This window comes from Suncus etruscus, chromosome 16 (genome assembly GCF_024139225.1).
Source record: "Suncus etruscus isolate mSunEtr1 chromosome 16, mSunEtr1.pri.cur, whole genome shotgun sequence".
NCBI classification, from domain to species: Eukaryota; Metazoa; Chordata; class Mammalia; order Eulipotyphla; family Soricidae; genus Suncus; species Suncus etruscus.
In genome coordinates this window covers 21,102,158-21,174,246 of record NC_064863.1, presented here as the reverse complement: position 1 = coordinate 21,174,246, position 72,089 = coordinate 21,102,158, and the positions used below count along the sequence as shown (strand labels likewise).

The following is a 72,089-nucleotide window of genomic DNA, read 5'->3' as shown; positions in this document are numbered from 1 at the left end:
TCAGGTTCAATCCCCTGCAATCCATATGATCTTCTGAGCACAGAGTTGGATTAAGCCCCACTACCAGAGCATGTACATACACACACACACACACACACACACACACACCACACACACACACACACACACCAAAAACACTTAGCAAATATCTACCTAAACTATACTAGCCATTAATGTTTTTTTTTTTTTTTAACAAAGTGATGCAAGATATGGAGCAATTTCTTGGGATTAGACAATTTAGTATACTCCCAGCCTGTAACTGGTCTTATGGCAGGATGCTTCATGGGCAAGGTCTCCCTGGTGTTAGGGCAAAAGTTTTCCCTTTCAATTTTCCCATCTTTTGCTGCCCCTATGCAAAACAAAAACAAAAACAAAAACACTGCCCCACATACACACACTTTCCTTTGTTTTCCTTTTTTCTTTTCTTTTTTTTTTTTATCTCTTATCTTTTAAATAGGGGCTCCGATCTTTTTCATAGAAAGCTTGGGACACGGATTACTTTGTCTTACCATATATCTCTGCATTTGTCTATAAAACTAAGAAGAAAGAAAAAAAGAAAGGCTGGGGGCCAGGGCCGAGTGGTCTCAGATGCATAGGTGGGGAAAAAATAAAGGACAGACTAAATATCCTCAAAGTCAATGACAATAGAATAAAGAGACCTAAACTTTATTTTTTTCTTGATATCTTTATTTAAACACCTTGATTACAAATATGATTGTAGTTGGGTTTCAGTCATGAAACAATCTAAACTTAAATGGGCTTGTTATGCTGGCAGGCCTTGGGGGTGAAGAGTGGTGGTATAGGATACATTCTAGGATCAATGGTGGTGGGAATGGCCCAGACCCACTGTATATCTCAAATTCAACTATGAAGGAATCTGTAGATCACAATGGTTTCAATAAAATAAAATAAACATATGGAATAATCTGAACCTCTGAATGCTGATGATAGTGGATCTACACAATGGTGTAGCTACTGTGGAAGTTTAAACTGCTGCTCAGAAAAATAATACAGAATAATACAGAATAACAGACTAAGAAAACCACATGTTCTAGTAATCCCTCTCCTAGATCCATACACAAAAGAACAGGAAAAGGAAGACAACACAGATTTCTACATACAAATGCTCCACATAATTACAGTAGAAACAACCCAGTGTCCACTAATGGATGAATCGATAAACAACATGTGCTACAGATACAGAATGAAAGATATTAGTCAGTCATAAAAAGAACAAAATCCTGTATATAAGCTATAACATGTGCAAACAAACATTGTATGAGTCTACTTAAATGAGGTACCTAGAAAAGTTAAATTAATAAAAACTAAAAGTATACTACAGTTAACCAGAGTTTGGAAGAGGTGGTTGAGATAATGCTTTTAGAAGATATGAAAATAATTTTGGGAATATACAATGATGAGGATGGTCCAATATTGTGAACAAAATCAGTACCAGTGTATTGCACCAAGATTGCACCAAAACAACTAAACTTTTGGGAGAGAGGTTTGGGGTTATTTCTAATAGTACTTACTCCTGGCTCTGCTCTCAGGGACCATACTGGGGATCAAAACTAGGCTGGCTTCATGCAAGTACTTTACCCCCTATACTATCACTCTATTCCACAATAAGAAATTAAAACAGGGGCTGGAGCAATTGCACAGCAGTAGGGCATTTACCTTGCACACAGCTGACCTGGGACGAATCCAGGTTCGATCCCCAGCATCCCAAATGGTCCCCCAAGCCTAACAGGGGCAATTTTTGAGAGCAGAGCCAGGAGTAACCCCTAAGCACCATTGTGTGTGGCCCAAAAACAAGCAAACAAAAAAATTAAAAGCCAAATGAAAGTATATTTAAAAGCATAGATGAACATTAAAGCACAAAGCCTTCAATAACCTTGACATTGCCACAGTACCTTTCCACACACTGTGTTCGGGACAGAGGTGGCTGACATCTTCGATTATGAGCTTCCCGTGCAGCAAGTCTTGCTTCCGATAGCTGAAAGAGTAAAAGGGAACAACCTACATCATGGAAACTTGGAAATGTGTTGCCTTCTAAAAATCAGGCATCCCATTCTGCTATCCAAAAAAGAAGCCCATACAACCTAAACCACACCAAAAAGCATTCATTTCAGAGCAAGGTACATTCAACTGGGAAAATCCAAGAGCCAGCTGCAGCAATACAAGGATGTAAAAGCAGGGAGGGAGGAATGGACACAGGGTCTGCAGATGAGCAGTGCAGAAGGCTGTTTTCCAATAAACATAATACAGCTGACATGTCTCTAGTCCAAACATGCAGACACTAATGAGAGGTGAGGTCATATGGATACCAAACTCAAAATGGCATCTCTCAAAAGATGTTAATGCAACTGTTTAAATAAAAAGAAGGGAAGCCAAAGAAATAACACAGCAGGTAGGGCATCGCCTTACATGCAGTTGTCCCAGGTTCAATCTTCAGCTTCCCATATGGTCCCCCCAAACTGTCAGGAGTAATTTCTGAACATAGAGCCAGGAGTAACCCCTGATCACCACTGACTGTGGCCCCAAACGCAAAACCAAACAAACAATAAAAAGAGGATGGTGCTTTTCTAAAACACTGGAATAATCACAGGCCAGGATTTTTATTTTCCTTTTTCCAGTGCCCCCTTCGCTCCTAAGAGATCTGAGAAGAGGATTATCCTAGATTCTTCAGGAAAAAAAACCTCTATTAGCAAATGGATGATGAGCCACTCAATGCTAACACCAAGAAAGTTCCAAGAAAACAAGTCTGGGGCCACAGAGATAGCATGGAGGTAAAACATTTGCCTTGCATACAGAAGGATGGTGGTCGAATCCCGGCATTCTATATGGTCCTCCGAGCCTGCCAGGCGTGATTTCTGAGCATAGAGTCAGGAGTAACCCCTGAGCACTGCCGGATGTGACCCAAAAGCCAAAAAAAAAAAGAAAGAAAGAAAAGAAAAGAAAACAAGTCTATGGACCAGAGTACAGTGGTGGGTAGAGTACTCCTCATTTTACTTGCAAACAATCACCCCAGAGTCAATCCCCAAAAGCCCATATGATCCACCAAGGCCCACCAGGAGTTCTCCTTAAGCAGAGAGCCAAGAGTAAACCCAGCACAGTTGGGTGTGGCCCTAAAACAGCAACAACAACAAAAATGAACTATTTGAGACAGAAGTTTAAGAAATCAATAGTCAAGTTTAGAATAAATGTAAACTCCAGCCTCTCCAGTCAAAACAAAATACCCACATAGTATCTTCAACAGAGGTTCCTCTCTGTCTGAGGGATTGTTCAAGGGAAGGTACTAAAGCGCATACTTTGCATGCAAGTATGGACTGATTCTAAGAACTTTGACAAGGCTCTTTAGTACTCCAATACTTAGTCCAAAAAAGCCTCTGAGCACCAAAAGGTGTGACCCCCAACAAAAGTAGATTATCTCCTGTAAAGTTACAGTGATATTTGAAGGTTTGTTTGTGGCGGTGGTGCTGCATACTTGTCTTAGCAGTACAGAGGAGGGGGCCATCAAAGATTGTCTGTCTGTGTGTCACTAGTTCAGGGCTCAAGGATGTGATGCAACTCATATCCTGATCATACCAGGTGGCTGTGGAGGCCACCAGTGCTGCACCTCAGGGTCCATATGGAGGTTACGAATCAGAGTGGCATCCCATCCAGGGAATAACCAGGCCTAATCCTGCAATCCTGCTTATCTTCTGAGATAAGGCGCACTCAAGGTGGAAGGGCTAGAGTGATATAGCACAGCAGACAGGGCAATTGCCTTGCACATGCCAATCAGGGTTCTTTTCTTTTTAGTTTTGTTGTTTTTTCTTGGGGGGTGGTCACACATGGTGATACTCAGAAGTTACTCCTGGCTCTGCGTTCAGAAATCACTCCTGGCTTGGAAGACCATATGGGATGCCAGGGATCGAACCCACATCTGTCCTTGGTCAATTGTGTGCAAGGCAAATGCCCTACCACTGAATACCACTCTGGCCCCAACCGAGGTTCTATCCCCGGCACCTCATATGGTCCCTGAGCACCACCAGGAATGATTCCTGAGGACAGAGTCAGGAGAAAGCCCTGAGCATTGCTAGGTGTGGCCTGAAAACAAAATTAAGAATCAAAGTGATTCTAAGATTTGCAAGGCCTTTGAAGTTTTTATTGGTTGTGATAGCTCCAAAAAACAGCCACATACAAGCCAAGAGCAATTATCTGCAGATAAGCTGTTTGCCTGCACTCCGACGAGCCTCAGTTTGATTTCGTATCCCATCTGGTCCTCTGAGCCCACTAGAAGCGATCCCTGAGAACAGAGCCAGGAGTAACCCTCCGCACAGTCACGTGTGGCCCCAAAACAAAAATAAAAGGTCACAAATATCAAAATATACATTAGCCAAAAGTTGCTATACTGTTGAATGTCGGGTTGAATCTTCCACAGTCCCCAGTGGAGAAAGGGGAATCCCATACCCCCTATTTGGGTAGGACAGGAGAAGTTGGTCCAGTAGTAATTCCCAGCAATAAATAATCCACATAAACATGAAGGTTTTAGCAGGTAAGAAACTCACATTGCAAGCTGTTCAACCATTAGCTAGTCGCTCCATCACGTGGAACCACAAGCCTGGATGACAGTCCCCAGCTAAGGTCTCCTGACTAGCATTTATTGAGATCAAAAAACCAAGCCCCACCTCCCAAGAGGAGGGGGAAAAGTCAGATGAAAGGCAATGGGGAAACAAGACCAAGGGAAAACAATTAAGATACAAATGAGGACTAAATCAAAGGCCTCTATTTACATCACACTATACCTTTTCATCTTCCCACTGGAAAAAATTACAGTCTTTTCTATCTCTACAAGCTGAGCAGGCATAAAACCTCCGTGCTTCTTCTTTCCCTTGGATCACTTTCACAAAGAGAAGAGTGGGTCCTAGTTCCAAAAGAGGACAGAACATGTCAAAAAAAAAAAAAAAAAAGCGTCATCTACACCAAGTTCCTAGTGCTCACCAGCCTAACATAAAAATTTCGTTTTATGCGTAATTGTGTGCCTTTTAGCAATATTCTCATAATGAAACCCACTATTTAAAGTACATTTCTTTCTCTCCTCCACCCCAACCTATTAACATGTAGGCACTGAGTACTTTAGAAATAATTTTTGAAAATGGTTATAAAGAAAACACTATTATTGGTCGGAAGGATAGTACAGAGGATAGGGTATTTGCAATACACGCTGTTTGACCCGGGTTTGACTCACAGCATCTCATAAAGTTCCTGAAGCCTTCCAGAGTGCAGAGCCAGAAGTTAATCACACACACACACACACACACACACACACACACACACACACACACACATCCAGAGCGCAGAGCCAGAGTGCAGAGCCAGAAGTTAATCACACACACACACACACACACACACACACACACACACACACACACACACACACACACACACACACACACACATCCAGAGCGCAGAGCCAGAAGGCCTGAGGACAATCAACTGTGAGCTACACACACACACACAGCCTGCTAGGAGTGATCCAGAGTGCGCTACTGTCATCTACATGGCTCAAGACTTGGGCCCAGAGATCAGACACCTCAGCCTTTCAGTGAAATCTGACCTATTAGAAATGGACACACACTCTTGGGACAAGCTAAGAGAAAACCTGGCTTTAAAAACAAAACAAACAAAAAAAAAAAAGTGAAGTGGGGTGCGGTGCTCTGAAACCCAAAGTGCAAACGTGGGAACATCAAGGGAAGATGCAAAGTCCTGAGAAAGTAGCTTTTGTCCTAAACGTCGCCCCGGGTGGTGGAGTGACAGGCCCATCCCGGAGCCCGCCAAGCCCTGTTTCGGCACGTTCGGCGGCCCCTGGCCCCTGACGCCTGACAGGTCGAGCCCGACGCGGACCCACCGTGCGGACACAGCGGGGCGGGGGCGGCGGGCTGGGAAGGGAGCGCGACTTCCACTCCAGTGCTCCCCTGCAGAGCCAGGTTCCCCTCGGTCCGCACAGACCCAAGTCGCTCCCTGGGGGCCGCCATCTTTCCGCCGCCTTCCCGAGAGCCTCGGCAGGAGCCTCGGCCGGAGAGAGTGCCGCCGCCGCCGCCGCCGCCGCCGCCGCCCTCCACCAGCCGGAGTTACAGCGTCCCCGCGCGCTTTGGAGGGCCGCGCCCACAAATAGTCGCCGCCCCATCAGGTAATTTGCTGGATCAAGTCTGAGACATAAAGGATTCTCAAATAAAATAAAATAAAATAAAATAAAATAAAATAAATAAAATATAAAATAAAAAATAATAAAATAAATTAAAATAATATATAAATATATATGAATATATAGAAAATATAAAATAAAATAAAATAAAATAAACAAAATTAAATAAAATTAAAATTAAATGATAAAATTAAGTTAAATAAAAATAAAATAGAATAAAATAATAAAATTAAAATGAAATGAAATAAAATAATAAAATAAAATAAAAATTAAATTAAATAATAAAATGAAATAAAATAAAAATGAAATAAAATAATAAAATAAAGTAAAATAAAACTAAAATGAAATAATAAAACAAAATAAAAATGAAATGAAATGAAATGAAACAATAAAATAAAATAAATAGAAAATAAAATAAAATAAAAATTTAAAATTAATTAAATTAATTAAAATAGAATAAAACACGTAATATCAATAACATGATCATAATGTAATGTAACATTATAATAACATAATATAGCATAACATAATAATATAACATAACATATGTAATATAATCTAATTAATATAACATAATAATATAGAACAGGACAGAAAAGAAAATCTCTCAAGTTCTAAGCCCTGAGATAGACGGTCACAGTGCCCATTCTAAGGTGTATGCACTCAAAAGCTGTAAAAAAGGAATTTCTGAATCAGAATGGATAGTTTCCTTAAAGAGATCAGAAGGCGACACTCCTTGGCTTTATTGATTCAAAAAAAAAGTTCTTTGATCCCCAAATATCTGGCATAAAGAGTATCTGTGGCCAGGGGGGTATTTTTCAATGAATATGATATCCATTTTTGTTATCTTCTGTAACAAAAATCACAGTTTTCCTTTGGGAAGCCAACCTTCCCCAATTTTAGTCAAGGTGGTTTGAATTTTAGCCCTGGTTCTTGGCCAAAAACCATGAGGATTGGTTTGGTTTTTGTTTGTTTTATTTGGGGCTTCTTGATGGTCCTGGAGGAACTAGGAATCACCAAGCCTTTTAATGCCTTCAGGGAGGTCATGTGTTGCTGGTGGTCAAACCAGTTACCCTGTGCATGGCAAGCATCTATACTGTCCTTTCATCAGTCTCCCTAACTCACTTGCTTTGTGAAGTTGGCTTGAAATTTCTGCTGGAACGACAAATAAGAAGTAGTAGTTAATTTGTCATCTCAGTGGTGATAGTGTTGAGGTTTTGCATGAAAAGGTTCAGAGATAGTACAACAGCTAAGTTGCTTGTCCTGCATACAGTGGGCTGGGGCCAATTCTTAGTATCGCCTGGTCCCTGATCCCACCAAGAGAAATTCCTGAGCGCAAAGCCAGGAGTAAGCCCTAAGCATCAGCAATATGGCCCCAAAATAAAACAACTTTTCTATCTGCTTCAGTGAACAGAGCATGTTACTGATTCCTCTATCTTTCCATCCTTTGCTTGGTGAGCACCTACTTCTCCCTTGGGATCTCCTAGCTATCACCTTATCTGGGAAATCTACACTGAGTCCCAAGATTAGGCTAGATTCTTCTCTGATGTGCTCCTGTATCACCCTGAAATGGTTCTGTAGGATTCTGACATCCATCTGTGGCACACAACAGACATTACTACAGAAACTTTCATTAAATGACCACTAAAAGCAGGGTCTGGAGTGATAATACAGCAGGTAGAGTGTTTGCCTTGCCAACACGGCTGACCTGGGTTTGATTTCATATGGTTCCCTTAGCCCACCAGGAGTGACCCCTAAGTGAAAAGCCATGAGTAAACCCTCAGTACTGCTGGGCGTGGTTTCAAAACTAAACAAAATGATAACTACAAGCAGATCAAAATAAATGAGAATATCTGAGGTGGAAGAAATCACTGGGTCGGGCCCAGAGAGATAGCACAGCAGCATTTGCCTTGCAAGCAGCTGATCCAGACCAAAGGTGGTTGGTTCGAATCCCGGTGTCCCATATGGTCCCCCGTGCCTGCCAGGAGCTATTTCTGAGCAGACAGCCAGGAGTCACCCCTGAGCACTGCCGGGTGTGGCCCCCCAAAAAAAAAAAACCAAAAAAAAAAAAAAAAAAGAAATCACTGGGTCACTTCCCCTGTGATTGTAATAAGGGCCAGGATAATGCCAAGGACACAGTTGAGAATATATATGAATAGTTTTGGTTAATTCTTGGAATTTGGAGTGAAGGAATTGGACACCAAATGCTTGACTGGTTAGGACAGTCCTAAACAACACATAACTTCCTTTTTAATTTTTTTGAAGGGGGTGGTCTTTAGAGCCATTTCCAGGGAAACCCCTCTACTATCTTTCCCTGAACAACTTCTTTTAGATTCTAAACTTTAAAGTCTATGCAGACATTTATTTAGGTGGTTGAATAATCTGTAGATATTTTATTCTAAACTTGAACCTTGAATTATGCAAACACAAAATATTTCTTTAGTTCGTTGTCTTTTAGTTTCTCCTTTTTTGTTGTTATTGTTTTGGGGGCACACCCAGCTGTGTTCAGGGGTTACTCCTGGTTCTGCACTCAAGAATCATTCCTTGAAGTTTTGGGGAACCATATAGGATGCTGGAGACTGAATCCAGGTGGGTGCATGCAAGGCAAATGCCCTACCCAGTGCTATCACTCTGGACCCTAATGTTTGCTTTTATTTAAAATCTCCCCCCCCTTTCTTTCTGTTGTCAGTGCTGTTGCACCCAGGGTTTCATGTTTAGTTTCAGGGTTCACAGACTTGGGTACATTTGGAATCCCCATTCTACTGTGACAACAGGGATCATCAATGGAGTGCCAACAGGCATCACTCTCAGTACATGTACTGTGCTGGGGATTGAGCTTGAGGTCTCGTGCTTACTTCTAAACTAACTCCAGGACTCTTCATTCAGTGTTGATATAGTTGAATATTTCAGGGATGCAGGCATTATAGATTATATATCAAGAGGGAATTATATTTTGCTTTGCCTGGCAAAAAAAAAATACCATTAGGGAAAACTCACAAGGTCAATAGAAAGATGACTCATGATATTTGAGTCCTGAGGAGAACCCATCTGCTTCTATCTTTTTTAGCTGGGATAGTCATAATGATTGTAGCTGTCTGCAAAATTTAAGTAACAAACCATCCCATGACATAGAGCTTAACTGACATCCTACTTCAGGATCTGTGGGTAAACTAGAGATTGACTGCTCTAGTGGAGCTTACTCAACACTTTGTTAAGGGGCCAGAGTGATTGACTTACAGCAGGTAGGGCACTTGCCTTGTATACAACTGCCCAAAGTTCAATCTCTTGTCCCACACATGATCCCTTGATCCCCACTAGGAGTAATCCTTGAACTCAGAGCCAAGAGTAAGTCCTGAGCATCATCACTATGTGTGACCCCAAAAGCAAAGTAAACCAACAAACAAAAACCCTTGGTGCACTAAGCATGGCATCTTACTGAGGTGGGCTCAGGTTGTCTCCCTGTGCCTCCCAGAGAGAGTAGACTGAGAGCCAAGGCCACCTAAGGCCAACTCTTCCTTTGTACTGACAGAGCAAGCAGACAAGAGCTGCTATATGGCACATTTTATGCTTGATTTCATATCCACTTGGCCAAAGAAGGCCACAACGGCAAGCTCAAAATCAAGGAGAGAAGGGAAAATTGTATTCTTCCTTTGGGGGTGGGAAAGAAAGGAAGCCAAGGGTGAAAAAAAAAATCTGATCCAGTAATTCTACACAAACATCCTAATTTTAATCTCATTTTAGAGTGTTACAAATTTAAAAAATAAAAGAGCTTTGCTTCTTCAATCAAAACGTTACTCTTGATAAGAAAGAGTATGTCGCTGAGAGCTTTATTTTTAACAGTGTGTCATGCTGAGCATATTTATATTAAATACATATTTTATTATAATAACTGTTTATTTTAAAATATTTGACTTGCAATCAGGCATTTTAGGTAGTCAATATGAATTTCATTTCAAAAACGGAGAGTAGGAGAGTATTTTTAATCACGTATTTTTATTCTATTTTATTTGGGTGAGGGTGAGGGTGAGGTCATGCCTGGTAGTGCTCAGGGTCTACTACAGACTAGGTCTAGTACAGATTCAGGGACCCCTCGTAGAGATACTGAGGGATCATATGTAGTGCCAGGATTGAGGCTGGCCATGTACAAGGCAAACATCTTATTTCTGCACTACCTCTCTGGCCCCAGAATATTCATTCTCGTTTTTGTTTTGATTGCTCAAGTGGAGCTTACTTCAACACTTGGTAAAGGGGCCAGAGTGACTGTACAGCAAGTAAGGCATTTGCCTTGTACACAACTGCCCAAGGTTTAATCTCTTGTCCCACAGATGATCCCTTGATCAGGATGTGATCCAACACTCATTACTATGTTCTGGAATCACTCCTGGTAGGATCTGGGGAACCATATAGAGCATTGAATATTGAGCCCAGGTCAGCTGCATGCAATAATAATGTCCTACTCACTGTACTATCTCTGGCCCCAGAGCCATTTTTATTGCCTGCTCCTGCTGCTTCCAAGACAAGAGATCATACACTCATCTTGGTATGCTCATGCCAGAAGATATATGATTGCAGTGTTCAGGTCATTGAAGTTATAAGTACAATTCGGCTAGTAAAGATAGTAAGCTTGAATCATACAGACCTACTTTTCTGCCCTAGTCTACCTGGGCCAAATTGCAACACTTCGGGCAAGGTGTTCTGCAGCCCTGCACCTTCATCATTGCACCAAGTGCGTCAATCATCACATATCTCTTTCAGATTGCAGTAAGAATGGTGTAAGATGATATATGACCTTCGGGGTTCTTCCAGGAAACAGTTGGCTTTCTCCCTGGGGTCACTGAGAGGACTTTTCAAATAAGATTGTTTGTCAGGCTGGAGGCAGAGCTAGGATAAACCAGGCCCAATGGGCAGGCAGCCCCTTTCATTCACAGGCTGAGAAGGGGAAACAGGAGTGTGGAGACCCATAATGAGTCTATGGAAAGAACAGTCCTACAAGAGCCCCACTCACTATACCAACCCAGTTGGCCAGTTAAGAGTCCACTTCCATCTTCCTGGTGTATTCAGGGCCAGGTATATTCCCCCCAACTGAGGACCCAGAAAAAATGAATCTCAGGCTGATAACCAGAGATACTTTATTTCGTTCTAAAAATGTTTATATGAACAAGAGGAACTGGGATATGTGCAGGGTGGCAGGGCCCAGGACACCCAAGATGGGCAGCCAGAGGCATGAGGTGCCAGCGAGGTTAAACATAAACATTGGGGATTAGGAATGTTTTGGGAGTAACCCAGCGAATCATAAAAGCTTTATCTCTCTCGACCAGAGCTCTCTTTGATGAGGAGGGATGGCCCAGAATCAAGCCTGAGAGTGACCTCTGATCATGTGCTGTCCTTCCCCATCTCTGAAGCAGTGTGTCTCCAAAGCTTTCACTTCAAGGAGAATTAGGAACAGTTGCTCAACAGGGTTTCCATGGGGACCATGTAGAACCCGCTATGGGATTCTGTCTGAGGTAGTTTGGGAAAAGTGTCACAGGGGGATCCAACAGCCAACCTTGACAGTCTCCAGCTGGGGCCAGAGAGATAGCATGAAGGTAAAACATTTGCCTTGCATGCGGAAGGATGGTGGTTCGAATCCCGGCATTCCATATAATCCTCTGAGCTCGCCAGGAACGATTTCTGAGCATAGAGCCAGGAGTAACCCTTGAGCGCTGCCAGGTGTGACCCCCCCCCAAAAAAAAAAGACAGTCTCCAGCAAAGAAGCTGGAGGGAGAAACACTCCCACTCAAGATTTCTGATGTCTACTACTCAAAAGAGCTAAGATGTGCAAGTGCCTTTGATGCTTCCAGAAAAGTTGGCCTCCCTGAGCATAGAGCAGTGGGGCAAGGGAAATAGACCTCTAAGTCAAACATATATACAGATGGTCTCCTAGGCAGAACAAACACCTTTTCCTTTACCATATCTTACTCTCCGACTGTGACGCTGTAAATTAGACCAACCAAGGACAGGTTAACACAAAGAATACAATCAAGCAGGAATTATTAACATGTGGCTCAGACTTCTAAGAGAGAATTTAAGAGATGAGTAGCTCACAAGAGTGTTTAGAACTCTGGTTTACACAGCATCCTAACCAAGGAACAGGAAGCATTTAGGGATGTGATAAGGAAAAAGAATCAAGTTCCCAGGGGTGGCATATAGGAAACAATGGCTGATAGTAGCAAAGTCTGTCTTGTGAAGTGCCATGGTGTCATCTCCAGGAGGCTGAGGACCAGAACTGTGCCCAGTGATCAGTGTCTGTCCTTCTTGATAAGAGGGTGTTGTAGAAAGAGCCTAGTTAGGGTCACACCCTAACTAGCCTGACTCAGGCTCTGGTTCCTTCACTCTACAGAAAGAATTCAGGCATAATTTGGAGAAATGAAGTTTATTGAAACAGCTGATTGAAGAATAGATCTCAATGGCAGGAGTGATAGTACAGTTGCTAAGGAATTTGCCTTGCATGTCGCCAACCTGGGTTGGATCTCCTGCATTCCTAGATGGTCCTCCCAAGCACCATCAGAAGTGATCTCTGAATGCATAGCTAGGTGTGCTTCAAAAACAAACCTAAATAAAATGCACAATCATAGTGACAGAGAATTTCAGAGTAATAGTACATATCAAAGAATCAGAATGTAGGCATATTCCAGAGAAACTAGTGCTGCTTTAACTCAAATTTATAGTTTTTATAGGTATAATAACAGGACAAATTGGAACGGGAAATGAATGTGGCTTAGCAGTAGAATTTATTTTTGTGTATGTGTGAGATCCTAAGTTCAATTTCTGACACAAAATAAAAAAAAATTAAAGGTGACTAAGGACCAAGCGATATAGTACAGTTGGCCACTTGCCTTACATGCTGTTGACTCAGGTTTGATCCCTGACTACCAGGAGTAATTACTGAGTGTAGCAGTATTGTCCTAAAACCCTTGATAATGCCCCAGAACACCCCCCCAAGTGAATAAATTAGGGTAAAATATTTATGAATTTTTTTTTTTTTTAGAAAAGGGAAACTATCAGGTGGTATCACAGATTTGGACCATATTTGGATGCTTCCAGGGGTTACCATGGCAATTGCAAATTGTCAAATCAGGGAGTAGTATGTATTATGCAAAAGTATTATAATGAAGCTGGAAGCTCATCTGCGTCTTACTTGGTCGTTATCTTGGACTTTCTTGGCTCCAACCAGTCTTGGATTCCAATGAGCCTGTCTTGGTTGTTCAGACCTTCTTAAGGTGTCTAATCTCTGATATAGTAGTATCTCTTTCCACATGGAAACATAACAATGATCATTTTGTTCATGTGCAGAGTAGTGGTAACTAATTTTTATCTTTCTTTTGTCTTCAGCTCAAAACCAGTCTTAATTATTTTTTAGTTATTTTCATAATTTTAAAAATTTGGTCACCATAAAATCATGAAGTTATTTATGATTGGGTTTCAGGCATACAATGTTTCAACACTGACCCCTTTACCAGTGTCACTTCACACTAGCAATATACCCCCAAGTTCCTATTTGTCTCTTGTGTGCCAGTCTGCCCCTACAAGAGGTACTATATATATATGTATATATATATATATATTCCTTTATATATAAATGCTTAAGTAATATATATGTTTTTCACTGTTTTACAGTATTGTGTTGATAGGGTTTCATGCATAACACTTGATCACATTTCGGCGTCACTCCAAGTTAAACATTTCCTTCCACCACAGCCATTAACCCCTGCCTGTACCCCCTAAATCCCTTCAAGTGGCATATTTCCTACTGAATATAAGTTCTAATGTTCTTTGTTTCCTTTGTCTTTAGGCATCTGTTATTCCTCTATAGTTTCTTTATATTCCACATGAGAGATCATTCTTTGCCAGTCTGTCTTCTAACTTCACTCAGCATGATAAAAATCAGGCTTATTTAAAGTGACTTATTCAAGAGGCTGGAGAGATTATACAGAAGACTTTGTGCACTCTACACATGGGTTCAATATCCAGCATCCCATATGGTCCCAAAAGCACCACCAGAAGCAATTTCTGAGTGCAGAGCCAGGAATAAATAATTACAAAAATTTAAAACAAAATAAAATATTTTTATTTTATTTATATAAAATAAGTGGCTTGTTTGAGAAGGCAGAGAGATAGTATATTGGTAGGGTGCTTGCCCTGCTCTAGGCTGATCCAGGGTCTAAAACTAGCATTGTATATAGTTCCCTGAGTCCCACCAGGAGTGATCTGAATGCAGAACCAGTAGACTTTGAGCACTGCCAGTTGCTACCTCAAAACCCAAAAACAAATAATGTAAAAGAGAAAGTAGCTTATTTGGCTACTGGAGAGAGCTACAGTGGAGTGGAGCACATGCTCTGCATGCAGGGAATTTGGTACTCCAAGTACTCCCAGGTCTGACTCCCTAGCATGGAGCTGGGAGTAGCTCCTGAACACCACCAGTGTGGCTTAAAACTCCCCCAAATAAAAAAAGAGCCTTATCTGGGAGAGACATTAAACTAACCTCTGTCTTTATTTGGAATCCAACCAAGGCTTCCTCTGCTGCCTTTGTTTCAAACTGACTCCAAATAGCCGGTGACATTTTGGAGTCAATGGTTTTCAAAGTTGCCAACCAAGGCCATCCTATTTGCCCTCAAAGCCTAGGTAGAAGGCAGTGCCAGCAATAGCAGAGTCAGGCACTGATGCACTTCCAAGGGACAGGCCAGTGAGCCAGGGTAGCCTGGAGCCGATTAGAACTCAGTGAGGGTAATAGTCACCTAAATTTCTGCCTGCATCTTGGTTAATTCGCAGTCTCTGGTGACTGGAAAGTAGTGCACTTTGCAATAAGCACTAGAGGGACCCGGAGGAAAGAGTGCAGTGGTGAGGGTACACAGAGCCCACCAGAAGGGAACCCTGAGTACACCTCAATAAACCAATAAACCAGGCATGGGGAGGCTAGCACAGCTTTTGGATGGTGCCCAAGGGCAAGCCTGGCTTCTTCTCTGGCTTCTGGTCTAGCCAGTTGGGCAGCCAGGGAAGCAGAAACCAGTTTACACAATGTTCTGTCCCTTCTGCAGCCTCTAGTCCAGTCCCACAAAGTTGCAGACATCTTCTGGTTTCAATGGGGATGACATGTACATTCACCCAGAATTTAAAGGAGAAATCAGGGCATCTTTATGTCAAGAGAGGTGGGAGTGTCGGGGGGATTTTGCTGCTGCATTTAGCTGCTGCAAGCAAGCTGTCAATTTCCAGGTCTGACCCCTCTTCTCCCTTGCCCTCCCCCCCCACAATGACCTGCAGAGGCATCTGCAACCTGCTGCCAGGCCCGAATGCCACCAGTTGGCACTAATTCTGTATCTGAACCAACCCCTCTTTTGCAGCAGGAGCTATGTTTCCCCTGGAGTCGGGTTTGCAGCAAACCCAGTCACCTCAGGCGCCTCTTCCTTCCATCTCCAGGTCAACCCTGTACTGTGCAACACAGAAAATTTCAAAATAGCCTTTGGCTTCCAAATCTGTCACCATGCTCCAAGAAAAAGATCAAATATAGAAATTTGCATGTGCAGCCTCGTCTATGTGATAATATAAGCCCATAAACACAGATGTGTGCTCCAAACTCAAATGTGCCCTTCTGCATCAACAACTGCTTACAAAGAAACTCAACTCTGGAACAACTGAGTGTCTGCTTCCCACAGAAGGCACCTTATTTCACCTTTACTGTAAATCTGTTTTTTGTTTTTTTGTTTTTGTTTTTTGTTTTTTGTTTTTGGGCGGGGGCACACTTGGCTGTGCTCAGGACTTACTCCTGACTCTGTGCTCAGGACTTACTTCCTTTTTTTTTTTGTTTTGTTTTTGTTTTTGGGCCACATCCAGCTGTGTTCAGGGGTTACTCCTGGCTATGTACTCAGAAATAGCTCCTGGCAGGACTGGGGACCATAGGGGACACTGGGATTTGAACCAACCACCTTAGGTCTTCGATTGGCTGCTTGCAAAGCAAACACCACTGTGCTATCTCTCTAGCCCCAGAACTTACTTATGACTCTGCTCAGGACTTACTCCTAGCTTTGTGCTCAGGATTTGCTGCTGCCTCTGTGCTCAGGATTTATTTCTCCACTGACTCTGTGCCCAGGGACCACTCCTAGAAGTGCTCAAAGTCCATTATAGGGTGCAGGGGATCAAACCTGGTCAGCTAGAAGTTAAGCATATAACCCACTATGCTGTTTCACTAGCCCCTTGCAAGACCAGTCTCTTAGGGTAGCATCAGATCCTGGAATTTACCTGTGGAGGGGAAGTTGGCTTGTATGTTCTACCCAAGGACATAAAGCCCTATCCTGCAGAACTAGCATTTGAATATGGTGTCTGTCCCCCACCCCAAATGCTTAATCAAAACAGCAGTTTGTCTTGTCAGGGGGAGAGCTCAGGGGTTTAAGTACTTTTCTGGCATGTGTCAGGTCCCACATCCCATCGAGTGTGGACCCCAGCAGCATCTGACTATGCTGCATGTCCTCCCACCTCCTGCCGCATAAAGACTTAGCCCATACTTTCTAATTATTAAAAATAAACTATATTAAAACATCTGCCTTCCGCTTATTGAAGATAAGCTATATTAGAACATAAAACAAGCCTACAGTATTTGAATTTTGAGGGAGAGGGTCAGTCTCTACCCAGTTGATTTTTAGGGTAAACAGGACCACATCCAGGGGGCTGCAGAGGTAGTTTACTGGCAAAAGTTGGGGCCGGCGAGGTGGCGCTAGAGGTAAGCACTTGCAAGTGCTGTTCGATCCCCCGGCGTCCCATATGATCCCCCCAAGCCAGGGGCAATTTCTGAGCGCTTAGCCAGGAGTAACCCCTGAGCATCAAACGGGTGTGCCCCCCCTCCAAAAAAAAAAAAAAGGCAAGAAATGGCAAAAGTAAAATCCATGACATGACTGAAGACTTGGAGAATGTGTTTTCTCAAGTAAGTCTCCTGGACTCCCCAAAAGGCAAAAATGTGCTGCATGCATCCATGCTGATGCATTATGCAACTCGCTCAGGTCAATGCATTTTGTTAATCACTTCTGTAATCCTGTGGAGGAATCAATGTTTCCCCCAAAACCTTCTCAGTTCGAATCCTCTTCCCAGTCTTGGCTAAATCATTATCAGCACAGGATGTGGAACTGCAGGGAGCAACATTGGAGCATGGCATAAAGAAAGGCAAGTCCAGCCCGAAAGTGGGTATAGGAAAACAAAAGGCAAGTCTAGGTCTCAAAAGTACCAGTGGGTCATTCCCTCAAGAAGGGCCTATGTCTTATCAGTCAGCCAGCATTATTGATTCCTCGTGTGTGTGTGTGTGTGTGTGTGTGTGTGTGTGTGTGTTGTCTTGTTTGTGCTTGGGGTGCTGCATACGGGGACCTCAAGTCTCAGACACTGCCTGACAAATACTTGCAGAGACTTCTTTGAGGTGCTGCCCATGTGTAAACCCCACCCATGTCACAGGGATCAGGAAAAGTGCACTTGTAAATCAACATTTTCAACTCTGAAAACTAATAAACTAAGTCATGTTTCCAATTGAGTGAGGAAAAACTCAGAGTGGAATAAGGCCTCATATAATTCAAATGAAACAAAAACATCTCTAGTTATAAAGGTTCAGTTAAACACATCTTTTGGAATTGTAAGAAATGAAATTATACCATTAATATATGAAGGAAGAAAATTGTGGCTGGCAATTATAAATATACCATAAATGTGTTCAAAAACCCTATAAATGTTTGGCATATTAACTTCAGAAATAATTTAGCTCTGAGACCATGATTTTTTATTAATTTTATTCTACCATGTTTGACACTAGAAACATATTCATTGAAAAAAATTAACACAATATTTAAATAAAAATTAAGTTCATAAAAATTTACAACACAGCCAAAGTACGCTGGCTTATATCCGTATCTTAAATAGTTCCAAATGACCCTTCTGACAGACCATTTAAAAAATATTTCCCCTAATTTCAACTTTAGGATACAAAGCAATAACAATTTACTAACTCTTCCACGGAGAACATTAAAACAGAAATCCTCAAAATACTGCAAAAACTTTGAGAAAAGCAATACCCACAATGTACAAGAACCCCTTATTTCTCCTTGGACACATTCCCCTTGAAAGGCACAGAGTCATTACCAGTATTTATCCAAAGAGAGTAACTAAAGCTAGTAACTAAACCTGATTCCTTGTCAGCATCATCATCTCACCACTCAGATCACAGAGGGCCCCAGGTGGCGAAGACCACAGGTGGGTTCTTCATGTGGGCAGCAGCTCCCCTCATCCTAAAATCTATGGAGACAACAAGTAGAAAGAAAAGGAAGCCGGGCACCAAAAAAGATAGTACAATGGGTAGGGCAGGGCACTTGCTTTGTATGCGTCCAACCTGGGTTTGATCTCCAGAATCTCATATGATCCTCAAATCTGCCAGGAGTAATTCCTAAGTGCACAGCCAGGAAGAACCCCTGAGTACCACCAGGTGTGTTTAAAAATAATAATAATAATAATAATACAGAATGAAATAAATGCATTCTAGCATAATGGACCTTCTGGAAATACTATTTTATTTTGGAAAAAAATAACAATCTTAATTAAAAAGAATTAAAAATAAAAGGCCAAGGATAGAAACTTTCCAGTTTAGGCTGAGAGGTGATATTGTCTCTTTGGAGCTTGGAGAAAGAAGTAGGAGGGTGGGTCCTTGTGATGCGCCATTTAAATCACTCAGTTACCTGACAGGGCAAAAATCCCCAGATTGTCAGACTGACTAGAAATTGGAATCAGATAGAAATGATCTTGTGGGGTATCATAACATGCTCTCAACTTTTAACAAGGAGAACTTCCCATTAAAAATGGACTGTCAGGGCCGGAGAGATAGCATGGAGGTAGTGCATTTGCCTTGCATACAGGACAGTGGTTTGAATCCCAGCATCCCATATGGTCCCCAGAGACTGCCAGGAGTGATTTCTGAGCCTAGAGCCAGGAGGAACCTGAGTGCTGCCGGCTGGGACCCAAAAACCCAAAAAAAAAAAAAAAAAAAGGACTGTCAGGCCGGAGAGATAGCACAGCGGTGTTTGCCTTGCAAGCAGCTGACCCAGAACCTAAGGTAGTTGGTTCAAGTCCCAGCGTCCTATATGGTCCCCCGTGCCTGCCAGGAGCTATTTCTGAGCAGATAGCCAGGAGTATCCCCTGAGCACCGCCAGGTGTGGCCCCAAAACAAAAAACAAACAAAAAATTAAAAATGGACTGTCATTTCAAGTACCAGATGACACTATTATTTTAATTTTGTTGGTACACAACTGGCGGTGCTCAGGGCTGATTCCAGTCTCTGTGCTAAGAGCTCTCTCCTGGAGGCGCTTGAGGACCATATGAGATGCCAAGGATCGTTGGCTGTGTGTGAGACAAGTGAAGCGCCCTCCCTGCTGTGCTATCGCTCTGGCTCAGACACTACTATAATTCTTAAATTCTGTAGTCCAAGAATCTACAGTGCAGCCCAATAGACAACCTGAAGTAAGGCTTATTTTTCAGTTAGTTCTTATTGTACATCTAAGCTAAAGAAGAAAAAGAATGTTTGAAAGTGCTGAGTAAAATAATTGGTCCCACATAAAAAACGAAAAGAAAGCTTTTGGGGAAAGTTGTTTTGGGCCCCATACAGCAGTTGCAGGGCTTTTTCTGGAGGGCTAGATGGACATTACCTGCTGCACTAGGGTGCCAGGTAGATGGACTATGGGTCACCTGATTGCAGAGGACGCTCACTGATCCTTGGAGCTATTATTTCCCTGCTCCAAAAAATTTTTTTATTTGATTTTACTTTTCGTTTTTGGCAGTGGTTTTTTTCTTTTTCTTTTCTTTTATTTATTTATTTTGGGTCACACCCTGTGGCTTTCAGGGTTACTCCTGGCTCTGCACTCAGATATTACTCCTGGTAGGCTTGGGGGACCATATGGAATGCCAGGGCCCCTTATTCCTGGTTCTGAACTTATTAGGATTCACTCATGGCAGGGCTTCGGCTCACCATATGTGGTGCTGGGTATTGAACCCTGGTCAGCCACATGTAAGGTAATAGCCTCATCTGTTGTGCTATTTCTCTAGACCAAAGGAAAATTTTAATGTGATTTGGGGAATTTCAAAAAGTTATTTTTAAAGTGGATATGTTTACCTCCCCTCACACCCACACCCCACCACATGAACTACAAGACAAATGGAAAAAGTATTTTGAAGTACAGAAAGAAAATGGTCTCTGACCTCGAGCAATAGTCAATTCAGGACATTTATTCAAGTTCTAAAATAGCAGCTTTTCAGAATAAAGGCAACATTACATTACTCTTGTTTTTCTAGTTCAAAGACTCTTAACAGCCTTTTGTAAGGTAAGAACAGTTCCTACAAACGTTCTTAAGGTTTACAAAAACTAGGAAAAAATCATTGTATTCAAAGATCACACAAATACCTCATTTTCTACCTGGCTTCTACAAATTACTATTACAATTATTTCAAAAAATGTGTAAACCATGAGATGAACTTTTACACTGAGATCAATAACTTTAATAAAAAATGATTTTCCTAGAAAAATACAAGATAATACAATAGCACTTCTTCCCTGAAATAGAAAGTTATTATCGTGGACCCCCAAAATAAGATACCCTGTAAACTTTTGCTTACATTCAGATATAACCTTTGATGACACTGAAAGCAGCTGAGGTTTTAGTGAGTGGGGCGGGGCCCTGAGCAGCTGAGACGGCCTGGCCTGCCCTTCCCAGCCGGCCATGCCGTGGTGCCAACTGTTCCTGCCACGCTCCCATCTGCTACCAGGAGGAGAAAAACGGCTTCCTGCAATTAACAGTCTGGGTGAAGGAGCTGCTGAGGTGGACGATGCGCCCCTGTCCTCCGCCATGGCTGCGCTCCACCACCACGCAGGGCATCTGAACCAGCTGCACGGGGCTCTTCCCATCACGCAGGGCCTGAGTGAGATTTAAGATCTGTGGATGAGGAGACAGTCTTAGTGGCTCTGAATACAGGAAGGGTTTACCGCGCATGAACGCTCGTTCAGCTGTGTATGGTGGTCCAAGTTTCATTTCATCTGTATACATGCATGCTACAAAAATCACCTTTGCTGCAGGTGTGCAAGGACTACCTTAAATTCAATGCATATTGAGGAAGAAAGCCAGTGAAAGTTACTGAAAGATAATGCTTACTCTATCATTTACTTGCCAGTCCTCCTGTTAGAAGAACAGAGCATATGCTATGTATGCCTCAGTTCAACCCGAAGGTCCACCCACAGAGTAACACCTGATGGAATGAGTGAGAAAGGATGAGAGGCTGAGTTACAGTGCATACTTTTACATCCCAATCAGTACTCTCGGTCTTAGGACACAGCATTTAGCATCAGTTCAAAACCCAAACATAGTGTCTGAAAAAAATAATCCATAGGCAACAGAAATTGGTATCGAAAGGCATTGGAAGTGGATTTAAGGAGGAAAAAATAAGTAATGCTCATGGTTATAATAATAAAAAAAAAGAGCCAAAGAATTCCTGTCAAGGGGAAACTGACTCACTAAAAAAATGCACAAAGTCAAAAAATATATGACTTATGGACCAGAGCAATAGCACAGCAGGTAAAGTGCTTGCCAGGCGTGAAAGCTGATCTAGGTTTAATCCCCAGTATCCCATATGGTTCTCCAACCAGTGCCAGGAGTGATTCCTGAGTACAGAGCCAGGAATAATCCCTGAATGCTTCCAGGAGTATGTAGCCCCAAAACAAAAACAGAAACATCTGATTTATAAGACATAATAGGAAAAAGCCACTGCAGTTACACCACTTCTAATCATCAGCACAATAGGGGGCATAAAGAGAAGCCCAGTTTTGGCTTCCAATGGATGAAGAAATGGGGAGTCCGGTGTCAAAACTACAAATACAAAAATGCTGACCTACCTGTCCCCTCATCACAGACATCTGACTTTCAAAACTGGCTTTGTCAAATCCTGCATCCATCTGTCACACAAAAAGGGAACAAAATGTTATAATTCCCAAAACCAAGATCTTTGAAACAAATAGCTGAAAACAAACTGACTCTTCAAATTGAGCACATTTGAAAGCTTTCGCAGCTGCTCAGAAGGTAATGAGAAGAATATTTTTACAGAACAAATGTCTATAAACCTCTATAATTTTTTGCTAAGTAGGCAGTAATATCCCCTAGGAGGGAACTGAGATGATAGAGGTGGGGAAAGGCCTCAGCAGCATCAGGGAAAATTACATGAGGGGACAATGGGGTGCTAAAGGATTTCCAGGGAGCAATACACGTTTTTTCCTCCCAGCGAAGAGGAGAGGGCTTACTTAGGCCAAGTAAGTTTTGTACCCTTAGCTCTAGAATGGCAAGAAGGGTTTTATTAGACTCTATTCTATACCAACAAAATTTAAAAAGATTTCCCAATCAGTTGGTGGGTTTAGGCTTTTTGTTTTATCTGTGTTGCTGTGACTTGTGGTGACCATGTGGTTGTGAGGACCAAAGCTGGCCTGCAAAGCACAACTCCTGTCTCTTGTGCCATCTCTCTGGCCTCTGTTCAAGATTTTTTTCGGGAAAATAAAACCATTGCGGGTCATTGTACATTTATTATTATCATTTATAGACCAATTTAATAAAAATAAAAATTTGAAGAAAACAACTTCTCATGTTTTAATGTGGTTCCACTTACAGGAATATTTCATTACAAATTTATGCTCCTGGAAAGTGAAACTGCTAATTCCTTTCTGTTCTGCCATATCCTACTGCATGCAGTGCTAAGAGAAGCAGCAAACTGCAAATTAACTGTTCAGAAATTCTCTTCTAGCTTAAGGCTTCACTTGTCTGAAATGATTAAGCAAAACTGATTTACCTTAAAAAGTTCATAAAGATCTTCACATAGATCTTGCACAAAGTTCATGTCAGAAATGCAGGGTAGAATCAAGTTTTTTGTTTCTTCAGAAAAAGGCACTTTTGCTTGAGGAAGCCACGCCCAGTGAAATGGATCTAATAGAGGGAGGGAAACAAAGTAAACTTAATGGTGGAGGAGAAATGTTTATGAAGATAATCACCTATTTATCTTGGGCCTTTCCTACAATTCCTTAGATTTATAAAAAAAAAAAAAAAAGGCAAGGCAGAGGCTGGAGCGAACAGGATAAGAGAATGAAGTTATTAGGAAAATAATTATACTTTGTCATCTAAATTTGTCAATTCAGATGGTAAAGCACAAGAAAATACTTCATTTACAAGACATTTATGAGAACATTTGAACACTTGTGTACCTAAACTGTCCAAGTGATAAAGATTATTCATCACAATTTCCTTTAACGATAGCCAACACTAACACTGCTCTGGCTACCAAGGTCACATATAAAAACTCTATCTTCAATACTTGCAAGAGTCTGCTTAATTCTCGATTGCATGATTGGTAAAATTTTCCAGGTGTTTTATGAGTACCTTTAACTTAATACTTTATAAAAACATAACCTGAAAAAGCAAAATAAACAAAATCCCCCACACCAATAAAATAAAATTGGCATATAGATCCCTAACAAAAACATGAGAAAAAAGCACATCATGCAAGTCCACCAAAAGGTAGTAAAAAGGTGTGACATAAAGGCAAGATGGCAGAATTTCCTAAGTTTATAAAAGCCTTGTGGGAAGAACAACATAGGTATGTCAGCCCAAAAGATTTTAAAATAACCACTGGAAAAATACTTTGCAGGAGACAGTAAACAAGACCCACATCAACTATTTCTATCCTTGCAAATGATTCTTGACTTTTAGAAGTATTGGGGTCTTTATGTGAAAGTTTTGTGTATGTGGTTTTTTTAGGTTTTGCTTTTTTGTTTTGTTTTGCTTTGTTTTTGTGACCAGAAATGTAATTCAAAAAGACTGGAGAGATACTATAATTGGTAGAATGCTTGCCTTGCACATGGCCAACCCAGATTCGATCTCTAGCACCTCACATGGTTCAGCAGTTGATATAGTACCCAGAGCCTGTTAGGCATGATCCCTGAGCAAAGAGCCAGGAATAGGCTGTATGTAAACCCCCTTTCCCCAATAGTGGAATTCATGGTTAACAGAAAGCAAAGATGATAGTAAAGGTTCAAATTATCGGGGCCGGGCGGTGGCGCTTGAGGTAAGGTGCCTGCCTTGCCTGCGCTAGCCAAGGAAAGGACCGAGGTTCGGTCCCCCAGATATGGTCCCCCAAGACAGGAGCGACTTCTGAGTGCATAGCCAGGAGTAACCCCTGAGCGTCACTGGGTGTGGCCCAAAAACCAAAAAAAAAAAAAAAAAGGTTCAAATTATCAACACTGCCATAAAACTTGGTATATACAATGTAGTCATAAAAAGTATCTCAGTTTGGATTGAAAAAAAATCCTGCTGGGTCTTGGAGAGAAAGTAAAAGGATTCAAGTGCTTGCACTGCATGTGGTGGACCCTCAGTTTGATTCCCCGGTACCACATATGATCCAGAGTCCTCCCAGGAATAAGCCCTGAACACAGAGCCAAAAGTAATCCCTGAGCACAAGGCCAAGAGCAAGCCCTGAGCATCACTGGTTGTGCCCAAACAAACAAAAAATAAAACAAGAAAATTCTGCTAAATGCTGATTATTGACACCCTATTTGATTCTCTGAGTCCTGCCAGGAGGAATTCCTGAGTGCTGCAAGGTGTGGCCCAAACACCAAAAGAAAAAATATATAGACCTAAGATTATTTTTGATTTACTATATATAAGAATTTGCAAAATATGTAAAACCACTGAGTAAAAAATATAATAAAAAGAAATGGAATGCAATAATGTCACATTAAAATAAAAAAAGCAAAATATTTTGAGAAGGCCAAAATTGGATATACTTCATACTGATGAGGGAAGATGCAGAAAGGTAAAATGCAATTAAATACAAAGTTTAAAATGTATGAAAATGCACAAAGAAAATTACTATTATAGAAAAACTTTATATTTTTTTAAGAGTACTGTGGCGCAAACCCAGGATCTCATACATGCAAGTCATGTGCTTTTGCACTGAGATATGTCTTTATGTCTCTGATCTCAACCACAAAATTAACAGCTCAAGTGGTCAAAAACAGGTCCAGAGTATCTGACTAGTAGCTAACAAACCTAATTAGCACACAGCCATAAGAGATGGTTTCTAAATACACCATACATCTCATAAAATTGATCGAGTGAAGGATTACAATATAATTACTAACCTATTTTAAAAAGCAGAATTCCCATAACAAAGCAATAAAGCTGGAAAGTAAGAGCAAGGGAGGGTGTTTAAGAGAATCATCTGTCCTAGAAATTCTAAAATCTAACCGAATACTTCTAAATTACTAAATTACTCTTGTCCAATAAAATAACAAAAGGCAAACCTGAAAAGATGCATATGTAAAGCAGAGGAACAACAGCAGCAGCTTTAATCTGTGGTTTAGCCAAAATGATATCCAGGAAAGCAATATAGGATGAACACAACAGCAGAATTATGATGGAAAACAAATATCAATTATAAGAGAAGAATTAAACAAACTGAAAACCTAATCTGAGAAAGCCAATTTTCTGAAATGAGCAAAAGGATAAATGGGGAAAAGATTTGTGCTCTATAACAGACCAATCTTTGCCAAGATTAATGGGGGTAAAAAAAAAAAAGAGTATCAACAAATGATAGGAACTTCAAAGATGCCTAACCAAAGGTACTGAGATTATTTTTAAATTTTAATATTATACCCCTTAAAACTAAAAATATAATGTATTACCCAAAATAATCTCATTTATTACCACATTTTTACAAATTTTCTCCTTTTTGTGGGGAGAGTCCCTTACCTAGCAGTGCTTAAGGATTACTTCTGGCTTTGTGAATCTGAGTTGACTATATGCATGGCAAGTAGCCTACCCCGCTTTACTTTAATTCCAATCCAGCCATCTAATTTTTTTTTTTTTTGGTTTTTTGGGCCACACGCTTTTAATGCTCAGGGGTTACTCCTGGCTAAGTGCTCAGAAACTGCCCCTAGCTTGGGGTACCATATGGGATGCTGGGGGATCGAACCACGGTCCTTCCTTGGCTAGCACTTGCAAGGCAGACACCTTACCTTTAGTGCCAACTCACCGGCCCCCCAGCAATCTAATTAATATATGACAATTCTATTTAAAATGTTATGCTTATAAATCTACAATTCAAATAAGCATAAATGTCTTAGCAAAATACAAAAAATGTAAAAAAAATATGGCTCAAGAAAATGGAACATTAACCATCTAAGAGACTAGAGAGGCAGTTAAAGAGTTAAAAAGCACTGCTCACTAGATATGGGAGAAGTAAGCCTAAACTGCTTATAAATACATTAACATAAAATTCCATCTACAATCCTATAGTGTATATGAGATACACACACCCCCCACATTTAGAGATTAGAGGTAGAGCTTGGGTTTGATACCCAGCCCTGCGAATAAAACAAAATAAAATTCCCAATCAATTTTTGTTTGTTTTTGTTTTAGGGGCCTACCTAACAATGCTCAGTCTTATTCCTGGCTCCATGCTCAGGAATCACTCCTGGTGGTGCTCAAAAGACCATATGTGGTGCTGTGAACAAATCTGGGTTGTCTTTTTGCAAGGCAAGCACCTTGTCTGTTGTACTATTTTTCCAGCCACCAAACTTGTTCTAGTTTTTGTTAATATGTTTGGTTTTGGGACCGCAACTAGGATTAGCTCCTGCTCTGCACTCAAGGATCACTCCTGGCAGGCTCGGGGGACCATATGCAGTGCTGAGGGTTGAACCTGGGTCAGCCACATGCAAAACAAGCACCATCCTTACCTACTGTACTATTGCTCCAGCTCACTACACTATCTTCAAAGGAAAATACACTGAGAACTGAAAAGCAGAGTTATAGAATTCAGCAAAAGACAAGCAATGGGGGCCGAAGCTGTGGCGCAGCAGTGGGCATTTGCCTTGCATGTTGACCTAGGACGGACATGAGTTCGATCCCCTGGCGTCCCATATGGCCCCCCAAGCCAGGAGCGATTTCTGTGCAGATAGCCAGGAGTAAATCCTGAGCATCACTGGGTGTGGCCCCAAAACAAAAATAAATAAATAAATAAATAAATAAATAAATAAATAAGTAAATAAAAGACAAGCCATGGTCTAGTCTGCGGCCACTTTTGCACAGCCTGTACCTCTAAAGATCTAAGGAATAAAAAGTTAGTTTACCTAGTTTTCTTATTCTTCACAAACTCTGTTTCCTTCCTATTCTGGAAAAAAGTAACTATAGAATCTAGAGAAGGTTCTAAATACTCACATGTTCTCCACTCATCAGGATGTTTAAAAGGAAATGCTAGACCATTGTCAATTGCAGCTATTTTAATAAGTGGCTCTTTCACAACTGATTCTGTTTCCTAAAAGAGAAAAAAAATTTGATGTGTTGGTAAAAAAAAATTTATGTGAATATTTCCCAAAGAGAATGTATTTACTGTCATTGTGGAGGGTAAAGACAGGTAACCTGAAAAGTCTATAAAAAAGATAAATTACAAATTTACCCTTAAAGGGAAGAGTCTGCTTTTTAAGAAATCAGTTAAAAATGTCTTTACATAATTTTCTTTATAAGATAAACTTGATAAGATAAATTTATAGAATAATAGTTTTATTTTTTTTCTCTTTGGATAAGAGGGCTTAGAATGATTAAGATTTAAGTGTTGTCTGCACACAACATCTTTCACTTAACAATATCGATAAATTCTTTGAAACTACAACATTTAACTCCATAAAGTAGAATAAGAACAATATTTTATTGCGTAATGCAACAAGAGTGATGATCCAAAGGCACATTCTGGTCACAAAAACAAAATAAAACAAAACTAAAAATAAAAAACCACATATACAAAACTTTCACATAAAGATCCCCAACACTTTTAAAGTCAAGAATCATTCACAATCATTCACTCAGTTTCCACCAAGCATTCCTGTTCAAGGACATGAGGGTGGGGGTCAGGGTTATGGGGTCAATTCTGGGAGCTTGGGACAGTGGACACAGAGCAGGACCCATTCCTGAGCAGGAGGCTTGCCATAGTAGGACACACCCCCCCATATCACCCCATCGCCATTCTCCTAGCAAGTTAGACAACCAAGACACAGTGAACCTAACATAGACCTGCAGGGTGTGGGAGGAAACTGGGGTGGATCAACACCCACAGACTTGAGGCACAGTTGCCAATCACCAGAGACAACAGACCTGGGAGGGAGAGCCTGTTTTATCTTCCTCACCAACTTTATAACAGATCACATCTTTTGAGTATATTCTGGAGGCACTGCTTAAGTGTACACTTGAAAAACATTGCTATTTTTAAGAGGACAACAAAATTACCTTATTATGTCCCATAGCAATAGTTTCTCAATGTTTCCAAATAAAAAACTCCCAGCTCCATTACAGAATATGGGTGATTCCCAATTTCTACACAGTCATGGAGTAAAAAAATAAGACTTCATTCAAGGAGCCATAGTCACCAAGTTAAAAAGAACTTTCTATAAGTCAAGAGATGGTTGCATTCATTAGTGCCCAGATAAACAGAACAAGAGGTTAATTGGGTGGCATTTTAAGATTGAAAGTAATAGAGCGAAGATACAAGTGATTTTTTTTGCCACACTTAGTTTCTTTAGTTTATCAGTAAAAATGCACAGTATGTGAAGGGGAAAACAATTTCATGGAATCCAGCTGCTCTGTCTTTTGGCTAAACTGTCCATCATCCAACAAACTGCCAAAATGACCGAGACAAAAGGAGAGGAGAGAGCACTGCTGTATGTTATCCAGACCTATTCTTAGACATGGTGCTGTTCCTTTGAAAACATGCATGCAGATCTACAAAGGAGGCGATTCTGCAGACAGAAAGGAAAAGAAGAGAAAGACAGGCCCCACTTCTGTTGCCACAGCAAGACTGGAAGCATCTACAGTGTTACCTAGCATGCCAAAGGCATTACCATAAACAAACAGGAGTCTTACCAAGAGAATTAATGTTGGCACTGAGCAGATTAAGCACTCCCAGAGTCAAAGAGAGCTTCCTGAAATGGGTGAAGGAAGATGATCAAAAAAAACAAAAACAACAAAAAAAGCAAACAAACAAACAAACAGAAGAAACCAAAGAAAAAGGAGCCAGGGTTCAACTGAGGCAGCGTATGTGGGACCAATGGAAAGGAAACGGTGCTGCTGGGCACTTTTATTCCCTGGGAATTCAGGGCTTGAGAGGCACCTACAAAAAATAAAAAGGGATTAAAGAGACAGTACATGTAAGGTGCTTGCCATGCATGCAGCCAGATAGGATTTGATTCCTAAACGAGACATGGTCCCCAGAACACTAACGAAAAATGGGGATCTCTGGCCAGAGTCAGGAATAAGCCCTGAGCACTGCTTGTTATGGCCCCAAAACCAACAGTTCAGCCATCACACAGAATTGTTAGCCAGGGTGACCATTATAACCTATGGGAGGGAGTGATAGAGAAAGGAAGAAAGGAGGGAGAGAGAAAGGTAGAAGGAAGGAAAAAAGGAAGGAAGGAAGGAAGGAAGGAAGAGAGGGAGGGAGGAAGGGAGGGAGGAAGGGAGGAAGGAAGGGAGGGAAGGAGTGAGGAAGAGAGGAAGGAAGGGAGGAAGGAAGGAAGGAAGGAAGAAAGAAGGGAGGGAGGGAGTGAGTGAGTGAGGGAGGAAGGGAGGGAGTGAGTGAGGGAGGAAGGGAGGGAGGGAAGGAGGGAGGGAGGGAGGAAGGAAGGGAGGGAGGAAGGAAGGGAGGGAGGGAAGAAGGGAGGAAGGAAGGAAGGAAGGAAAGGAAGGGAGGAAAGGAAGGGAGGGAAGGAGGGAGGAAGGGAGGGAGGGAGGGAGGGAGGGAGGGAAGGAAGGGAGGGAGGAGGGGAGGAAGGGAGGAAGGGAGGGAGGGAGGGAAGGAGGGAGGGAGGAAGGAGGGAGGAGAAAATGGGAAGAAAGGAAAGGGGAGAGAGGGAAGAGGTAAAGAAATAATTTTATTTTATTTTTTAACTTATATTTATTGAACATGCCATGATATCACAAAACAATGAGGTATAAAGACATAGATATATTCTGGTAGTATATAATTGGGAAGCACTCATAGAAGGAACTTTAGACCAAGGAAGATTAGATTTTAATTTTGGATAATTCTTCAATATCACTAATGAATCATCATTTTTCTGTCTCTTAAGCTGGCCTAATGGTAGTTGGATGCCTCCCCTCATGAATCAACAACCTCCTAATTGGATATTTCTAGGGTCCCCTTTTCTGAAAGGTGGGTTGTGGAGGCATCTTCATCAGAACACATATGTTTTATTATTCATACAGAATTCCTTCCTTCCTTCCTTCTTTTTTCTTTTCTGCCTTTTTCTTTCTTCCTTTTCTCTTCTTTATGTTTTTATTTATTTTTTATTAAAATATTTATTTAAGCACCATGATTACAAACATGTTTGTAGTTGGGTTTCAGTCATATGAAGAAATAATTTTAAGAAGACCTATGCATTATAAATCTTTTTAAAAACTGCTAACAAAGTCCATCTCTCCACTTCCTCTCCTCTAGGCAACTAGTCTGCTTTCAGACACTAGGAACTGATTTTTGTTTTCCAGGTCTTTATATTAATGAAAACAGACAATAATACATTCTCGGTCTATGATGATTGTTTCACTGCATAGGATTTTGAGATTCACTCATATCCCACATTACTGCATGCACTGTTTATTCTCCCTTTTATTCCTGTTATTGGGCCATGTCTGGTGGTGCAGGAGTACCTGCCCCCTGCCAGCAAACAGAAAACTATGTGGTGCTTGGGACCAAATCTGGGGTTCCTGCATATATAGTATGCACTCTAACCTATTGAGCCATTTTCTGTCCCTGGTTTATTCTTTTTATGGCTAACTATTATGATTACAGTTTTATATTTCTTTGATCAACATTAAGAAGTGTGTGTGTCTGTGTGTGTGTGTGTGTGTGTGTGTGTGTGTGTGTTTGTGTTGCCGGGGGGGGGGGTGTTAAACTAAGGATTAAATGCATACAAAGCAAATGTTTTTGCTGAGCTGCATATCGGCCACGAGTGCCAAGTCATTTTGTTTTTTTTGTGGCCAGATACAGTGGTGCTCAGAGCTCTGCACTCAGAGGATTCTCAGGGGACCATATGCAATACTAGGGATCACTGCCAGGTGGACAATGTGTAAGGCAAATGCCCTATCCACTATGCTGTGGCCCCAAGTGCCAACTTTTCACGTGATGCCAGAGTAACACTTTTTAGTGATGAGATGAGAATACAAAGGCAGTATATTTGGGGAAGTATTTTAAATAATTAAGGTTTTCTTAAATGTGTAGACTTTTAAATAAGCAAAGCTGAATAAAGTATTTCCAATTTCACTATTTTGAGAGGGGTTCTTCTTGACCAATTTGGTCAGGACAATCTACTTGAGCCAGTACAAGAGGTGATGCCCAGCAGTGCTCCATCCCACGCCTGATAGTGTTCCCAGAACCATGTAGTGCTTCTTGCAAAGCATCAACTTAACTTGTGTACTATCTCTCAGTTCCCTAAAAGTGTTTAAAATTTAAACTGCTTAGTCCAAAATCTAAAATATATTATTTTGATAAAGAATCCTATAAAAGGTCTTATGCATAGTTAAGGCCAATTGTTAATAAATAAATGAACACTTTTCAAAAAGTTCAATAGATACAATTCATAGGTAAAGAGAACATATTATATTTTAATTCATTTTATTCAGTAATATTATCTGGTATGAGTCACACATATCAGAAATAGTAAAATTAGTAAAATTTAAACCTACTAACCGAAATAAATCCATAAGCCTTTTTAGAGAAAAGTAGTAAACAGGCAGTGCTACCACAAATTTCCCAAGTTTTGAAACAGCATTAAGCCCTAATTTTTATTTAATCCTCATGCAACATAAAAATTGGATGCAGACTTGTTTTTTGTTTTTTCTTTGGTTGGCTGGTTGGTTGGGGGCCACACCTGTTGGCACCCAGTGGTTAGCTGGGTTTTGTGCTCAGACATTACCCCTAGCAGGCTCAATGATTATATGGGATGCTGGGGATTGAACACGATCAGCCACATGCAAGGCAAATGCCTACGCACTGTGCTATCTCTCTGGACCCTGAATGCAGAAATTTTAAAAGCAGAATTTTAAAAAATGCAACCTAAACAGGGGAAGGAGAAAAAATAGGTGAGAAAAAGAAAAAAGATACTAAAAAAAAATTAGGGATCTGGATTTGGAGACAGTACAGCAGGGTGTTACCTTGCACATGGCCAATCTGGGTTTAATTCCTGGCACTGTTTCTAGTTCCCTGAGCCCTGAAGTCAGGAGAAAGCCCTGACACTTCAAGGTGTGTCCCTCCCTGCCCAGAGGTTGAGTGAAAACTACACCTTTTACAACATAAATATGTGTCCTGAGTACAAGTGGGTGTGGCCCAAAACTAAAACAAATTAAAGAATCTTAATAAGGAAATGAAGATTGATGAAAGGTAACTCTAAAGAATCTTATACAAATTGAGTGTGAACATGAGCATATATATTAAATTAAAAATGGTCTTACCTGAACGTTATGCTGCTTCTCATATTTGATTAGCCAATTATATCGTTTTCCCCTGTCTTTCAAAACAAAACAAAATCTGTCATTTCACTTTTTGTGAATATCATAACCTACTATCAAGAGGAAATACTTTAGTTAACCTTGATTTTCAAGACCTTTACTGATTGTCACTGGCAAATGTCTACACTCTGCAACGTTACAATTTAACTTCTACAAACTAAAACAATCATAAATGTCAGCTAATATTTACTAAACATTTACTCTGTACCAGACATCCGTGAGTGTTTAAACATACAATAATTTGTTTCCTAACAACCAATCTGTGAGACAGTACAACTGTTGTCTAGAGCTATTAAATCAAGCTATGCTAATCAGAGGTAACCTCTCTTTGGAGGCTGAAGAGATATAGTAGAGAGTGCAGTGTTTGCCTTGGATATAACCAAGGTTTTGATTCCTGGCACCCAAATGATCCCTCAAACCCACCAGGAGAGATCCCTATGGGCAAAGATAGGAGTAAGCCCTGAACACCACGGAGTGTGAGCTAAAAACTGGTGGTAGGGTGGGGGGAGAAAATCTTTCTTCATCTTCTTGCTGGTTTGTTACCTTGGAAATGTCTGGGTAGGCTTGAAGAGAAATACTCTAAATGTTATACTCATCAGGGAATGAACCTAATGCCCTATTAAGGAAGCAAATCTAGAAAAGCATAAAGTATCTTTTCAGAAATACAAAGGAGGAAACATTCTGAACCAATGCTCCTCAACCCTCACAAGGCAACATAAGCACCCTAGTTAGAACACAGACTAGGGTGCCCACATATAGATTGTCAACTTCAAAGAGTTCATGAGAGTTCAGAAAGTTCGTCCTGGAACAAACAAGTCCTGAGTAGAACAGTCCTAGGGAATCACCTTTGGAGTCATTTTGATCACATGTATCATCACTTCCTTCCAGCACAGAGCCTTCAGTCAATGTAGGTCTTTAAAGTCTATGTTAACAGTCATCCAACATCAAAGTAAGCATCTAAAATTAACACAGGCTCGGGGCCGGAGAGGTGGCACTACAAGTAAGGTGTCTGCCTTGCAAGTGCTAGCCTAGGACCGACAGTGGTTCGATCCCACAGCGTCCCATATGGTCCCAAGCCAGGGCGATCTCTGAGCACATAGACAGGAGTAACCCCTGAGTGTCAAATGGGTGTGGTCCAAAAAACTAAAATTAACCCAGGCTATTAAGTCCTCATTCGGTCATATATAGGTCATATTCGGTCATATATATATACATATATAGTGTATATATATATACACTGTGTATAACTTGGTTTGCCCAGAAATCCTCACTGTGAATAGGAACTGATCTGCCACGTGGGTCAAAATCTGTTCTGAGTTTGAATATCCTATGTAGTGTATTTATTCTGCACAGGTAAGTCAAAATCATGTGTCTTGTCTCCATCTCAAGAGTAGGGCATACAAAAACAGGGTCTTTGATTTGGTTAACATGAGATGAGTAACTTTTGGGAAAAAAAAAAACACAAAAACAAGATCAAAGTGAACAATAAAGAAGATATTAATACCTGTGTTTCTGATGATGTAATCCAAAACCACTAATTTTTCAAACTGGGACTGAAATTGTTTCCTAGTATTCTCAGGCAAAGGATCCGCTTCAAATTTCCTTAGCCAATATTCTGCCTCCTTGTAACCTTCCACAAACAACTGAAAGGAACCAACCTGCAATTTTAAGAACGACATTTAGAAAAACAAAGTGCAAAGTCGAGATCCATGTTCGCAATTCTCAGCTATAGCATAATATAAACATGCTTCCTAAGGAAACTAAGAAAGACAGAGGGGTTAAAACTTAAAAGTGATAGAATCAAATGTATTCTCCTTGAAGATACAGCCAGTAAATTTCATTTTATTTATTTATTTCTGGATTCGGGGCTACATCTGGTGGTGCTCAGGAATTACTCCTGGCTTTACACTCAGGAATTATTCAGGCTCAGGGGGTCATCTTGGGTGTTAGGAATAAAACCAGGTTAGTCATATGCAAGGCAAGCGTCCTACCTGCCATACTATCACTCTAGCCTGATATATTCATTTTAAAAGTAGGTTCAGGGCTGTGAAAATGGCCCAAGTGATGCAGCACCTGTCAGCATGTGCTAAGCCTTCAGTTACAGCCCTCAGCACCCCAGTACCCCAACACCCCTGGAAGTAACATGACGCCCTTGAGCAGTACAGCACAAGGCCTGAGAGCTGACTTGTGGTCTGCCAACACCCACTACACAATTGGGTATGGTCTCTATAAAAAATTTTTTTAACTAAAAGGCATTTATCAATAAAATGACCTGTTCTGGGGTTGGAGTGTTATCACAGCAGTAGAGTGTTTGCCTTGTATGCAGCTGACCCAGGACAGATGCAGGTTCAATCCCAGGCATCCCATATGGTCCCCCAAGCCAGGAGTGATTTCTGAGTGCAGAGCCAGGAGTAACCCCTGAGCTCAATCGGGGGGGGGGGGGAGAGGGAGAGTGAGGGAAGAAGAGAGATAGAGAGAGTGAGGGAAGGAGAGAGAGAGAGAGAGAGAGAGAGAGAGAGAGAGAGAGAGAGAGAGAGAGAGAGAGAGAGAGAGAGAGAGAGAGAGAGAGAAGCTGACACTGACTAGTTCTTCCCACTAAACAATTTATTGAGAAAGAAAAGTTGAGGGCCCGGAGAGATAGCACAGCGGCGTTTGCCTTGCAAGCAGCCGATCCAGGACCAAAGGTGGTTGGTTCGAATCCCGGTGTCCCATATGGTCCCCCGTGCCTGCCAGGAGCTATTTCTGAGCAGACGGCCAGGAGTGACCCCTGAGCACTGTCGGGTGTGGCCCAAGAACCAAAAAAAGAAAGAAAGAAAGAAAGAAAAGTTGAACAGCTCATGGCACACACATAACAGGTCACCAAGTTGGCCTCAGATGTACAAAGAATCACCACAAGAAAAAATCTATCTGAACACCTTATGTTCCTTCTCATGGTGTAAAACTTTAATGATTGCCTGGAGGTTTCTTCTAAAGCACTTCTAATTAAGGCCAAGTATTCATAAATATGGAATAATATCTTCCTTTAATCACACACAGTTCAACCTATCTAAGGAATAACAGACCTTGTGGAAATTTCTATACTTTCTGCTTGCTCGGAGTCAAGTTAAAAAATGTTTTACCATGAATTTCTACTCAATTCTTTCATCTTGATAAATGCATAGCAAGAACAAAATAACAAGACTGCAGGTCAAGTATACTTAACTATTAAATATACATGCATTAATGCCTTATGCTCTTTCTAGACAGCCCTTCACACCCTTATTTAGTTGTTAATTATCCTGTCAGTATATCTGAAACTGAGAAGAAAAAGAATCCAATGTAATGAGTAAACTATAATTACTGACCCTTCACTATGTGTCAGCAAAACAAATTGTTTGAGATGAATTTCTTCCTATAATCCTCACATTAACCCCAAGAAAAATTTTTTGGTTTTGTCTTATTTAGTTTGGGTCTTTTGCCTACACCATGAAGTGCTCAGGGGCTGTACTGAAGGTGCTCAGGGAACCAGGAAGTACTGGGGATCCAACCTGAGATTCCAACCTGTTGACTATTTCTCCTGTCTCAGAGGTCAAATTCACCAAGCTTCTTTTATAGAAATTAGTGCTGGAGGGTAAAGAAAGGAAATTAAAGTGCTAATCAAATGTCTGCCCAAAAACAAAAGCCCAGGCCCAGATGGATTCACGAATTAATTCTTTCAAACCTTTCAAGAGGAACTACTACCTGCCAACTCTTTCATGAAATCAAAAAATGGGAACACTTCAAAATAGCTTTTATGAAGACAAAATCACCTTGATACTTAAACCAGACAGAGATGCTGCCAAAAAAGAAAATTACACACCAATATCCCTGATGAACATGATGCAAAGATCCTCAACAAAATCCTGGCAAATAGGATCCAATGCATCATCAAGAAGATCATTCACTATGATCAAGTAGGGTTTAAACCCAGGAATTCAAGGATGGTTTAACATCCAGAAATCTATCAACATAATACTCAACATCAACAACAAGAAAAATAAAAATCACATGATCGTATCAATAGACACAGAGAAAGCATTTGATAGGGTCCAACATTCTTGATAAAAAAAAAAAAAAACTTTCAGCAAGATGGGATGAAAGGAACCTTTCTCATATAGTTAAGGACATCTACCACAAGCCAATGGCAAATATTATCCTCAATGGAGAAAAACTAAAACCCTTTCCTCCAAATTCTGGTATAAGACAAGGCTGTCATCTTTCACCACTCCTATTCAATATAGTACTGGAAGTACTTGCTATAGCAATTAGGCAAGAAAAAGATATCAAGGTAATCCAGATAAGAAAGGAAGAAGTCAAGCTCTCACTGTTCGCAGATGACATGATACTCTACTTAGAAAACCCTACAGACTCTACCAAAAAGCTTCTAGAAGCAATAGATTCATATAGCAATGTGGCAGGCTACAAAATTAACACACAGAAATCAATGGCCTTTTTATATACCAATAATGATAAGGGAAGAAATGGACATTAAGAAAACAACCCCATTCATATTAGTGTCACACAAACTCAAATATCTTGGAGTCAACTTGACTAAAGACGTGAAGGACCTATACAAAGAAACTATAAAACACTGCTACAAAAAAATAAGAGAGGACACGTGGAAATAGAAACACATACCCTGCTTGTGGATTGGCAGGATTAACATCATTAAAATGGCAATACTCCATTGTACAGATTTAATGCAGGGGTCTCAAACTTGAAGCCCGCGGGCCGTTTGCGGCCCTCCGTACATTATTTTGTGGCCTTGTGGCCGGCCTTCAAATATCGCAGTATTCGCGATTATTCGCTTACTGAATAATTGCAATAAAAATTGCATTAGTAAGAAAAATATCGCATTAAACATTCACATACCTTGAGAAGTTCCGTTTGGGGTATGCAAATGTTTAATGTGATTTTTTTCTTACTAATGCGATTTTTTTATTGCGAATATTTGGTAAGCAAAATCCCTTATGCGGCCCTGCCTCACCCCAACTTTGCCTCCTGCGGCCCCCAGGTAAATTGAGTTTGAGACCCCTGATTAATGCGATCCCTCTAAAGATACCCATGACATTCTTCAAAGAAGTGGATCAAACTCTTCTGAAATTCATTTGGAACAATAAAGACCCTCGAATAGCTAAAGCAATCCTTGGGAAAAGGAATATGGGAGGCATTACTTTCCCCAACTTTGAACTGTATTACAAAGCACTAGTTATCAAAACAGCATGGTATTGGAATAAAGACAGACTCTCACATCAGTGGAATAGGCTAGAGTACTCAGAGAATGTTCCCCAGACAAGCAATCACCTAATTTTTGATAAAGGAGCAAGAAATCCTAAATGCGATAGGGAAAGCCTCTTCATTATTAACACAACTGGTTAGCCACTTTCAAAAAAGCTAACTTAGACCCCAGCAAACATCATGTAAGAAGATAAAATCCAAATGGATTAAAGACCTTAATATCAGACTTGAAACCATAAGGTATAAGAACAACACGTAGGTAAAACACTCCATGACATTGAGACTAAAGGCATCTTCAAGGAGGAAACTGCACTCTCCAAACAAGTGGAAACAGAGATAAAGAGAGGGAAAATAAACTGAGAAGCTTCTGCACCTCAAAGGAAACAGTACCCAGGATACAAGAGCCACCCACTGATTGGGAGAAACTATTCACCCAATACCCATCAGATAAAGGGTTAATATACAAAATATACAAGGCACTGACAGAACTTTACAAGAAAAAAACATCTAATCCCATCAAAAAATGGGGAGAAGAAATGGACAGACACTGACAAAAAAAATACAAATGGCCAAAAGGCACATGAAAAAATGCTCCATATCACTAATCATCAGGGAGATGCAAATCAAAACAACTGAGGTACCATCTCACACCATAGAGATTGGCACACATCACAAAGAATGAGAACAAGCAGTGTTGGTGGGGATGTGGAGAGAAAGGTACTCTTATCCACTGCTGGTGGGAATGCCGTCTAGTCCAACCTTTATGAAAAGCGATATGGAGATTCCTCCAAAAACTGGAAATTGAGCTCCCATATGATCCAGCTATACCACTTCTAGATCCCTAGGAATACAAAAAAACAATACAAAAATTCCTTCCTCACATCTATATTCACTGCAGCATTATTTACAATAGCAGACTCTGGAAACAACCAAGATGCCCTTCAATAGATGAATGGCTAATGAAACTGTGGTACATATACACAATGGAATATTTTATGCTGAGTGAAATAAGTCAGAGGGAGAGAGATAGATGCAGAATAGTCTCACTCATCTATAGGTTTTAAGAAAAATAAAAGACATTTTTGCAATAATTCTCAGAGACAGATGGAGAAGTGCTGGAAGGCCCAGCTCACAACATGAAGCTCACCACAAAGAGTGGTGAGTGCAGTTAGAGAAATAACTATACTGAGAACTATCATAACAATGTGAATGAATGAGGGAAGTAGAAAGCTTGTCTAGAGTACAAGCGGGGGTGGGGTGGGGAGGAGGGAGACTTGGGACAGTGGTGGTGAGAATGTTGCAGTGGTGAAGGGGGGTATTCTTTACATGACTGAAACCCAACTACAATCATATTTGTAATCAAGGTGTTTAAATAAAGATATTAATAAAAAAAAAAAGAATTTGCCCCACCCCAGTTACCTGGTAGGAGGCTGAGAATAAAGCTTAGGTCTGACTCATAACCTATGCTTTTTACCACTGCTTTGTAAAGTCTAAGAGGCAGCATCCTTTGGAAAGCATTTCTCCTTACTCTACCCTGGATTAGCTAACCCCTGTCTACCTTCACTGGCTCCTTGAGCTTAATCATTCAACCGCTTTATCAGAGGCACTGAGATGGTTTACTCTTAAGTTCCTTGAAGATGAAAAGACTGATAATCAGAGACTACAGCAGAAAGCCTAAAAGGAAGGAGGCTAAGGCAAGAAATGCTAGATTGCATCCCACATAAATCTCACCAAAGCCCTTACCTTAGGAGGAAGTCCTATGCGATGAAATTTTCTACCTACTTTCGGAACCTTCTGTAAAGCATACTTCTTGCCCCTGGATTTTGCACGATCAATTGCACTGTAGTTAAATGTCTCACTGACAAGCCAAACCACCTAGAAACCAAGGTTAGGAAAATAAGTCAGTAGAAATCCCATTATAGTATTTTATTCAACTATGCCATGAAATTTTAATGCTGTAAATCAGGAAAGTTCAATCCTACCTATACCAACTAAATGCCCAAGAAGCAATACAAAGGACTTTGTCAAGTGGGTGAAATGACATAACTTTTCATTTTGAGATAAGTGGTCAAAGACTTGCCAGAGGAGGAAAGAAGTGACATTTGTGAAATGTAGAGTTAGGACCAAATACTCTGAAGAATTCTTCAGGGTAAAATTTGAAAGACTAAACAGAACATCATAGTCTTCAGAGCACATTGGTTCTCTCTGCCTTTCAGAGAATTTTAGATCTTGAGACCTTTCTGTTTGCGCATTCTCCTCTTTCTGAACTTTTAGCTCAGCGAACTTGAGCAAGAGAAATAACCTTAGGTCTCCCCAAGGTCATTTTATAAATTGTTAATGACTCTATGTAACTAAATTATGAGGATCCACTTCAGCTATCATTAAAAATATCATTGGGCCAGAGAACTCTAGTTTAAGGGGCTACAGCTTAAGGTTCTGCATGCAAGAGGTCCAGAGGCGGTTCCTCATCACCATGAAATCGCCCGAATACTTCCTAGAGCAACCCCTGAGCATTGCAAGTAGCCCAAAAATCAAAAAAGAAATAAATACTATGAAATGTTCACACACAAGTAGGCTGTACACCAGAAATACATGATTAGGACAATTTCTTCTTTACCCTGGTTTTCGGTACAATGCCTAGATGAAGCTTTTCATCGACGAGGGATGCCCCGACCTCGGAGAGGTAGCCTTGATTAGTAAGCAGGCAGCCCCTGCCAAAACAGCAAGGGCAGCAGACCTTGTGGACATATTTGGTCCATTTGGGGTTTAGATTTCCATAAGGTTCTTCTGACTTGGGTTTGAACACACCAAGAGTGACCTGTACAAGAAAAAAAAAAAAAAAAGAGTAGAAATTTCATTAGATGACTAGTTAGTATACAGAGTGAGCATTTTATAAAGCATATGCAGAAACTTGCCCCTCCTTTTTGGTTTCCGTGTCACACACACCTGGTGGTCTCAAGGCTCACTCCTAGCTCTGTGTACAGGGATTATTCCTAGCAGAGCTTGGAGGACCATGTGGAGTGTTAGGGACTGAACCTGGGTTGGCCATGTGCAAGGCAAGCCCCTACCTGCTGCACTATCACTCCAGCCCCATAATCAACTTCATTCCCGTAAAGATTTGGGCAAAACTCTTGATTCTGAGAATTTGGGATCCATCCAGTGTTGGCCACATGCAAGGCAAATGCCCTACTGCTGTTTGTTCCGGCTCCATAAATTTGAAATATTCTTCCATTTATTATGTCAACAACACAAAATCTATTCTGGGAATGGCATTTTCAAAGTGCTTGAAGAGACTCTGGTAAAGATGAGATGATGAGGACAAGGTTCCAAGAGTCTTGCCCAGGTCCACTTGGATTGACTATTGGGCTCCCAGTAATCTTGAAACATGTAAAAACACAAAACAAAACAAAACCCATATCGCTAGGTCTAACACTCTAGATCTCTAAAGTAAATAAATGATGTTTATCTCTATACTCTACACTAGAGGTACATCCTAACTGAGCAGGGTCTATTAGGGCTAACATCCCAAGTACTTAGAAATGTAAGTACTCAAATACGTAACAGCAGATGTCCATGCAACTGCTAATATATTCCGTAACCAAAAAAATCTTGAAATACAACATTAATAACAGATAATAGTAAACACCTATGTTCTGAGATGTTTCTACCTCAGCTTCTCTTTCTTTTTCCTATTTTCATTTGGGTACCATGACTTATAATACTGTTAATCGTCTCATAGACACACTGTCCCAATCCCACACTCACCTGCTTCTCACCCCACCAACATCCTAGGAACCCTTCTACCAACACTTTATACTACTGTGAACTCAGTTCTGCAGATTAAACTGTTCAGCTCTGATACCTTTGATCATCTGTGGTTCCTTCACTGTTTCTTTGTATTCCACATATGGGAGATTTTTTAATGATTATGAAGGTAGTGACAACTACACACATATAGAATAAAACTAAACTGAAATTCCATAAAATTATAGATAAATTAATAAATTATTTTTTCAAAACTATGTATTTTTTACAGATATATAAATTTGAATTTTTATTTATTTATTTATTTATTTATTTATTTATTTATTTATTTATTTTGGTTTTAGGGCCACACCCGGCAGCACTCAGAAGTCACTCCTGGCAGGCTTGGGGGACCATATGGGATGCCAGGAATCAAACCGGGATCTGTCCAGTTTTGTTTTCTGTGGCCACACCAGTAGTACTAAGGGTCACTCCTCTGTGGTATCTGGAGGACCAAACAGTGCCAGAGGTGACACCCGAGACCCTTGGATGTATAAGTACGCCCTCCAATCCTTTGAATCTTCTCCCAGTCTTTTTTTCAATTAACAATTATATTTTTAATTTTTTTTTTATTTTGCCTTTGAACCACACACTGTGATGCTTAGGGTTTACTCCTGGTTCTGCACTCGGGGAACATTCCTGGTCAATGCTTGGGAGAGTAGTAATAGGGATGGGACCCAAGTCAGATGCAGGCAAGACACATACATGCCTTACCTACTGTAGTATCTCTCTAGTTCAATTAACCAATTTTGTTTTGCTTTATAGTCACAAAACAAAAATAACATGCCTAGGGGTTACTCCTGACTCTGCACTCAGGAATCACTTCTGTAGGTGCTCGTGCTCAGAGGACCGACCATAAGGGATGCCAGGGACTGAACCTGGGTCAGCTGCATGCAAGGTAAGCACCCTACCTGCTATACTATTGCTCTGGCCCCATTAACCAGTTTTTAATAACTACTCACTTCTTATATATAAGTTTGTTCATGGAGAACTAAAATTTTATAATCTCTTACTGAACTCATAAAATATTTCATATGTAAATTAGTGGCTGAATTATCCTTAGATAAGAAAATCTATTTTTAAGTATATACTTTATAATATAACAAAACCTGTTACTAGTGAAAAAAATTAATGAAACTCTTAATTAAGAAATCAAGCTTGAATAAAGATTGAGATTGATGTTACCCACATATAATTAAATTTTAAAAGAACTTAAAATACATTTTCAATCTTTTCAAATTAAATACTCATGAAATTTTAATCTTTAAAAAATAAACTATTGATTCTACATTCACGAGACTTTAAAAAATAATAGTACTCTTTTCTGCTCCAGAATTATATACTTTTTTTTTTTTTTTGTGGTTTTTGGGTCACACCTGGCAGTGCTCAGGGGTTATTCCTGGATCCAGGCTCAGAAATTGCTCCTGGCAGGCACGGGGGACCATATGGGACGCTGGGATTCGAACTGATGACCTTCTGCATGAGAGGCAAACGCCTTACCTCCATACTATCTCTCCGGCCCCATATACTCTTACTTCATTTTACTTTGTCACTTTGTTTTGTTTTGTTGTTTTTTGGGCCACACCCAGAGATCCTTAGGGGCTACTCCTGGCTCTGTGCTCAGAAATTGCTCCTAGCTCTTGGGACCATGAGATGCCGGGATCAAACCCCTATGGAAGGCAAACGTCCTACTGCTTTTCTACCCCACCCCCCGTCACATTTTTAATCCTTCACACTTGACTTTCTAAGCTTTCTCTTTAAGATATAATGGTAAAAAAATATATAGAAAACATTGTTCAAAGGACAAAAAATGCCTTAGAATTACATTAAACAGTTTTGGGAACTTCGACTTTTATTCGGCTTGAGTGATACTGTTAAGGACTTACTGAAAAGCGAGAACTTTTGAATACAAATTCAATAAATCTAGTAGCAAATGCAAGTGTACAATAAATACTTGAAACCAAATATTAAAATAACAGAAAGCTGGCTTACAATATATACCGCTATTTTTAAGATGCGGAGTGCTAAGTAAAAAATAAACTGACCCTAATTTTTGAAAAGAGGGTGCAATTAGATTTACCAGGGAAATGTCTTCAGAAATTCACAATGACTTCACATTTAAAATAGTTTCCCAAACTTTCTATTTATATAAAGGAGGACTATGAAAATCTCACCCTCTTAGGATCCTTCACAAAGTAACTTCCACTTGAACCTTGAGAGATTCTTTCTGGAAAAACTCCAAATTCTATTGCTTGCTCTGCTTTCAATATAACAGCAGCAAATTCTGTATCGTTCGAGAATGAATTCAACTCTGTATTAAGAAAGTTTAAATTAATATAGAATATGAAGAAGGAAGATCAGCTACATGATAGGACTTAGAATCCTGAATTAACTTAGAAGTGTTTGAATATGAAGATGAAGAAAAACTGCCAGGAGAGTAAATCATGATCACTGTTTTTCGTTTGCAAACAAAAAATACAATCCACCATACTCCAGGGTAGAGTGGTAACTAAGAATGAGGGAGGCAGATACCATATTGTTTACATGTGAGGTCCTGGGCTTGATCCCTTCCAGCACTGCACACAATAAAGTACAGCACATGACTGGTTTGTCTGAATATATGCCCTGCTGCTCAATAAGCACAAGTGTCCTTTTATGGACTGCAGATATGTCCCCTCCACCATCTAAAGCCCTGCACCCCCCCCCCAGTGATTGTTATCAGGAGGTGGGGTATCTGAGAGGTGCTCAGGAGGGTGGGAACCCTGAGATGAGATTAGTGCTCAGTTCCCCGCTTCTGTTTATCAGCACTGATGACTCCCAAATTTCTATCTCAAGCCTGGACTTCAGACTGAACCCCAAAATACTGAACTCAACATCTCCATTAAGTAATTAATGGCAGTTCAAACCACCCAAAAGCCAATTTTTCACTTTTTTAAACACCACCTCTTTCTTTTTCTTTTCTCTTTACTTTTTTTTTTTTTTGCTGATTTGTTTTTGGGCCACACCTAGCAGTGCTCAGGACTTAATCCTGGCTCTGAGCTGAGAGGTTATTCCTGGAAGGGCACAGGGAAATTTATGGGGTGCCAAAGATCGAAGCCAGGTCAGCCACATGCAAGGCACGTTGTGCCAGTTGTGTACTGTCACTCTGGCCCCTACTTTACGGATGACTTTTTCAGGTTTTTTTGTGTTTTTTGTTTTTTTGGCCACACCTGGTGACACTCAGGGATTACTCCTGGCTATGCACTCAGAAATCACCCCTGGCTTGCGAGCCCCTTTGGGACACCAGAGATCGAACCATGGTCCATCCTAGGTTAGCACCTGCAAGGCAAATGCCCTGCCCCCTGCACCACTGCTCCGGCCCCTTTAAGGATGACTTTGTGAACACTCCAATTCCAATTTTCCCTATTTTAGTAGCTCTCAACTCCAGAGCTTCTTAACCATGGAACTTTCATGATTTCCTAACTTGCAGTCCCAACATTCAATCCATCAGCAGTTCTGTGGCTCTATCTTAAGCCAATATCCAGTACGCACCCACCTCATCATCTCCATTCCTTCCATCAATCCAGGTCAAAATCAACTCTTGCCTGGAATTATAAGAGTCTCCTGAGAAGTCTCCCTCTCTACTCAATGCTGTATTGCCTTCTCGGCACTCAACAGAAACACAACAGCAATCCTCTTAAAACGTTAATAAGTCAGACCTTTTGTATAGAAAAATCCATTAGTTTCCATCTCACTCAGAGAAAAAGTCCAAGTCCTAAGGGGATTGCCAAGATCCCGTCCAATCTCAATGGTCTCCACTTAATTTTTCTGGCAAGCACTTACCACCTTTACATATTGCATAAATTATTTATTTTGTGAGCTTCAAGAAGACAAGTATTTCCCTACTATATGCCCAGAACTTTTTCAGTTCCTGGAACATAATAAGCACTCAATAAACACTTGTTAGGTACAAAAACACTTGTTAGGTAAAATAATAATTCATCATTAAAGGTGCTAGATCAAAGATTACTCACATTTTGAGAAGCATCTAAAGGCTATAACATGTATTCTATATTATGAAAATTCAAAACGTAAACTTTCCTTAATCAAAACTTTGACTTAATCTAGGTAGAAATAAACTGACTACTATATTGAAATTTGCGCTGAGATAAATAAACAATACAATGGGACACTGAGTATAATGTATTTATTAAAAGAAAAAATAAACCCAGGTTTTAATCATGTCTATAATATGCTACTTCCAAAACAGCCTTGTTGATCCCTTGGAAATCTTTTAAAATGAAGGGAGGAATTTTGTAATTTTTTGTTTATTGTGTATCTCTAGCATCTGGAAAAGAAGTCAGGATTTAACAAATTACTCAATATTTCACTGAATAAATGAAATTTTATTTACATTCCAGAAAATACTAGTAATCATTATCATTTGTAAAATATTTTTTCCTTATGTTAGGGCTCTGAATAAAAGTTATTATATTTACCCCTTCCCCATCCTTGTTGTGCTTTCCATAGTCTTTGTCTTTGGGTCAAGGAGTTAAACACTTTGAGAAACAGATCACATCCCTTTCTTATACTCCTCTTTTAGTTTTGTTTGAAAGCAAATACAGAAACTTCTTTCTTTAGAAATAAACCTGTGGTTTTAGTCACTGTTCTAGAGCTGCCTGCAAAACAAAATATCTACTCTTTCTTCCAGGAGAAAACCTCTAAAATGACCAGAGATTCCTTCATGTCCCCCAAAATTTCTATTCTTCACCTTCTTCCATAGGAAAGGGCTTTCCAGCTTCCAGAATCTGACTGCCCTTCTGTGTCATGTCCCCATTTTTCAGTGTCACCAGAAAGCTTGGTCTCCTGCACACAGCAATCACAGCACAGAAAAGACACATCTCTCAGTCTCGACTTTACCAAAATAAGCAGCACCCTGGTGGACTAGACCATGGCTAGTTGTTTACAAGTCCTGGCACATTACTCACTCATACAGTCGGCTACACTTTTAGGCCATTCTTGGTCTTTCTCCTGCTGTACTTGAGCAGTTACTTCAGAAATTATATCCATACATGATAACTAGTAAATGTGAGCAAACTGTGGGTTAGACTTTGAGTTCATCATAGACCCTGCCTGTTACTCTCAGAGAGACCATGACCACACTCTGAGTTCTTCATTCAGTTTAACGAAAATTGGCTAAAAAATATTGTTATAAAATTGGTTAGCATGGTCTCAATCTTCTTTATTTTTTGTTGTTATTGTTGTTTTTGGGCCACACCCATCAGTATTCAGGGGTTACTACGGGCTCTGTGCTCAGGGCTCATTCATTCCTAGTGGTGCTTGGGGACCATATGGGATGCTGAGGATCAAACCCAGGACTGCTTCATGCAAGACCAATGCCCTAACTGCTGTGCTCCTCCCCTTCAAATCTCCTCACATTTCACCAGAAGTCCAACTCTGCCCTCTACCCATATATCCCCTGTATACACCTGGTCTCCTTCCAAGGATTAATTCTCATTCTTCCATAATGCCCCTTGACCATGATCATTAACAATACCGACAAAGCAGGGACCAGAGAGATAATACAGCAGTAGGGTTTTGCCTTGCACGCAACAGATCCAGGACAAACGGTGGTTCAAATCTTGGCATCCCATAGATCCCCATGTCTGCCAGGAGCGATTTCTGAGCACAGAGCCAGCAATAACCCAAGTGCTGCCAGGTATGACCCAAAAACCAAAACCAAAAACAAGAACAACAACTACAAAAAAAACACTACAATACCGACAAAGCAATCTAAATTCTTTTATGAAACTAATTCTAAAATATAATTCTAATTCTAATTCTAAAATATAATTATAATACTTGTTCTTTCTCTGATTTATCCCAAATAACTAAAGCAATGTATGGCACAGGCCAACTCTGCAACATTTTGAGAAATTTGTCACTTCTCAACAAACTAACCTCAACCACACCTAAGTGTCATTACTGGTCATTCATGAGATAGCATGGAAGTAAGGCAGAAGAATGGTGGTTCGAATCCTGGCATCCCATATGGTTCCCCCGTGCCTGTCAGGGGGCTATTTCTGAGCACAGAGCCAGGAGTAACCCTGAGCGCTGCTGGGTATGACCCAAAACAAAACAAAACAAAACAAAACAAAAATGGACTCTGTGTATGGTAACTTATCAAGTTCTTCTATATTTTACTTCTACTATTACTATCACCACCACCACCAACAACAACATTATGTTTGGGGACCACATCCCGCATTACTCAGGGCTCAATCCTGGCTCTGCACTCAAGAATTACTCCTGGTAAGACTTGGGTGACCATATGAGGTATCAGAGATGGAACCTGGGTCATAGGCCACATACAAGGCAAATGTCTTCCCCTTCTGCCATCTCTTTGGCCCCCATCAAATTCTTTGAAATATATCAATCAAAATGAGGGTTGTCTCACTGGCAGGTGAGAAGGAAAAACACACATAGCTGGTTCACAAATTTTGGAGCTCTGAACCAGCTCTGAGATTTCCAAGGTAAAATATTTATCTTTCATATATATATAATTAGAAGCCACTTCCTCTGAGAAGCCATTTCCTCATCTGAGAATACAAATCATTCATTGGTCACAACCACTGGTCAAACATTAACGTAAAGCATGCACTGACAAATACACAGTTGCTTGTGCTTTGGTATCTATGCCAATTTTAGAAATCTCTGGTTATTCTCTTATTATAAGGCTTTCCAACAATACTACTTAATGCTTCTGACATTGGGACCTTTAAGAAATCCTTTCTCTTATGAGGGGCATTGGTGGTGGGAAAGTTGCACTGGTGAAGGGGGTGCTCTTTTTATGACTGAAACACAACTACAAAATGTCTGTAATAATGGTGCTTACATGGGGCCAGAGAAATAAGCATGGAGGTAAGGCATTTGCCTTGCATGCAGAAGGACAGTGGTTCGAACCCCGGCATCCCATGTGGTTCCCCGAACCTGCCAGGAGCAATTTCAGAGCGTAGAGCCAGGAGTAACCCCTGTATGCTGCTGGATGTGATCCAAAAACCAAAAATAAAATAATAAAAATAAAAATATATTAAAAATAATGGTGCTTACATAAAGATATTATTTTTTTAAAAAAAAGAAAGAAATTACTCCTGGTGGGCTAAGGGGGCCATATGAGATCCGGGGATCAAACCCAGGTTGGCTGCATGCAAGGCAAGCACCTTACCCACTGTGCTAATGCTCCAGCCCTTCTGATTATACAACAGATTTTATCAACAAAAATTTATTTAAAAAGGGGGGCCAGACAGACAGCATGGAGGTAAAGTGTTTGCCTTTCATGCAGAAGGACGGTGGTTCGAATCCTGGCATCCCATATGGTCCCCCGTGCCTGCTAAGGGCGATTTCTGAGTATAGAGCCAGGAGTAACCCCTGAGTGCTGCCGGGTGTGACCCAAAAATTATTTAAAAAAGATTTTTATCAGATAAAAATAAATAAATTTTATCTGATTATTTTTCTTGATTATACAACACAGACTCAAAAACATTTTTAAACCATCTTTAAAAGTTTTTAAAAAGAAAAAGAAAAAAAGAAATCCTTTATCCTCTTTAAAGTATAAATAAAGGGGATGTGGCTCAGCAGAAAAGCACATATCTCATATATGTTGAAACCAGGGGTTCAATCTTTGGCAACACACACACACACACACACACACACACACACACACGATGATGGTAAATAAAAAAAAAAAAGTACTGTGTGGGCTGAAGAAGTAGAACAGCAAGTACAATGCTTTCTTTGCATATAAATGACCCAGGTTTGATCCTGGCATCCCATATGATCCTGAGGCCCACCAGGCATGATCTCTGAGAAGAGCCAGGACTAAGCTCTGAGCACAGCCACGTAAGGCCCCCAAAACAAAACAATACTCCCGGCTTCATAGAGATGGTTATGAATGCTGAAGCACACAGAACTATGCTCTACACATATCACACATAGGAACTTACCTTTATGAGCCTCCAATTTACTGATTAAAATGACCAAAGGATCAGGAATGCCACTAATGTTTCTTTGATATCAATCCAACAGCCTGTTATGGTTTATTCAGGTTCTGGCCCCAGTGAAATGTCGCACTCAAGATAACATACCAGTGACATTTTTCCACAGGCTAAAGTACACAAAGTTCTTGTTTACACAAACAAAATCCTAGGCAATGTTAATATTAATAGGAAAACAAGAGTGTCTTGGAAGGAGAGGAGCCTTTATGGAGACTGGCTGATTAAAAAAAAATAGGGGGCCGGGCGGTGGCGCTGGAGGTAAGGTGCCTGCCTTGCCTGCGCTAGCCTAGGACGGACCGCGGTTCGATCCCCCGGCGTCCCATATGGTCCCCCAAGAAGCCAGGAGCAACTTCTGAGCGCATAGCCAGGAGTAACCCCTGAGCATCACAGGGTGTGGCCCAAAAACAAAAAAAAAAAAATAAAGAAACGCCAAGACTCATTACAAAACAAACTTAAAAACATCCAGTTACATTACTCAATTACAAACAGTTTAGGAGACTTGTTTAACATTAAAAAAAAAAGTTTTTTATGATGCAAAATTTAAAGTTCGCTAAAAATAAATGAGTCCTCCATAAGAAATAAACCCTTACTTTGGGTTTATATCTTTCATTAGTCCCAGACTCTAAGGAAACCCTGGACAAAGAAGTAGTAGACAGGACTCTGGGGCTTTCACTTCCACACACTGGACTAGTCTAGCTACAGTTCTCTTTACTGTCAAACCTCCATAGATAAGAGAAAGCAACTACACACATACTGTGCTGTCTTCCTTCAGGCCTGGTGAGAAATACAGAATGGCGCCCAAGTTGACTCTTATCTGAGACACTAATATGTTCTTTTACTGGAGGAATTCCAACTAATCGACTGCATTCTGGGTACTCAACCCTCTTTCGCTTTCCTGGCTTTAACTATTGGCAGTTTACAAAGCCTCAATTACTTTTATATAATGACGGACTTTGAAGGTTTTAGGCTCTTTAAAAATCTATAGAGTGAGCTCAGAGATGGGACAGCTTTAGGGTCCCAATGCATGTGTCTGACCTGGTTTAGACTCCCTGAAACAAATATATGTTCAATACTCCTCACTCCTCCACCTGGTATCACAGTGGGACACAGTCCTGGAAGTCCTGGCAGCACATGGATGAGCTGGGGGAGTGATCTGAGGAGCAGCCTGAGTATCCCTGAGTTGCATCTCATCCTGGGCCCTTGCTCCAGGTTGGATGGACAGTGATACCCTCAGATCTCCTTAATTACACTCATCTAAATACCTGGATGAAAATGTCATTATTGGGGATGGAGCGGTGGCACAAGCGGTAAGGCGTCTGCCTTGCCGCGCTAGCCTAGGACAGACTGCTGTTCAATCCCCCCAGCGTCCCATATGGTCCCCCAAGTCAGGAGCAATTTCTGAGCGCATAGCCAGGAGTAACCCCTGAGCGTCACGGGGTGTGCTCCCCCCAGGCCAAAAAACCCAAACAAAAGAAATAAAATGTCATTGTTGGAGCTGGGGAGAGAGTACAGCAGGTGAAGTGCTTGTCTTACAAGCAGCTGGCTGGGTTTCAATCCCTAGAAATCCATAGGGTACCTCCAAGTACCATCAGGAGTGAGTGATTCCTGAATGCAGAGCCAGGAGTAACTCTGAGTTCTGCTGGTTGTGGCCCAAAAACAAAAGAAAAAAAGAAAAGAAAAGAAAATGCCATTATATGCATTAGACCTGGATTCAGTTTCCAAGACCACACACCAAAATATCATTTTTATATTAAATTTAAAAGTTAATAGGGCTGGGGAGACAGTACAGTAGAGCAAGTAGAAGGGCACTTGCCTTGCACATGACTGATCTGGGTTCAATTTCCCAGCATCCCATACGGTTTCCAGAGCAACACCAGAAGTATTTCCTGAGTGCAGAGCCAGGAGTAACTTTGAGCATCGCTGGATGTGACCACCCCTCTCCCAAAAGTTAACATACAAAATACCATCACAGATAATGTTTTTAATGCGTGCCTTTTAGTGGTCCACAGCATACTTCTATTTCCACATGTTCACCTGTCCGTGGTTACAAACAAGTTGGAAATCACTGATGGGGATCAGACACCTGGCTGAACACACAGCATTAAGAAGTTGTTTCCCTAGAACTGATTCACTTTACTTCCTCTAGAAAAAGGCAGTGATCATCGGCCAGAGATAGTACAGTGGCAGGGCATTTGCCTTGCATGCAGCCAATCCAGGACAGATGGTGGTTCGAATCCCAGCATTCCATATGGTTCCCCATGCCTGCCAGGAGCAATTTCTCAGCACAGAGCCACGAGTAACCCCTAAGAGCCGCTAGATGTGACCCCCCCCCCCCCGAAAAAAATAATAAAAAAATAGAAAAAGGCAGAGATCAAGTTCCACTCTGAATTCCACCACCCATCCAAACTTTCTTTAAACCATTCAACAGGTTGCATGGCCAGAACAACAGCACAGTGGGTAGAGTGTTTGCCTTGCACTTGCTTGCAGCCTACCTCGGTTTGATCCCTGGCATCCCATATGGCCTGAGCCTGCCAGGAGTAACCCTTGAGAACTAACAGGTGTGAATCCCCCCCCCCCAAAGAAAATTCACAGGATACTTAGTCGCAGGACACTTCAACAACTCAAAAATCACAGAGCTGATAAAAACAAACCAACCTGTAAAATAAAATCCAAAAGTTGGAAGATCATCCCATGCACCACATCTCTATCCCCAGGTAGATGAGGCTGAAGAAACAGGGTAGTTATGAAAGATTAATAAATCAATCCAGTCGGGAAAGAATGATGGAGTTAGTCAGTGGCTTTCTGCCTTGTGGTCTGTCTGTACCTGAGCCACCAGCCAGAACTGCCTCATTCTTTATTAAACCAATACCCATACACCAAGAAGAAAGACAGAAGTACCTATCCAGTTGGACTTTTATATATTAAAGGAGAAATTTAAAGGAAAGAGAAAATTTGCAGGGGGGGGGGGAAATGGGTGGATGGGGGGGTTCACACCTTTGGGGTTAATAGCTGAGTGTTATCTTACACCAACCCACATTTTCTTTAAACTTCCACCTCTGGGGTGATATCTGTGCAAGTCAGGGGCACTGTCACCATTTACACACGGGCCTGCCTGGCCTGCTGGGACAGACACATGCAGAAGTCTACACTGCTTTGCGACCAAACTGCTAACAACTCTCTTCCCAACACACCTCCAGGCTTGCTGAATCCAGCTTCACAGTCACCAATTTCCATCTTCTTTTGAACCAAGTGTCCCCTGGTCAGATGACCTTCCACTGCTGAGCATGAAGACGGACCAACCAGTTTCCTTTCCCCACTCTGATCAATTCAAGTTCAAGATCACTGATCAGGACAGAAAACTCCTTAAAAACAAAAACACCAGCAGGTGTCTGAGGAATAAGAAGATCAAGTCGCCCTGCAGATTCGAGCTAACGTCACAATCAACAAACACTCTAGCGAATCAAAGAGGGGTGCGTAGGGCTTGGGGGGATTGGTTCTGACATGTCCCAGCTGCCTTGCAAAAAAGTCAGGAGGAACATTTAGAAATTGGGGCTTCCGACCTGCCAAACTCAAGTGCGAACGACTCCGAGAGACAAGAAGGCACATCTCTTCCCAGGATCGCGTTGTTCTCTTTCCCTCCCAAAAATCTGATGTTTTGCTATTATTACTATTATTGTCATTGTTAAAATTTCGAATTCATCATCATCATCATTATTATTAACTTGAATTCACACTAGGTGGAGTCTGCAGGGATGGAAGTTAAGAAGGACAATCTGCAGGGAGAGGGAGGCTTTTGCCTTGCATCTTGCAGACCCAGAACAGACATGGTGGTGGTGGTGGTTCGAATCCCGGCGTCCCATATGGTCTGCCAGGAGCGATTTCTGAGGAAAGAGCCCAGGAGGAACCCCTGAGCGTCGCCAAGTGGGATCCCCCCCAAAACAAAACATGCCCCAAATGGCAATCTGGAACAGCAACAGCCCCTCAGAGAAAGGGAGTCGGGGAAGAGACTGGTGAGGAAGAGAGTGAGTGGCCTTTGCAGGGAGAGAGGCAGCGAGCGACAGGAAGGCGGCGGGTTTGACAGACGGGACCGGACGGGGCCGGACAGAGCCGGACGGAACTGGACAGAACCGGACGGGACCTGTCGGAGCCGGACTGACAGGCTCGCACCTGCGCCGTGGCTGTGCGTGCGACTCGGGGAGCCGAGCGCGCTCAGAGGCGGCGGCGGCGGCGGCGGCAGCAGCAGTTCCCGGTCGCCGGAGCCGCGGCGGGAAGCCACGTCGCGCTCCCCCTCGGCCTCCGGCAGCCTCACGGCGTTGCCCGGGGCGCCCTTCCGCGGGGAGGCCCAGGCGAGGCGCGGCAGCAGCGGCTCCCGCTCCTCCTCGTCGTCGCCGTCCTCTTCAGGCGCCGGCTTCCCGCCGCTCCCCGCCTCCGACAGCTCCGCCATGGCCTCCCCGACCCGGAATGCGCTAAGGCATCGCGCGACAGCGGCCACCTCAGCACGGAAGAGCCGCGCGCTCCGTCCGGCCACTCGCCCCGCCCCCGACTGCCGTTGCCCCGCCCACACGCGGCGGTAGCCCCGCCCGTTTTCACCGGTCGCCCCGCTCCGCGCGCTGCCTGCCACGCCCACGCCCACCGGTTGCTCCGCCCCCACGTGCTAGTTGCCCCGCCTCCGAAGGTAGCCCCGCCCACCCCCACTTCGACCGACGCCGCGCTCCACCCATGGCTTTTAGCCGCCCGCCAACTCCGCGCCTGCGCAGAAAAGTGCGGGAGCGCTGTGGGCGTGGCCACCAGCTGTCTCCGCCTTTTTTTGTAATGAGACCAGGTGCTGGCCTGGGGAGATTGAGAAAAGCAAGCACGCCCCAAAATGAAATACGTAGTGATACACGTGGCTGCTTCCCTACTTTATATATATTACTTTTTAAATTTTTTATTGTGTGATACCTTTTGTGTTTTTTTTTAAGAAGTCTACCACAGCAGGGACCTTGTCATTTGGTTGGACAGTGTGGGTATTGGTAGTTTGTGGGTTTTATTTTTTTTCTCTTCTAACAGTCCACTTGGAATGTTGACAATATCATTGATTTTATTATTTTTTTTGGTGTATTTTAATTTTTACTCTTTGTTTCCTTCTTTTCTGCTTAATTGGGGCTTACTTCCCATCTCTGTAGTTGCATACAGGAGACTATATGTTGAGATACAATTTTTATTGAGATACAATTTTTAAAGCTATTCACTTTCCTCTAAGAACTGTTTTGCCTACATTCCATGAGTATTTTTTGTTTGGTTGGTTTATTTTATTTTTTTTTTTAGATTTTGGGTCACACCCGGCAAAGCTCGGGGGTTACTCCTGGCTCTATGCTCAAAAATCACTCCTGGCAGGCTGGTGGGGGGACCATATGGGATGCCGGGATTTAAAGCTCGGGGGTTACTCCTGGCTCTATGCTCAAAAATCACTCCTGGCAGGCTGGTGGGGGGACCATATGGGATGCCGGGATTTGAACCACCATCCTTCCACATGGAAGGCAGACGCCTTACCTCCAGGCTATCTCTGCAGCCCCCGTGAGCATTTTTTTTTATATAAAATAAAACTAACATTCTGTACGTTTATTTTTACCCTGTTCAAAATAGTTTCTAAATTCCCATACAATTTATTCTCCAACTCATTTCCTTATGTTTATCCCCCCACCCTCCATCACTTATGTTGTTGCTGCAGTGACCAGAGCTTGTACACAATCCTTGGCATCCCTTTCACACTTGGTTGTGGTCTTTCTTGCACAGTGCTCACAAGGTCACAGGGTGGGTGGAGAGGGATTTTTTTTTTACTCTTAAGTAGTGATGTTTACACAAGTTGCAATCACTTCTTTGTGGCCACTTACCACCTCCACGGGGCTCAGGTTCAATGTCAGGGACCAAGGTCTCACAAGCTTGCAAGACAACTGACATTGCCACTCAGTAATCTCCAAGTCCTTGAGGAGTTTTTATTTTGCTTTATTTTGTTCTGAAGCTCCACCATTCATAACTCTATACTAAAAGTGATTATCTGGCCATCACAGCATTTAGCACCATATCTAAGGAATGTAATCCTCGGAGAACATCACAAGAAAAGATATAAGAGCACTGCCCAAAAGTGCATCCCTTGCATGCTGGGAACTAGAGTGGAGGGAGGTCAACACTGGTGGTACAAATGGCCTTAATTCGTTGTCACTGTGTGCCTGGAATACAACTGTGAAAGACATGCAATTCACATTGGTTTCAATTAAAACTTTGTTAAAAGAGTGCATCCCTTTGAGAAAAGAAGTATGCCAATACATCAACCCACCCTGAGCAACCCACCACACTATAGTGAGAACATGTGAGTGAGCATAGCTACAGGTCTGCAGGTCGTGGGGAAGACTGACCAAGTATCTGAGCACTTTGGTCAGAGGTGCAACTTTTGGCAAGCATCATACTAAAATGTATGACCCCCTGGGCATATATTTTCTCCTTATCCTAACCTCTCCCTCTCTCTCTCCTTCTTGCTCTCTCTCTCTCTCTCTCTCTCTCTCTCTCTCTCTCTCTCTCTCTCTCTCTCTCTCTCCTTCCTCTCTCTCTCTCCTTCCTCTCTCTCTCTCCTTCCTCTCTCTCTCTCTCTCTCTCTCTTGTACTTGACTGGTCTAAAAGAAATAAAATAATGTTTATTCTGCAGTTGAGTGGTTCCTTTATTATTTCAATAAGGAGCTGGAGAGATGGAATGGAGGTGGGGTGTTTGCCTTGCATGCAGAAGGACAGTGATTCAAATCCCGGCATCTCATATGTTTCCCTGAGGCTGCCGGGGGGGCTATTTCTGAGCTTAGAGCCAGGAGTAGCCCCTGAGTGCTGACGGGTGTGAACCAAAATCTAAAAATAAAACATTGTTTCAATAAATACTGATTCAATAAAGTATGACATCTACTACTCATATCACCCTTATTAGTCATTTTTTTACTCCTGATTCATGGACTTGTACAGGTCCACAGGCAAAAAAAAGGTGAAAACCTTTTAATTCCTAGGGATTAAAAAAATCTAGTTCTGCTTTTCATAAAGAGGAGGGAACTATAATATAATTATGATATGAATTTATCTTCTATTTTTTATTTTGTTGGTGTTTTGCTTTATGTATTTCAAAACCATGCTATTTGGTGCATACATAGTTATAATTAATCTTTCTGACACTCTATTTCCTATTCTCTTTGTTCCTTCCTTTTTTCCTATCCTTTTTGAACTGGTCTTCTATAGCTAATCATCTTAAGCAAACACTCTGTTTTAACACCCAGTGCACACACCCTGTTTTTCCTAATCCCCCTTCCTGTGTCTTCCTTAAATATAGAAATACACACCCTGTTTTAATCCCCTCTCACATCCTACCTGATTGGCTAACACAGAGTCCACATCCTACTGTCCCCTAATATAAATATCCATTTTCTACCTACAATAAATGGAGTTACTCTCCAAAAGTGGTTGGTGGGTGCTTCTTTGTGAGTGATCAACCCTCTGAGATCTGACCTTACCAGTGACTTCTACATCCAGTGACTGGCCTCACCAGCAACTCTAACCGTTGTCAGATCTTGAGATCTTTTTTTTTTTCTTCGGTTTTTGGGCCACACCCGGCGTTGCTCAGGGGTTACTCCTGCTGTCTGCTCAGAAATAGCTCCTGGCAGGCACGGGGGACCATATGGGACACCGGGATTCGAACCAACCACCTTTGGTCCTGGATCAGTTGCTTGCAAGGCAAACGCCACTGTGCTATATCTCCGGGCCCCAGATCTTGGGATCTTTTATTGGTTTATTATTTACTTGGTATATATTTAGTTTTTGGGCCACAGCAGGTGACACTCAGGGATTACTCCTGGCTATGCGCTCAGAAATCATTCCTGGCTTAGGGGACCATATGGGATGCCAGGGAATCAAACCGCGATCTGCCCTAGGTCAGCGTGTGCAGGTAGATGCCCTACCACTTGTGCCACCATTCCAGCCCAGGTAAATATTTTTTTACCCTTTTTCAGCTATTTGTGTCTTTTTAAAAAATGATTATTTAAGCATCATTATTAAAAATATATTTGTAGTTGGGTTTTCAGTCATAAAAAGTATACCCCTTCACTAGTGCAACCTTTCCACCACCAATGTCCCCCATCTCCCTCCTCTACCACTTCCTGATTGTCTTTGAAACAGACATTCTATTTCTCTCATTCATTACCATTGTCATGATAGTTGTTAGTGTAGTTATTTCTTTAACGGTTCTCACCACTCTTTGCGGTAAGCTTCATATCATAGGCTGGTCCTTCCAGCCCTCATCTCTATTGTCTCTGGGTATTATTACCATACTTCCTTTTATTTTTCTTAAATCCTACAGATTAGTGAGACTATTCTGTGCCTATCTCTCTCCCTCTGACTTATTTCACTCAGCAGAATAGTTTTCATGTTCATCATGTATACAAAAATTTCATGACATCATTTTTCTCGACAGCTGCATAGTATTCCACTGTGTATATGTACCACAGTTTCTTTAGCCACTCATCTGTTGTTGGGCATCTTGTTGTTTCCAGATTCTGGCTATTATAAATAATGCTGCAATGAACATAGGTGTATAGAGGGCATTTTTATATTGTGTTTTTGTGTCGCTAGGGTATATCCTTATGAGTAGTATTGCTGGATCATATGGGAGCACAATTTCCATTTTTTTGAGGAATATCCATATTGTTTTCCATAAAGTTTAAATTAGATGGTATTCCCACCAGTACTGACTGAAAGTTTCTTTCTCCACACATCCCTGCCAGTACTGGTTGTTCTTGTTCTTTGTGCTGTGTGCCAGTCTCTATGGTCTGAGATAGTACTTCATTGTTGCTTTGATTTGCATCTCTGATGATTAGTGATGTGGAGTATTTTTTTCATGTGCTTTTTGGCATTTGTATTTCTTCTTTGAGTAAGTGTCTGTTTATTTTTCCCCACATTTTTGGTGGAATTAATTATTTTTTCTTGTTAAATGTTGTCAGTACCTTGTGTATCTTACATATTAGCCCCTTATCTGATGGGTATTGGGTGAATAGTTTCTTCCATTCTTTGGATGGCCTTTATGTCCTAGTCACTATTTCCTTTGAAGTGTAGAGCTTCTCATTTTAATGTAATCTGATTTGTTTATCTTGGCTTCCACTTTTTTGGATAGTGCTGTTTTCTCCATGAAGATGCCTTTAGTTTCAATATCATGGAGTGTTTTTACCTATGTTTTCTTCTATATACCTATGGTTTAGGGTCTGATATCAAGGTCTTTAATTCATTTGGATTTGACCTTTGTGCATAGGGTTAGATGGAGGTCTGAGTTCACTTTTTTGTATGTGGCTGACCAGTTATTCCAACAAACTTGTTGAAGAGGCTTTCCTTGCTCCATTTTGCATTTCTTTCCCCTTTATCAAAGATTAATTTATTGTATGTCTGGAGGACATTCTCTGAATACTCAAGCCTATTCTATTGATCTAAGAATCTATTGGAGGGGGGTTTGATCTACCTGGCAGCAACACCTGGCTCTGCACTCAGAAATCACCTTTGGCAGGCTCAGTGACCACGTGGGATGCTGGGAATCGAACCTGGGTCTGTCATTGGCTGTGTACAAGACAAGCGCCCTACCGCTGTGCTATCACTCTGGCCTCATATTTGTGTCTTTAAATTAACATGTATGTATATCTGTAGCTATGAAGCATCACACCTGGTGATGCTCAGGAGTTATCCTGGCTATGCACTCAGAAATCGCTACTGGCTTGGGGGACCATATGGGATTCCGGGGGATGGAACCGTGGTCTGTCCTAGGTCAGTGCATCTAAGGCAAATGCCTTACTGCTTGCACCACTGCTTCAGACCCTAGATTTATTTTAAAATATAGTCTGATCATTTTCTCTTTTAATTAGTTTTACCACACTTTCATTTTATATAAATTGATTTAGATCTACTATCACTTGCAATTTGTATCCAATTTGTTTTATCCTTTTTATTTTTATTTCTATCCTGTTTTATTTTGGGTTAATCGGTTTTTCACATTTTATTTAGATTCCACTATAGACCTACTAAACCTTTTGTCATCATTTTAGTGCACATTCTAGCATTAAAATAAAGTATTCTTAAATCACCTCGACATATCTTGTATTATATATGTATATACATTCTGATGTAAAATGTAAGATCCTTACAAAGTATAGTTTCATTCATCTCCCCTCTTTTCTACCATTATTGAGTATACTTAGTCTTACAAATGTTTAAGGACAATGTATAGTATTTGCTTTAAACAATTAGAAATTTTTAAAGGAAATTAAGAAAAAAAACTACAAGTTTTTGGGTTTTGGTTTGGTTTGATTTCTGGGCTGAGGGATTAGTCCTCGATTTTCACTCAAGGATCACTCTGGGCAATGCTCAGGGAGCCATCAGGAGTGCCAAAGAGCTTGAGCCCTCCCTCTGGTTTCTCTGGAGATATGGTTATCTCCATATTCTATGCATAATTAGGGCCCGATCCAGGACCAAAGGTGGTTGGTTCGAATCCCGGTGTCCCATGTGGTCCCCCGTGCCTGCCAGGAACTATTTCTGAGAAGACAGCCAGGAGTAACTCCTGAGCACCGCCGGGTGTGGCCCAAAACCCATATTCTATGCATAATTAGAAAACTCTTACAATGTAGAACTGCTGAGAATACATTTAAATTATTTAACTCCCATTATTTTTTATCATAATTTTCAAAGATGATTATCTCTGGATATAGGACTCTAGATCAATGCTATTCCTCCTCGTCTTCCAAATTCAACTCTATAATGTAATTTATTTTATTTTGAGGAGTGGGTTTGTGTCACATTCAGTGATAATGCTCAAGGCTTACTCTTGGCTCTGCACTCAGAAATTAAGTCTACCATAACTTTTTATTGTTTTCTCATTTGATAGATCCATTATACATCTTATGGGCTTTTCTTTGCACATAAGTTTCTTTTCTGATCATGCTACTTTCAGTACTCTGTCTTCATTTCTGTATTTTTTCATTTGAGTATAATGTGTCTTGGAGTTTTCCTAACTGGGTCAATTTTTGGTAGCACCATTTAGGTCTCTTGCATCTTGTAGCCTCTAATCCTCAACTGTAAGGAATTCTTTATGTTTTGTTTTTTATTTAGAGGTCACTCCAAATGGTGTTTAGGGCTTATTCCTGGTTCTTCACTCCTGATGGTTTTGAGGGACCATTTATAGTTTGGGGGACCCAAATTAGGGCAGCTGTGTACAAGGCCTTACCCACTTTATTATTTCTCTGGCTTTGTGGGAAATTCTTATCAATGATTTCTTTAACGATTCTTTCTTCAGCACATTTACCTTCCTGTTCTTCAGGGATTTCAATGATTTTTTATATTGGTCCTCTTTAAACTCATCCCATAGTTTTCTGATATACTGTTCATTTCTTTTCAGACTGTTTTCTACCTTCTACTCTTTCCTAGTGGTTTTCTTCTCATCTTGGAGCTCAGCAATCTTTTGCTCAGCTGTTATTATTCTGCTATTTATTTATTTGTTTTGGGGGGCCACAACCGGTGGGGCTCAGGGGTTACTCCTGGCTTCAAGCTCAGAAGTTACTCCTGACAGGCTTGAGGGACCATTTGGGATGCTGGAGATCGAATACGGTCCATCCCAGATAGACTGCATGCAGCCCTACTGATGTGCTATCCCTCTGGCCCCCTATTATGCTATTTAAAGCTCATGTTCAGTTTCATTTTTTATATTAATTACCATGTTCTGTCAATTTTTATTTTCATTTTGGGTCCTAGACTTACCTTTGATTTGCTAACTAACTATGCTATCATTTCTTTGAACTCAGATCATCCTCATCATAATGTTCCTAAAGACACTGCAGATTTACTGAGTTGGTTCATGTTGTCTTGTTTGTGTCTTCAGTGAGATTTTTTTTTTGTTCATTGAAGTTGATGGGCTCCTGCATGTTCACCCTATTCATTTTCTAGTGTTCTTTAATTTTTAATTGAAACTATTGTGAGTTACAAAGTTATTCATAATTGGATTTCAGGTGTACAGTGTTATAGGACCAATCCCACCAGTGTTTACTTCCCTCCTCCAATGTTCTCAGAATGCTTCCTATGCCAACCCCAAAACCCCTGCCTGCCTGTATAACAGGCTTGTTTTAAATTTTGGTTGTTAAATTCTGGGTCTGATAATTTTTCATTGTTGTCGACTTTGGCTTGGGTATTTATTTCTGTCCCTTCTTCTGCCGTACTTTATCTAACATAATACCTTTTAGTACCATCCACATTGCTGCAAATTGCATGATTGCATCATTCCTTACAGTTATGTAGCATGCCATTGTATATATGTACCACATCTTCATGTTGTTGGACATCTAGGTTGATTCCAACTCTTAGTTATTGTACTGAGTGCTGCAATGAACATTGGTATGCATACATCTTTTTGGATCAGTGCTTTTCTGTACTGGGGATAGAAACCCAAAATCAGGATTGCTGGGTCTTATCACAGATCGATTCTGAGTTTACTAAGAACCCTCTATACTGTTTTCCATAGAGGTTGAACCAGGCAGCGTTTCCACCAGCAATGGATGAGAGTTCCTTTCTCACCACATCCCTGCAAACACAAATTATTCCCAATATTTTTTATATGTGCCATTCTGCCTGGTGTAAGATATCTCATTGTTATCTTGTGAATCTTTGTATGTAATGCCCCTGGAAAACACTGAGAGATTAGGCTAAAGCTTTTTCTCTTTCTTTTCTGCCTGTCCTTATGGATGATCAGAATGGCAGTATGACTAGAAGCAAATCTATGAAGAGTGTAATTTGTTGAGTAGACCTGTCATGTTGCTCCATGATCAGCAGCTGTAATGTGAGCATACATCAGGTATGGAGGTTGCTGGGACAAGCAGATAGAGAGGTCCTCTTCTTCCCATTTGGAATAGGTCCCGTTGATGTCATCTGGCTGCAAGTTTCAGCTGGGATTGTGGAGCAGCAAACCAAAGGTAAGCTCAGACCTAAAAAGCTTTTCTAGTTTCTTCGTTGAACAACTCATATTATGGTCCTGCTCTGTGCTTATTTTGTGCAGGCAGGAGTGACTATGCTTCAGTTTCATAGTGTTTCTGTTAATGAGAAAACAATAAAAAATAACTAGAACATAAAATGGGGATAAGAGAGATAGTAAATTAGTTTGATCCTGGGTATGACACAGCTTCTCTAGGCACTGCCAAAGTTTCCCTGGTTTTTCCAGAATTACAGAACCCAAGCAGCGACATTCTCTGGCCCTGGCCCTGAACAAAAGGCCCAGAACTGTGTGCGAAGACCCTTCCACCAAAAAATAAAAATTCTATCGACGAACGTAAGAGGATAGCAAGAGGAGAATGCAGAGTGAGGTTTATGGTATGGTGGTGCTGGTGATGGGTAGGTATTTATTAATGTGGTTATGACAGGTTGAATGATGGTTCCTTCAAGATAAATCATGTCGAATCCCTGGAATCTGTGAATATTACCTTATTTGGAAAAGGGGTTTTTGAAGCTGCAATTAAGTTATGGGTCTTGAGAGGAGATCATTCTAGTTGATCTTTAATTGCAATGATAAGTGTCCTTATATAGAAAGGTGGGGTGCTGAGTGTGTGTGAGATGGTTAGCAGAGAAGACACAAAAGAAGGCAGATATAAAACTCTTTTCACATCTACCCCCACCCCACAAGAATGATATGGTCACTAGCCAAAGAAGCCAAGAAGTGGCCACAGTCGCAATAAATTAGCACAACAGCCACTTGACAAGAATCTTGGTGAAATCGAAGATGATAGAAATAAACTTTTAGAGTTTTCATTTCTGTTTTGCATGGTCTAATTTTCCTCTCCTCTCCTCTCTCCTCTTCCCCTCTCCCTCTCTCTTCTTCCCTTTCTACCATTTCATCTCCCTTCTTCATCTCCTCTCCTCTTTTCCATTCCCCATTCTCTCTCCCTATCTTCTCCAAGCCCTCTCCCTCCCTCTCTCCACCCATCTCACCTCTTCTCTGTTCTCTTTCCTTTTCTCTTCTTTCTCCTTTCTTTTCCTTACCAAAATCTTCCAGTAAAATGTATTTAGTATATTTCAGGGATTTTATAGCAATGAGAAGGAAAAGCAAGAACAAAAACTACTTGACTGAGGTGAAAGACTTAATTAGATGTGGTTGATTTTAAGGGTTGTGTTTCAACTGATAAGCAATCAATAAGCACAGAAAACCCAGAGAATATTAGTCTTTGAATAAGTCTGATTATCTTCATTGACTTTGTGGAGCTAACCGCATGGGCTTTTGTTTCTTGAAGGATATATTATTATCTTGAGAAAACAAAGATCCTCTCGATAAGCCAGCCTATCTTTGTACTTGACTCAACTTCAATATTTATACCCAAATGCCATGATTTGAATACAGATTCATTTCAGAAAAACGTAATTCCCAGTTTCCTGTCATTCCCAGAATTTATCTTAGACAAACACTGGACATTGCTTTAAGCAGAATCTGTTTCCCAAAACTTATGCCCAAATAAAATGCCTGCAAAACAAAGACTGCTTTAATGCAGCAATAATGAAATCTACAATTCTTTAAGAACCAGGCACTGTTCCACATGCTTTGCAGTTTATTAGCACTGTCTAGTGTTTGCTAGAGAGGATGCTACTACTCTCTAAATGATCCAGAGAGTGGGTAGTAATACAGAGTAAAATTGGGGGTATTTGTTTAAAGAAGGAAGGTTTCTAGGACATGCTGACAATCTTTTTTTCTAAAAAGGGATAGTTGGAGAAATAAGTTGGTTATCTTTGATACCGTACCTTCACAACCAATCCACTGAGTCAGGGGGTTTTGTTACCTCTTTTTACATATGGAGAAAATGGAACCATATAAAAGTTTAAGCAATAGGCCCAGATCATTTTGATATAAGTACAGAGTTTGTACTGAAATATACATGATTTGACCCTACTCCAAAAATAGTTTATGCTGTCTCTCTGCATGTTGGAAGTCAATGAAAGATCTTTCAAACTCACAGTTCTGTTGTCACCAACCTCTAATACTATCTTATTACTCACCAAAATACAAAACCAATGATTCTAACATTATTTTTCAAATAAGGTATATATTTCTCAAAATGGGCTATAGTCCTGAATGGAAGCCTTTTATTTCATCACATCCCACTGCAAGTCAACCTGAGCTCTCTTTCTTATTTCTAGAACCACTGCAGAGCCCTAAGCTAAAAACAAACAAATAAAAAACCCACATGTTTTTCTCACCTGTTAATGCACCCGGCGGATCAAATAAATTATTGTCATGATGTTCCCTAGGACGTTGGGCTTAGTCTTACTAAAAAAAAAACAAACATATAAACTGAGACTGTTCCACTCCCTTCTGAGCCCTGTGTAAATGGCTCTGGACCTTGAATCATGAATAGAAGAATGGGAGAACAGAGGATCAGCAACTTTCAAGATGCCACACAGTGTGACTGAATCCTGTTACTGGGACTGACACACACAGACCTCCTGACCTGCCCACATGCTGGCCAATCATACATCTACCATCCCTTATATCCAGTGTAAAAGACTCTTTATGTTGAGTGAGGGTAGTCTTGGATTGGAGATCTTGTGGCCTCTAATTTGCCTTTATTTTCTGGGCAAAGAAATCTTTTCTTCTTTTCTAAATGACTTCAGGGAATTAGGCGTTGGCGGTTCAGTATCAGAATCAGTTATTTCATGCTTCTTGTCTTTATTGCTAGCAGAATATCCTCACAGACCTCTGAACTATGAGATATAAGAACTATCAACTTTTCTTGGTGAATGTTGATCCTCACTTCCAGATAGCATCTAAACAATCCACTTTAGAGATGCTCAAATGTATCACATTGAAAGAGGTGGTCACCACTACGACACAGGTCCATACTTCCTTCCCTTGAGGTGGGAAAACAACATCATTTCCTCCCAGAAAAGTAGCATTGGAGCCTAGAGAGATAGTACAGTTGGGAGGGAATTTGCCGTGCATGCAATTTAGGTTCCATCTCTGACATAATATATGATCCCCTGAACACCACCAGAAATTATGACTAAATGCAGACCCACGATTAACCTTTGAGTACCGCTGGGTGTGGCCCCAAAACAACCAAACAAACAGACAAACAAAAAAGACGGATTTATTGCCTATAATTTGTGGTCTTTGCATCTTTGCAGAAATGCTAGCTCTCATGCAATAGGGTTTCTGAATCACTCACGCAACTAAGGGATGGCTTTGAGGTTAGGAATTTAGGGCAGTTGAAAAACTGGGTACAGCTCTGCTGCTGGCCTTGAGTGAAGAGAGCAGTTATTCAAAGAAAACAGAAAAAAGGAAGACAGATCTTTCAGCAGCAGGAAAGAAGAGGGAGTGGGTTGAGCAGCTGTGTACTGGTAGGGACCTGGGCTCAGCTGTGGGTACCAGATTCATTTCCTACGACTGCTATGACAACATGGCATAAACTGGGCTTGTTTAAACAATAAAAGGCTTTTCTCCCACAACTGATGGGGGTGGTGGTAGACATATGCAATGTAGTGTTGACAGTGCCAAGCTCCCTCCAAAGGCTCATGAAAGGATCTTTTATTATCATGGCTAGTTCCTTGTAGCTTCCAGCTCTCCCTGGCTTTGTTATGGTGGAAGTAGGAGGGGGGTGCAGATAATATCATTAATTTAATTGAGTGTATAAGGAAATTATGGAACACAAACACAATGGAGTACGATTAGGTTATGAGAGAACACAAAATTATGTAATTTGTTTCTATGTGAATGGATTTGGATAGTGTCATGCCAAGAGAAATAAGTCAGAAGGAGAGGGACAGCCACAGATTGATTTTACTCATATGTGGGATATAAAGACAGATAGTAGGGGAACAATAAATAGCTCAAAGCAACAGACCTTGAGAACTGATCTTTAGTTGGAAGCTTACTATGGAATGGAGGCCACTGGGGCCATAGTGCTGAGAAGCAGACAGTGTAGTGGTGAGTGAGGTGTTGGAATGTTTTCTGGAGGAAAGCCAACCATTAGCAGTAGTCAGAACCATAGTGCCTAAAAGAAAATACGTTTATTTTAAGTTTTTAAAATGATCAGTTATTTCAAATTTTACTCACTGAAGAAGTAGCCAAACAAAACAAATTATAGAAATAGTATGGATGGGAAATAATATATAAGGGGGAAGACACCTTAAGGTAACCTCCATTTTGATCTGTTTCTCGTGCCTTATATGACAGCAGCTTCTCTTTGACTCCTTACTTGTGCTTGGGCAGAGGAGGAACACACAAGTTCTAGCTCACATGCATGAGGCCTGAGCACAAAGGAAAATCAAAGAACCAGAGAGCTGCTGGGCTATGGGCCTTGGCAGTGCAGCTATGTCACAAAGCATCCGTGTCAGACCAGAACAGCAGTAGAGTTTAAGAGATGAAACCAGTGAGAAACTAGTATGGACCAAGAACAGTGTACCCAGGAATCAGCAAGGAACCAGCATGAGACCAAGACATAGAACATTGAAAGATCCAAAACTACTTTCTTAGAGCTGTTAAATATACAACATTAACTGCCTAAGTATCTGGAGTTTTATATGTAAATCTCTCATATATTCCTCAAGAACCCACATAGTCAGGAACTAAACCAGCTCTATGGGGACAACTCCAAGCTCTGTTTTCATATTATCTAATCTTCCCTCTATGTCTATCTTCACTTTTCATAAAAACACCAATTATTCGATGCAAGGTCTAATCTAGCCCTGTATGACTTCATCTCAACTAATTATATCTGAAGAGACACTATTACCAGTCAAAAGCACTTTCTGAGGTTTTCCATGGATGGGAATCAGTGGCAGAGGAGGGAATGCCATTTGAACTGCCATAAAAACCTCATGATTGTTTGTACCTTTTATGATAAGATAGGGCTAGCCACATCAAAGTCCTGAGTGTCTATCAACAGAGATTTCCTGGCATCATTAGCACAAACAAGAAACCACTGAACAAAACTAAGAGTGGCTATAAGAAAGGTGGAGAGAGCCAAAGGGAAGTTGTTTGCTACGTGTGGTCAAATTTATGCTGTTCCCAGGATGATTCCAAACTTCACAGTGAGAGCTTTTTATTGTAGGAAATCGGCCAGAAAATCTGCCTATCAGTGTGTTTCTATTAACACTCCCAGATGTCTTGAATAAGCTCTGAGTTTCCTTTTTTCAGTCCCCCTCTTCATTGGTTGCATGACAAGCCTACACCTGCAAGGATCCAGGTGTAGACAAAGATCAGGGAGAACACTGGAGGCAAGTGCTTAGGAGCACATCCAGACCTGTCCAAATCTCTCATGGAAATAAATCAACTTCTCTAAATGGCCTCTGGACATTCCCTTCTGGAAACTGGAAACTGCTTCTCTGCTAGGCTTTCTTATAGAGCTGACTTTAATATATAAAAATAAAAAAAGCTATTTGTTCAGGAAAGCTTTAGCAATTAGAGAATGTCATGTTGTGTACTCAGGTAGCATTCCAGAGTGCCATAGGGTAGTCATTTCTGCTTCTTGACTTTAGACATTACCTTATAATCCAGTGTAACAACAGTTGTAATGTGATACTGTTTTAAAATTCTTTCTCAGAGTTGGTATTGTTGGCCAATGAATCATAAGCCAAAGAACTTCCGAAGTATAATCACTATTCCACTTCATAAGAAAAATTTAAAAGCTCAGAGCTGGAGCAATAGCACAGCTGTAGTGTGTTTGTTTTGCACGTACGTGGTCGATCTGAGATGGACCCATATTTGATTCCTGGCATCCCATATGGTCCCCCAAGCCTGCCAGTAGTGATTTTTGAGTGAAGATCCAGGAGTAACTCCTGAGTGCCTCCAGGTGTGCCTATGCAAAAGAGGAACAATACCACATGGCTTTATTAGTGCATATGGGGACCGCTGGAACAAGTCCAATAATCCCCGTAACTTGGTTCTAACATAAGCTTTATTCTAGGGAGTCTTCTACCAGTATTTCTTATTGAACAGATCACAAAGAGAAGAACAAACACAACAGTGGGGAAAATCATCGCTGTATAAGAGAATATTCAGTAAGGGTTATAGCTGTTATGGGAAAACATATAAGATATTCAAAAGACATATCCGTATACCTTTTATGTCTTTTGAAATAGCTGGGGACGTATTAAATCCAGTGCATCATTTTGGTCTGTGATTTGGTCTGTGCAGTCTGATAACTGGTTGGATATAGTCCCATATCAGGAAAAATTCTTGAGCCGTGACTTTCTCAGAAACTGAGTCTCTTATCAGGCAAAGATCCACAATGAAGGACGGAGGAGGAAGCAAAGCCCCTGAGAGTAGATCAATAGCAACAGTGTATTGGGAGCTTCTCATGCTCAGAAGTCTATCTTATCACTTAGGGTGCGGTTTGGCAGCTGCTTTTGTGTGGGGATAATGATCTGCTTTTTGAGGAGCCAAGAACTGAAAGTAAAAAGGGCTAAATGTGGGGTAATGATGGTTGGTGGTGAGGGAGTGAAGGACTGAACATGAGCTTGTAGGGCAGTGGGCAAGGGCAGAATACAAGATGAACACTCTGCATATGCAAAACATACATTAGTCATGGGAAATCCTATTAATCTATATTATACATGTGGGGGCTAGTGCCACAGTTTTGAGATCAGTGAGAAAAAAAGTAGCCGGTGACTGCCCCTGCCCAACCCTCTTTTCCTGTGCTGGGTGCGGGTTGGGGTAAGCCTAGGATCCCCTTTAGAGTCTTCCCCGGCACCCACCTCTCTGGCTGCCTGGATCAACACTCAGGTATGTCCCTGGAGTCCGCGAGGAAGATGAGGGGAAATGGCTGGGAGCCTCCCTGGCCTCCCAGCAACCCCCAAGCTAGGGAGAAGGCCTTCCACCTGGTGCCCCATCACTTCCGCTGCTGCTCCTGCTATCATGTTTTCCTGTTCTGGTGCCTGCATATCAGGAATATGAACTCACTCATACTAGCCATTTGTCAAGCCTGCACTGTCTTTCTTTTTTCATTCTTTCCTTTTCTGTTCTTCTTTTCCTTCACCTTTTTTCTTTCCTCCCTTCCTCCTTCCCTCTTTCCTTCCCTCCCTCCCTCCTTCTTTCCTTCCTTTTCCTCCTCTTTTCCTTCTTTCTTCCTTCCTCCTCTTTTTCTTCCTCCATCTCTTTCTTTCTTCCTTTCTCATTCTTTTTCTCTTCACTTCCCTTCTTCCCCTTCCCTTTCCCCTTTCCCTTTCCCTTTCTCTTTCCCTTCCCCCTTCACACCTGGCAGTGCTCAAGACTGAGTTCTCTTATCTCCACACTCAACACACAGGGGATCAAGGAATTGAACTCAGGTCAGTTGTATGCAAGACAAGCAGCTTACCCACTGAACTATTGCTCCAACCCAAGCTTGCAATTTCCTAAGGCACACTGTTGACTTATTTGTTCGTTGTTGGTCTTAGTCTTTTTTCCACCATACCTGGCAGCATTCAGGGCACTTCTGTGCAGAGGAGTGACCCCCAACAGTGCTCAGAACGCCATATATGGTACCAGGGATTTGGTGGGTGCAATACAAGTACCTTAAGCACTATCCAGTCTCTTAAGCCTGTGGTTGGCTTTTTTTTTTACCATCTTAACTGAGTGGATAGAGCTTTTCATGCATAGTTACTTCCTAGGAGAGCCCACTAATTGGCTAGGAGGGAGTCCAGAAGGCAGGCAATTCATGTGACATCTCTACAGAGGATTCCTGGTATTGAGAAGAAGGCAATGTTATCACTTTCTTCAATGGAACTGAAATAAAGATGATCAATTTGAGGATAAGTAGTTCAGAGTGTAAGTTATAGTAGTATTAAATTAAATTTGAATTTAATTGTTGTAAATTAAAATTGTAAGTTATAATAGTATTTCTTTTACTGTATTCTATTTATTTATTTATTCATTTATTTATAGTGGTGCTGGAGAGGGAACCCAGGTCTCCTACATGCACAGTATGCACTGTCCATGCATAGTATACACTATCCAATTTCTGGCCCTATCGGTTTTAAATAGATTCAGGCTCCTTTGTTTCTAGAGATGCTAATTCTATATTTTGCCTTTCAGATTAAGAGACTGAGGATAAAACATGATATGGGAAGAAGGGTAAATAAAATGAGGGGGGACCCATAGAAAATGGAAGAAAACATGGAAAGAAGTAAAATAAGATTTTACTAAGATTTTAATGTTATTTGACTTGGACAATCACAAGTGCATTTAAATGAAGCTAGATCACAAAGTGATTTCTATAAAAACAGACAACTAAGTTTTTTCCCCCTCCCTTTCCTCTTTTTTTTTTTTTAAAGATTTTAATCTAATCTGGTAGAAGAAGAAAATAACTCAATGTTCTGAAAATAAATTTCCCGGAGGAGGCCATTAAGGCAGCCCTTTTGTTTCCTGTCATACTCTGAATCAGTTACAAGGACGAACTCTATTTGTTTGGGTACATTAATTTTACTCAATGGCCTTTCTACAAAATGAGCATCAAATTGATGGGACTGGACCTCAGTAAAGAAGAAACTCCAATTTTCTCTGGATGGATTGTTCTGCATGTGCAGTGGGAAATTATTATTAATAGCAATTCATGTTTACTAGCTAGTGCATATGAGAGAAAGATGGGATTTAGACATACAGCTGTATCCAACATCAGCACTGAACATCAGAGAAAAAAATTACTAGGGAGGGGTAACCCCAGTCTTGGACTCTGTTGTGACTAATTTATTTGAACCATTTGTTGTGTTGGATCATAACTTTTCTAGACTGTTTCTAGGGACTTCAGGCAAGATCACTTATTCACATGATCGAAATGTTTTCAACGTCTTCTTGTAGGTATCATGTGGTAGTTAGGTATTAGATGTATCAATGTGTTTTTATTCATTTCCCCCCATTAGTTTAGTTCATACATTCAGTTGGACATAAGATGAGGAGCTGAATAGTCATGTACTCTTCTTCCATGGAACTGATATTCTAGGGATGAAATCAAACTTCTAGAACTTCCTGATTTTGAGATCCTTTTGAAAGTCTTACCCAAGCAGAGGTAGATGATAAATCTAGATATTTTTTATTCAAGTTTAGGACATAAAATTGTGAGAAAAGAGTGTGGAAAAGACAATGGATTAAAAGAAAAGAAATGACTGGATAGTGAGTAAGCCTATAGTGACTAG

General features: G+C 41.0%; 2 protein-coding genes across 2 annotated transcripts in view; both read right to left on the bottom strand.

Annotated features, from left to right (window-relative positions):
- ZCCHC4 (zinc finger CCHC-type containing 4) overlaps positions 1–6,020 on the bottom strand; it is a 54,699-nt gene extending 48,679 nt beyond the window's left edge. Inside the window, exons 1-3 of the mRNA XM_049790006.1 lie at positions 5,894–6,020; positions 4,791–4,909; positions 1,914–1,996 (exon numbers count right to left, since the gene is read on the bottom strand). Of these exons, the coding sequence (XP_049645963.1) occupies positions 1,914–1,996; positions 4,791–4,909; positions 5,894–6,020 (329 nt within the window). The remainder of the gene's footprint in view (positions 1–1,913; positions 1,997–4,790; positions 4,910–5,893) is intronic.
- A 14,386-nt stretch (positions 6,021–20,406) lies between these two features.
- Positions 20,407–54,357, bottom strand: PI4K2B (phosphatidylinositol 4-kinase type 2 beta). The gene is made up of 12 exons (XM_049790232.1): positions 53,863–54,357; positions 53,214–53,275; positions 46,631–46,725; positions 44,055–44,191; positions 40,694–40,894; positions 39,820–39,951; positions 34,325–34,478; positions 32,770–32,819; positions 27,487–27,583; positions 23,066–23,199; positions 22,125–22,184; positions 20,407–21,171 (listed from the first exon to the last, which is right to left on the bottom strand). Exons 1-12 carry the CDS (start codon positions 54,355–54,357, stop codon positions 20,998–21,000), a joined length of 1,791 nt encoding a protein of 596 aa, XP_049646189.1. The 3' UTR covers positions 20,407–20,997.
- Positions 54,358–72,089: the final 17,732 nt, after the last annotated feature.

Excerpts from the sequence above, each read along its gene's own strand:
- PI4K2B (XM_049790232.1), bottom strand. The coding sequence starts at position 54,357 with ATGGCGGAGCTGTCGGAGGCGGGGAGCGGCGGGAAGCCGGCGCCTGAA. Across the intron at positions 53,276-53,862 it reads GTTCCAGATTGCCATTTGGG|GAGTTTTCTGTCCTGATCAG; the intron begins GCATGTTTTGTT and ends TTTGTTTTTAAG. Across the intron at positions 44,192-46,630 it reads GCCCTTTCCTATGGAAGAAG|AGTTGAATTCATTCTCGAAC; the intron begins GTGAAGAATAGA and ends TTCTTAATACAG.